Source organism: Hyaena hyaena, unplaced genomic scaffold (assembly GCF_003009895.1).
Source record: "Hyaena hyaena isolate Hyena2069 unplaced genomic scaffold, ASM300989v1 scaffold_58, whole genome shotgun sequence".
Taxonomy (NCBI): domain Eukaryota; kingdom Metazoa; phylum Chordata; class Mammalia; order Carnivora; family Hyaenidae; genus Hyaena; species Hyaena hyaena.
Window position 1 is genome coordinate 1,511,215 of NW_024080689.1, and position 69,709 is coordinate 1,580,923.

Genomic DNA, 69,709 nt, shown 5'->3' on the forward strand with positions numbered 1-69,709 from the left:
CAGAAAGAAACAGAGAGAGCCAAGCAAAATGAGAAAACAAAGGAATGTGTTCCAAACAAAGGAAAAAGACAACAATAGCAACAAAAACTTAATAAAAGAGAGATAGGAAAAATGTCTGATAAAGAGTTGAAAATAATTGGGGCGCCCGGGCGGCTCAGTCGGTTAAGTGTCTGACTTAGGCTCAGACCATGATCTCACAGCTTATGAGTTCAAGCCCTGCATTGGGCTCTGTGCTGACAGCTCAGAGCCTAGAGCTGCTTTGGATTCTGTGTCTCCCTCTCTCTCTGCCCCTCCCCCACTCATACTCTGTCTCTCTGTCTCTCTCTCAAAAATGAATAAACATTAAAAAAATTTTTTTAAAGGAACTAAAAGAAAAAAATGGAAAAGATCAATGAAACTAAGAGCAAGTTCTTTGAAAGATAAGAACAAAATTGACAAACATTTAGTTAGACTCACCAAAAGAAAAAGAGAGAAGGCTCAAATATGAAAGAGGAGAAGTTACAACTGATACCACAGAAATATAAAGGAAGGATCATAAGAGATTCGTATGAATAATTATTTGCCAACAAACTGGACAACATAGAACATATGGATAAATTCCTAGAAACATACAATCTTCAAAGACTGAATCAAGAATAGAAGATCAGAATAGATCAATAACTAATAAGGAGATTTAATCAGTAATTTAAAACCTCCCAACAAACAAAAATCCAGGACCAGATGGCCTCATAGGTGAATTCTATTGATCATTCAAAGAAGATTTAACACCTAATCTTCTTAAACTAGTCCAAAAAATTAAAGATGAGGGAACATTTTCAAACTCATTTTACGAGGCTAGCATTATCCCAAAACCAAAACCAAACAAGGACACCGTAAGAAAAGAAAATTACAGGCCAATCTCCCCGATGAACATAGAAACAAAAATCCTCAGCAAAATATTAGCAAACTGGGAGCACCTGGGTGGCTCAGTCGGTTAAGCGTCCAACTTTGGCTCAGGTCATCATCTCACAGTTCATGGGTTTGAGCCCCGCGTCTAGCTCTGTGCTAACAGGTAGCTCAGGGCCTGGAGCCTGCTTCAGATTCTGTATCTCCATCTCTCTCTGACCCTCCCCTGCTCAAGCTGTCTCTCTCTCTCAGAAATAAAACATTTTTTAAAATTAAAAAAAATCTATTAGCAAACTGAATTCAACAATACATTAAAAGGATCAAACACCATGACCAAGTGCGATTTATTCCAGGAATGCAAAATGGTTCGACGTCCGCAAATCAACGAGATATACACTGTGAACACAAAAAGGGATAAAAATCATATGATCATCTCAACAGAGGCAGAAAAATCATTTGACACAAGTTAACACCATTTATGATAAAAACACTCAACGAAGTTGGTAACAGGGAATGTACTTCAACCAAAAAAAAAGGCCTTATATGACTAACCCACAACAAAAATCATACTCAATGAATGATGAAAAGCTGAAATCTTTTCCTCTTAAGATCAAGAACAGAAGAAGGATGCCCACCCTCACCACTTTTACTCAACATAGTACTAGAAGTACTAGCCATAGCAACTAGACAAGAAAAATAAATAAAAGGCATCCTAATGGGGGCTGTGGTGAGGAGGACGTATTTTATTTTCTTGGGATAAATATCTCAAAATGGATTAAAGAGTGTCAGGCACTGTGAACCTGTGAGCTTTGTGTGTGAGCATGGAGGAGGGGAGGGTGTTGAATAGATTCCTTTCAAGGGTCTTATGCTAAGTGAAATACATCAGACAGCGAAGGACAGCTACTGTATGATTCCACTTATACGTAGAATCTGAAAAACAAAAAGGAACGGACAAAACCAAACTCACAGATACAGAGAACAGACTGGCAGGTATCAGAAGGGTAGGGGGTTGGCAGGGGGGCAAAAAGGGCAAAGAGGGTCAGCTGTATGGGGACAGTCGGTACCTGGATTTAGCGTGATCACCACTAGTGAATACAAATATTAAACTACTACAGCATATACCCGGAACTAGTATAACGCTATATATCAAGTTTACCTCAATTTAAAAAAAAAAAAAAAAAGGCTTTGAGGGACGCCTGGGTGGCTTAGTCGGTTAAGCGTCCCACTTTCGCTTAGGTCATGATCTCGCAGTTCGTGGGTTCGAGCCCCGCGTCGGGCTCTGTGCTGACTGCCAGCTCAGAGCCTGGAGCCTGTTTCAGAGTCTGTGACTCCCTCTCTCTCTGACCCTCCCCTGCTCACGCTGTCTGTCTCTCTCCTAGAAATAAAAAAAATAAATAAAAAAAAAGGCTTTGGACAGATTAAAATGAAGCCACACGTAGGGGGTGGGTGTAGGGCCAGGGGCGAAGAAGGCTGAAGACGAGGCCTGGAGCATGTGCTGGGAAGCGAGAGGGACCCAGCAAAGGAGACCGTGGGGCAGTGGCCAGGGAGGCTGGGCTCTGTGGCCGAGGGAAGCGAGTATTGCAAGGAGGAGGCCTGATCAGCAAGGTCAAAAGCTGATACACAGAACAATAGGACACGGAGACGCCACCCTGGAGTGGACAAGAGGGACCGGGCATGCTTAGAGGTGGCAGGTGACCTTGATAAGGTCATAATCTGTGATCCCAATATGCACACTGCTGGCTAGACATTACCAGCTTCATTCTACAGATAAGGAAGCTGAGGCCGGGAGGGGTCCGTTGATGCACCCAGAGCCATGTGACCGGTGAATGGTGGGGACAGGATGGGGAGGCGGATGCGTCTGGCGCCCTCCCCCCATCAGAGTTGCCTCGTCGGGGCCATCGAGGCCCCTCACCCCCGTAGCCCCTGAGAGGGTGGTCTTGAATTTACATCCAAGTGGACAGTATCAGCATGAGGTGCTCCTAGAAAGTAGCTTGATCCAGTTCGAAACATAAGCCTAGTGTTTTGTTTTCATTGCTTTTATTCCTATTTTTTTTCAAAATAGGAATCCATTTCTTTCTCTTTATTATTTTTAGAAAGAGAGAGAGCGCAAAAGCAGGACAGAGGGGCAGAGGGAGAGAGAGAGAATTCCAAGCAGGCTCCACACTCAGCACAGAGCCCAACACGGGGCTCGATCCCACAACTGAGAGATCACGACCTGAGCCGAAATCAAGAGTCGGAGGCTTAACAGACTGAGCCGCCCAGGCGCCCCACTCCATCTTATTTTTTGATGAGTTTTCAAGTAAGATGCAGACGTTAGTACCCTTCACCTGTAAACCCTTTGGCGTGTGTATCATTAACTAGAATTTAGTATTTGCTTAAGGGTTTCCTTTTCTGAGATAAAGTTTGCAAACAGAGAAATTAACAAATCTCAAGCTTGCGTATGCTGAGTTTGAACAAATACAAAATACATACACGCCCGGGGTAACTGAAACTTCCACTGAGACACAGAAGATCGTCACCACCCTAGGAAGTTCCTCCCGTCCTCTCCCACCCTTACCCAGAGGCCACCGCTGACCTGATGTTTTTCACTGTAGGCGATTTTGCCTATTCTAGAATTTCATGTAAATGGGATTCTCTGGGCACGTGCTCTTCTCTGCCTGGCTTCGTTGGCTCAGTACAGTGTTTTTCCAATTCGCTAATGCAATAGCGTGTTATTAGTGGTTCCTTTCTTGTTTGTGCTAGGAGCATTCCATCATGTGAATATATCACAGGCTGTTTATCCATTCCCCTGTTCAGTGCAATAATTATTTTGATAAAGGACATAATTCTCTAATGAATTTCCAGCTGGGACGCTTCTGCCTTTCTGTTAAGAAGCCTCTCATCATTTAGGTCAGCAAACTGGGTCCGAGTCAGGGCCGTGAGGGGCCCTGTCTTTGCAATCGGAAAGCTGTGGATTCCTATTTCAGTTCCAAATGTCACTCACTGGGTGACCCCGTGCCAGTCACCTCGCCGGACCACGCCTTCCTCTTCCCGTCTGAATCATGGGAGCAAAAAATACCTCAAGCATGTGAGATGCTTAGCAGGATTAGTGTTGAGACCTCACTCCTTTGCTCGTCCACCTAACAGTAAGGAGCCTGCCAGGTTCTGACTTCACTGAGCACTGGGGAAGCGGCGGGAGACAGAAGCAGGCGCCGCCTTTACGGGCCTTTCAGACCCGTGGGCTAGACCCACACTGACCAGCTAGCTGCACCATTCTTTCCTTAAGTGCCATTGTGATCGGTGCTGCAAGGGGAGACGGCGCAGCTGCTGGGAGCCTGTAACAGGGCTGCTCATGGGCAGAAAGGAGCCCAAGTAAGCAAACGGGGAACCTTCCAGGCAGAAGGAGCTCCAAAGCTCCCTGGAGGCATGGAGCGGCACATGCCAGTAGAACGGGATAAGGCCGTGCAGGAGAGGGGCGCAGATATCTAGAAGGTGGAGGAGAAGGCAGAGGAGCAGAGGAGGAGAGGAAAGGCTGGAAGACTGGGTCTCATAGACCGTGTGCGAGCCTCAGAGCCAAGGGCAGCTAGGGCGGGCCGGCCCATATGCTCCAGGCAGGACTGTCAGCGGGCTTTGCCTGGTTTGCTCACGTCATCTCCCCAGTGCTCAGAGCGGTGCCTGCATCAGCCTGTGGGAGGGAGGGAGGGAGGGAGGGAAGGAGGGCTGACTTTAAGCAGAGGTTTGAGATTTGCATCTAGGCTCTGGTTACTGGCTGTAGAGACTGGGTGGGAGGGGGCTTACAAGGCACGTGAGTTTGCTTGAGCCCCCATAACAAAACAGCCTTGGCTGGGTGGCTGTGTCCACGGAAGTTTATTTTCTCGCAGTTCTGTAGAAGGGAAGTCCAAGGCCAAGGCGCCAGCAGGGGTGCATTCTGTCTCCCTGGCTCCTGCACGGCCAGCTTTTCACTGGTTCCTTACGTGGCTTTCCACTGTCCCTGCACCGAGAGAGATCTCTCTGCTATCTCTTCTGACAAGGACGTCAGTACTATTGTATTAGGGCCCCATCCTTGGGACCTCATTTAACTTTATCTCGTGAAAGTCCCCATCTCCCAAAGCCATCAACACTGGGGGACAGAGCTTCAATACGTGAATTGCGGAGCTGGGCCACGGTTCAGTCCACAACGTGGTGGGTGCAGGGAAACCAGTGAGGAGGTTAGGGAAGAAATGCCGATGGCCCGGATAGGTGTTGGCAGTGAAGACGAAGGGGCATGGAGAAGAAAAGTCCTCCGGAATCGGTGGCGGGCTTCAGGGGGAGGAGGAGGAAGAGGTGTCCAGGATAACACCTAGGTTTCTGCAGTGAGTGTTAGTGAATTGAATGGTGACCCCTGAAAAGATCTGTCCGCGTCCTAACCCATTAGGAATAGGTGAATGGGACCTATTTTAGGGAAAAGGATCTTTGCAGGTATAATTAAGTTGAGGATCTGCAGGTGAGATCACCCTGGATTACTCACTGGGTCCTAAGTCCAACAATCCAGTCCATCTGTCTCCTTATAAGAGACAAAAGAGAGGCGCCTGGGTGGTGTCTGACATCAGCTCAGGTCATGATCTCACGGTTCGTCGGTTTGAGCCCCACATCAGGCTCTGTGCTGACAGCTCAGAGCCTGGAGCCTGCTTGGGATTCTGTCTCTCTCGGCCCCTCTCCCACTTGTGCTCGGCCTCTCTCTGTCTCTCAAAAATAAATAAATGTAAAAAAAAAATTTTTTTTTTTAAATAGGAGACCAAAGAATGAAGACAAGGACCAGAGAAGGCGCTGTGAACAGAGGGAGGCTGGAGTCACGTGATCACAAGGGCCCACCGAAAGCTGGAAGAGACCAGAAAGCGTCTCCCAGAGCCTTGGGTGGGGAGCACGTCCCTGCTGACCCCTGGCTGGACTCCTGGTGTCCAGAAGGTGGAAGAAGGAATTTCTGTTGTTTTAAGTCACCAGCCTTGTGGTGAGTAGCTAAGGCACTCCCAGGCGACCGACCCAAAGAGTCACGGGCTGACGGTGCCATCTGTGGCAGAGGGATTGCTGGGAGGGCCAGGCCTTGCAGGATGGGAGAAAGGGTGTGAGTTTCGAGCTGGAAATGTAGACTTTGCGGTCACCTTAGGGTGTCAAGGACATCAAAGCGCAGCAGCCGGGCTCACAGTAAATACTCAACAACTGATAGCTAGTATCATTATTATTTGCTTTCTGAGTGCTCTGATATTAGAAGAAGTGGTTGCTCCTCTTAAACATACCTATCTGATTTTCTCCAGAACCTCAGGGGCGGGGGAGGGTAAACAGTTTGCTCCAGGACCAGCACAGCTCAGCTCTTCCCCTGCAGCGCTCCTGTGTGGACACCAGCATTTCCTGGTACAAAGTTCTGTGCGTACCTCCTCGCCTGATCCCCACTCGGCACCCACCCAGAAAGTCTACATCGCCACCAGGCAAGGGGGGCCCAATGGAAACAGCCAGTCCCCTTGCCCTCCTCCCCTCCTCCCCTCCTTCCCCCTCTACAGAGCCCCTGAGCCTCCTGGACTCCACTGGCGGAAGGAGTCCGCCATCTTGTGGACACCCACCGTCCTAACAGCCTGGTCCTTAATCAGGTGGCAATTACAGAGGAGAGGGCTCCAAAGTCACTTCAATTTGCCCACCTCCAAGTACAGCTTTGTGGAATGAGGCTCCAAAGGTCAAGGGTATGGAGGGGGGTAACTCTTTTCTGGCCTTTAAAACAGGTGAGGGGCAAGGAAGCAGCCTCAGAGCAGGCCCTGTATCCAAGCATGCCGGGAACCCACAGGAGAGAAATAAGTGACCGTTCGTGGGACAGTGCAGGGGCAGCACGGTCACACAGATCAGTCACCTCGAGGTAAAAGCTAAGGCGTGCCACGAAAGCAATAAAAGCCAAGTGTAAGTTCCCACCCGAGGACAAGGGAAGTCCAGCTGGGGCCAGAAGAGCCACTCCCAGGCGCTGACCCACCTGGGAATCTGCGTGGAGCCAAGGCCACGTGGGGGAGGGGTCCCAATGCGGCAGGTGTCCAGAGTCCTCCCAGAGCTCACCCACCTCCTACAGCCAGGCCTCAGCCATGCAGGCCCGAACACTTAACCAGGCCATCACGCGAAGAGAGGACTCTCCTGTGCTCTTCCCTGTTGGTGTTGCGTCCTCAGTGTCGCTCGCGTGGGCTTCTTTCTCCGCACGGCCACTGCCCACCCTCCCTGTCCCAGCCGGCATCACATCCGGGCTGGTCTGCGGCGAGCGCCTGCTGGCCAGTCCCTGAGCCTCCTCCGGGCCATTTCAGCCTCGGCCCACGCACACCTCCCTCCTAGCCACCCGCAGTTCAGCGTGCCGTCACACTTGGGACAAAACCGAGCTCCCCGACCTGCACCTTTCTCCACCCACACCATACCTTCCTCACCCGCACTCACCCTTCATCTCTCAGGGTGCACCTCAGAGTTCCTGTTTCCAGAAGTTTCTAGAAGCCTTTGGAAAAAGTCCGATTCCCGTTTCACACACCCCTACTGCAGTCCTCCCTGCCCGCCACTCCCTGCCACGATCACCTGCCTGTTGCTGTGATTACTGCTCAGTCTGCAAACGCCATGGGGCAAGCCACGTGTCACGTTCACAGTCCCGTCCTCGGTTACCAGCATGGCGCCTCACACACGGAGGGCCTGAATAAATACTTAGTGAACGTGTGGAATCAGTGCACTGCTACCGGCCCCAGCGATGGATAGAAAGGTAAGTGCAGGCTACCTTGAACTATCCACGTTCTCCCTCTGCTGGCCTAAGGGGAACATCCGGTTTCGAGGAAGAGGATTCGAGGCAGGTGGATTTCAACGTCAATCAGTATGAGTGAGCTTTAAGGCTTCCGTAACATGGTACGAGTTTTGCTAGTAGTCGGAATGACGAAGTTTTGGGGCGATGGTGGGGTGATCCGGAGCCAACGGCCAAGAAAGAACTTCTGAAGACGTCTTTGGTGCAAAAGGGTGATTTTATTAAAGCCCAGGGACAGGACCCGTGGGCAGGAAGGGCTGCCCTGCGGTCGTGGGGAGAGATTGGTGACATACCCTCAGTTTGGGAGGGGATCAGGGACACGGTAAGCCTCTAAGGCATTTTGGAAGCAAGGTTTCCAGGACCCGAAGGGGCTAGCTGTTGCTAGGGGGACGCCGTTTATTATCGTTTAATAACACTTGTCCTGAGACCCTTCAGATGTGTACCAGGGGCCATATGCTTGGAGCATGATTGCCAGCACAGATCTTGGGGCAGTTGAGATAAAGGAAGATTCAAAGGAATTTTTATACATTAAAGTAGACTTACAGGTGTCTAGGGGGGTGGGGTCAGGATAATGTTAAGCTAAGGTTCTCTTCTGCCCCCCACAAAGTGTCATCATCAAGGCATCTGAGCTCCTAGCGGGTGGTCACTCTGCCCGTTTCAAGGGCTTGTCACTGGGCCGTAGGCAGGAAGGGAACGTAAGTTTCCGTTTGCATTAGGTTCCCACATCACCGTGGCGAGCACTTGAACGCCCTTGTTCTTGGGCAGCCAGGAGTGTCTGAGGAACATCACACAGATCCCACCCGTGGAGGCAGTTGGAGGGGGGGGCTGTGCCAGCCTGTACTTTGCCCTGAGAGTGCCCCACACTCCCTCATCGGAAACACAGTCCTTTACTGAGACCAGGTGGGTTTTGCAAAAGGAGGTCAACCCTTGCCGCGGTGAGGCACACGTCTGCTTTCAGAGAGCTTAGGAGCGGTCCTTAGAGCTGGGGGGACTCCCTCCATCGGCCCCTTCTGACCCCGCCTCCCCACCCCAACCGTGCCAACCGCGACGCTTCCCTCACACGAACACAACAGCAGACTGGACGGGAGGGCGGCGGGCGGACACAGGTGGATGGGACAGTATCTGGCACAGGGCAGGCTTCTTAGTCCGTCATCTCTGTCCCCAAACACGTCATCCAGTGGCCATCACCAACCCCCGCGTCCAGGATGCTCGCTGACGATGACCCCGCCGCGCACGGGCTCTGCTGAGTGGCTGACGGCACCTGGCGGGACAGGCACAGGGGACGGCTACGAGGTAAGCGAGTCAGTAAGAGAGAAAGGCGCCCTGTCTACACAGTCTTAGACATGCACTGCTCTCGGAAGTGGACGGGATGCCTGGTGGCAGCAGGTCAGCTGGCTCTCCACTCTGCAAGGCGGGTGTGAGGCCACACTCTCCGGAGCTCTAGAAGCACAGCACAGAGAGGAGCCAGGCTTGCCAGGTGCCTCTCCGTCCACACCAGCCTCTGCGAGCACGGTCTGGCGAGCAACCATGAGTGTCCGTGGCTGGTGGGGGGAAGGGGCTGCCCTGGACCCCTGATGGACGTGACTCGAGGTTTTCACGGCCACCACACCCCCTCTGCTGCCGCTTTTCTCTCACACATGCCCAAGCTGTCCGTCAACCCTGTGGCCCAGGGAGGCCGGCTCTGTCTGTCTGCGTCTCTGCTCCGTCCATAAACACAGGTGACTGTACTGACAATCCCACTTGCAGAGTACAAGCGCCTCTGTTTCCGAGTCTTCCCGGGACAGATATCCGCGAGCTACCCGGGCACCAGCGGTTCCAGCCGAGAAGCCAGTCCCCTCCCCCTGCCCCCACCCATGCGGTGTCCAGCGCTGCAGTGAGAAAGGAAGACAGAGCATCTCGTCAGGCAGAGCTCTCTGGGATCCTGGATCCATTCACGCTGATTTCCCAGGGCGCCTGGGTGGCTCAGTTGGTTAGGTGCCTTGACTCTTGACTTTAGCTCAGGGCATGATCTCACGGTTCCTCACACTGAGCTGCAAGTTGGGCTCTGCGCTGACAGCACAGAACTTGCTTGGGATTCTCTCTCTCTCTTTCTCTCTCTCCATCGCTCTCTGCCACTCACCACCTCATGCTCTTTCTCTCTCAAAAGAAATAAAGTTTAAGGAAAAAACGTATTTCTCGTGACTTTTCAAGCTAAGCCTTCTCTTCCTTGTCTTTGCAAAACACAGGATTTCAAGCATGGGCTTAACTACTGAATCGTGGTTTTACAAGTCATCGCTCTGTGTCACGGGGGACGAAAGCCCAAGTCATACAGGCTTACGTGGAAGGAGGGGACTCGGCTGGCTAACAAAACTTCTGGGTGGAGAGGCAGTTGCCGACGTTCAAAGTGGCTGGTTTTAGAGCCTCAAGGCTCTAAATGATGTCATCAGGCACCCGCCTTCTTCACCCCTGACCGAGGGCTCCTGTATGTGGTTTCGCCCTCAGGAAGGCTTTCTGCCAGCAGCGTCAGCATGCATGCCATTAGCCCAACACAGCCAGCAAAAAATAAAAGCCTGGGTTACTAGACTTGGCAAATACTTGGGACACACGTATACTGAAAAACTATTCCTTGCTGATCTGAAATTCAAACGTAACTAAGTGGCGACCCCAGTCCAGCACAGGACCCAGGACCGAAACTGGCCAACGGGGACCACGTACCATCCCAGACCCAGTCGCTGCGGTCAGGTGGATGGGTTACACAAGTGGCAGGCCGGGGTCACCTCCCTAGCTCTGGAAAGGGGGCGGCATGGCCGGCTCTCTGAGTATACATACCCCAGTGGTGGGAGATGGGTCCCTCCCCAAATAACAGGGGTGCTAACCCTAGAAGGAGGGGAAGGAGCCCTGCAAAGGTGAAAACAACAGATGTCTGCACAGTGACCTTGAAGGCCCCAGACAATGGTGAAAACTATAAAACACCATGGCGGCTTTATGGCACGCCATAGTTTACAAGGCATTTTCCACACTCGTCATTCCTTGTGACACACGCCTATTTGGTCGGCAGGCAGTACAATCACTCTCTGAATGCTTTTGCTGGGGCTTCCATAACGACGTAGCCCAGACCGGGGAGCTTCAACGACAGACATCCATTTTCTGACTATAACTCTGGAGGCCAAAGTCCAAGGTCAAGGTGCGGACAGGGCTGGTTTCTTCCAAGGCCTCCCTCTTTGGCTCCTAGATGGCTGTCTTCTCACTGTGTCTTCACAGGGTCTTCCCTGTGTGTGTGTTGTATTTGTGTCCTCATCTCCCCTTCTTAGAAGGACATCAGTCGTGGGGGCACCCGGGGGGCTCAGTGGGTTGAGCGTCCATCTCTTGATTTTGGCTCAGGTCCTGATTTCACAGTTCTCAAGATCAAGAGCCCATATGGGACTCTGTGCTGGCAGCGCGGAGCCTGCTTGGGATCCTCTCTCTCTCTCTCTCTCTCTCTCTCTGCCCCTCCCCTGCTCTCTCTTTCTAAATAAATGACCATTAAAAAAAAAAAAAGGACACCATTCCTATTGGATTAGGACCCACCCTAGTGACCTCATTTTAACTTAATTACCTCTTTTCAGACCTTATCTCCTGTGAAAGGTGAAATAAAATGGAGTCCCTTATGTCAGGCGGTTTTACCAGGAGCCAGGAGACCGTTAGGGAGGTGGTCCTCCAGCACATGCTTATTGGGTAGAACTTCTGAACTGGGCCAGACCACAAATGTCCCAGGGACTCTGCACAGACATCTGCAGCCTTGGTGACCAGCTATGTGCAGCCCCCACTGGTTTTCTGCCGCTGACACGGATCAAAGTCCTTTGCGAACGACACACACAAGCATTCCCTTGTGTCTTCAGAAACCCGACTCGTGTTCCCTCGTGGGACACAATCTGGGCTGCTTCCCGAATCTGTGCCCCCTCCCCCAAATTGCAATTCTGAGACCCCCAAATAAATGCTTTCCTTTTATTTCCATTCTGCCTCCTTTCTCAGCCGACGCTTCAAACACGGTCACATTCTGAAGTACTAGGTGTTGGGACTTTGACGTATGAACGGGCAGGGGGTGCAATTCAGCGTAAAACACTACCCTCTCCTTTACCAGTTTCTTTCTTTTTTTCTTTAGAAAAAAAGATTTTAATGTTTATTTTTTACAGAGAGAGACAGAGAGCATAAGCAGGGGAGGGGCAGAGAGAGAGGGAGACACGGAATCTGAAGCAGCTCTGGGCTCCGTGCTGTCAGCAAAGAGCTCAGTGCAGGGCTTGGACTCACAGACCGTGACATCATGACCTGAGCCGAAGTCGGGTACTGAGCCACCCAGGCGCCCCTTTTTTTCCCATAAGGAATAGGACAGTGAGGGCGGTCAGGACTTGCTCCCGGGTCCCAGGGCTGATTCCGCGGTGGAACTCACAAGGGAGCCAAGCCCTCTGCCTGGCCTTTATCCCAAAAGTGCAGCCTTTGTTTCTATGTGTGTCCCCCCCGCCCCCCGCCCCGCCTCAGCCTGCAGACTACCTACCCCAAGAACTCACCGCAAATCTATCCTCAGGGGCCCAGCACTAGGCACGGGGCCAGGCACCCAGCAGGAATGACCCTGAGGAAAAGCAGCATTTTAGGAGATTGAGCTAAAAGAAGTGGAGGACAGAAGCACGTGCTCCCAGTGGGAAGTGATGAAGTGATAAGAATGCCTCAGAACAGCAAAAATGATGAGGCCGATGGATGTGTAAATGAGCCCCGGGAAGACTAATCAGAGGGTAAATTACACAACAACAACAAAGACTGTAGAACAAGCGAGGGGAGAACAGTGAATATTTCAGTGTCTTTAGTTCATAAGAAATTCATGAGCAACGCGCATGGAAATTTTGTTGGTTTTGGTGGTGGGAAAGAATTGTAAATATGTATAATATGTAAATACCTTTTATAATAAAAGCCCATGAAGATAAATGAGGCTGTCTGCAGAAAAGCTGTGAGCTGTGTAAGATGCTAATATAACCGTCGTCACTAAGAAATTACCATAGTGCTTACTGGGCACTCAAAGTTCCTAGAGCTTTGGAAAGAAATGCATAAATACTAATCAGAAAATGCGCACAGACGCAGCGCCTCTTTCTCTCCCCGCCCCCCACTCCCCGTTCTCTTTCAGCGCAGGTGGACCCACAGGGTTCAAAAAAGACCTCCTTCCACCACCCAGAGGCTGCGCTGCCTCCCAGCTACCTCCGTTTTGACCTCGAACGTTCTAACTGATGAAGTTCTTCTTTCCAGCTCATCCCGTAACTTGGGCAAAAGTCCGTGTGGGCACTGAGTCCCCGCATGGGGATCGAGCCCCCGCTCAAGCCGTAAGGACCGTCCGGAGCCAGCAAGCCCCCAACCCCCGGACAGCGACAGCACTGGCGGCACACACCGACCTTCGCCCTACATTTTCCTTTAAACCCGGAAGTTGGTCTGGCCCCTCGGAGACACTGAGAGGCTGGTCCGCCGTCTCTCCGGTGCTGGCCTCACTGAAACAAACCCCTTCCTAGTTCCCCCACCACCGGTCGCCCTGCCTTTGGATTTTGTCAGCGGCCAGTGACCGAATCCCGTCTGTGTGCGGCCCCAGGAGCCAGGTGCGCTCTTGGGCAAGTCGTCCAGTCGTTCTGAGACGCGCTTTCCCCTTCTGTGAAATGGGGACATAGCACCTTCCTTGGCCACGTTTTGGGGAGAATCTAAAGGGCAGAGTAGTAAGGCTCAAGAAGTGCCACTTCCTTACCCAGCGAGCGGCCGCCAGTGGCCACTCGACACCTGGGCGTCTTTGGGGCAAGAAACTGGCTCAGGACAAGTTGGGTCCCCGGGAGAAGGGGCCCTCCCGCCATTGCCTTGCTGCAAGCCCCGCCCCATTCCCAGCCGCCCCGCCCCTAGGCCCGAAGCCACACCCCCTCCCCGCCCCTAAGCCTTCACACCAGGCTCCCTCTCCGTCATCCCGCCCCGACGCCCCGCCCCTAGATCCGGAGCCACACCCCCGCCACGCCCTTAAGCCCAGACACCACAACCCCGCCCCGCCCCTAAGCCTTCACACCAGGCTCCCGCCCCGCCCCGACGCCCCGCCCCTAGGCCCGAAGCCACACCCCCGCCCCGCCCCTAAGCCCAGACACCACAACCCCGCCACGCCCCGCCCCTAGGCCCCGACCGATGGCGCCTGCAGAGGGGCGCTGGGCCCCCGGCCTGTGGCGGGCCTGCAACGGGCTCATGGCCGCCTTCTTCGCGCTGGCGGCCTTGGTGCAGGTCAGCGCCCCGACTCCTGGCGGCGGGCGGGTTCCCGGCACGCGGTGTGGACTGACGGGGCCGCAGGGTCGGGGGTCACGCCCGGGAGCCCCCGCCCCTGTCCCAGTGGAAACCAGGCGCATTCCCGTGACCGCCCGCCCGCGTCCCCGAGCGGGCACCCAGCGCGGTTCAGGGCCCGGGAGAACCCTCTGGGGCGCGGGGACCCGTCACACCTGCTTTGGGCCCCCTGGTAAGGGCGCTCCTTATTCCTCAGACGCGGGCCCTTCCGACAAGCGGTGCCGGGCTTGGCTCGCCTCCAGCGGAGCCCCTGCGCAAGTCTTTGCTGCGCGCGCCCCTGCGGCCCCGCCCCCCGCCAGGCTGTGTCCGACTCCGGGTCAGTGTCCCCGCCGCCTGGCGCCGCGCCTGTGCCCAGCAGGGCTGGGACGCATCGAGGAGCGGGCCAGGCCCGGAAGCGGGGCACCACACTAATGCCGGACGTCCTGTCTTTGCAGGTGAACGATCCAGATGCTGAACTGTGGATGGTGAGTATGAGCTGCCTGCCTGGGCCCCAAAGAACTGTGGGGCTCACTGCCCCCTGGTCCCCCTCCCGGCTCCATGTGCAGAAAAACTCGGAAATAAATTCTTCGTAAGCTCTTTTCCCTAAAGTATCAGAGTTCGGGGAAGGGATCAGAGTAGTAATGGGGGCGGGGGGGAGAATAAAAGAATTTCCCAGACACAGGTGGGCCTTTCGGCAGTATATATACCCTTTGAATAAAAAAGGGCCAGCTGAGGACATTTTTCTGAAGACACTGGGTAGACCTCCCAAGGTCAACTGAACCATTCCCCGTGAACCATTCCCCCTTCCCAGACACTGCAACAAACATTTGACCAGAAAATGGCAGGATGGGCGTCTGTGGTTCTCCTAATTCAGTGAGTTATATTTATAAAGAGAAATCCAAGTGCATAAAATCTCCAGAATGCATCTAACCGATGCTCGGAGGAGGCAGAGATCATCCACATATTTTCTGAAATATCTGGATTTGGCCCAGTTTCTTTCAAAATGGATACACAGGACTGTGCGGTATCACCCGCCAAGAGGACTTTTGGCTTTGGAAGAATATTAACTGTGTACAGATTATCAACAAATTATTTATAATGTGAAATTACAGCAATTTGTTAGTGCAGAACTCCTTCTGATATTGCTTACTGTCCAGATTCACACGCCCTTGCGTCAGAGCAAACTGCCTCTTCCTCAGAGCTCGGGGCCATGTCCTGATTCCAAATGTCATTTCCCTGCGGACAGGTGTCCAGCGCCCAGCTTCATGGTGAGTTTCCAAAAGACTGCTAGATCCTTCCACCCGTATGTCACGCTGGCTTCTACAAACACGCCGAGGTCCTGCCCAGCATCTTTGCCTCCAAAGCCCCCTCCTCCTCCTGACTCACGCATTTCTATCAACAGCCACATCGTCAGGGTCGTGCTTGCTCCAAATCACATCTCTCGGTCCCTCACCACCACCTTTGAGAGGCTTTCAGAAAAGAAAACCAAGGACAAAGCAACCCAGCAGCGCCCAGTGGAGGTCTGACTGCTTATCTGTATGGCCTCCGTACACTTCACCTCTCGCTTCATGCTTAGACGACGTAGCACCTATAGGCAGCACGCCCCTGCAGACACCCTCTTGGCCAGGTTACCCTCCATCACCTCCCACGTGGACTCCTGTAATAGCTTCCCAGTTCTTGGAGCTGCCTCTAATCTCTTCCGCTTCCCACACACCGCTTTCTGCTTCAGAAACTTCCCTCATTCCCCCAGGATCCCTGTGTTACAACTCCCCAGGTTGGCACTCAATGCCCACCACAGGGTGGCTCCAACCCCACCTTCCAGCCTGGGCTTGGAAGCCTGCTCCACCTAGAATACTGAGTGTGCCTTGCCCCTAGATTCCTGTATCTCATTCTCAAGCTTCAAAGTCCATCACAAATGCTATGCCACTCACAGAAATCTCTTTGCCTCTTTCCCATAGGTTCTGACCATCCTTCCTTTGAACCTTTCACACGAACACATTCTGCTTTACATTCGAGTTGGCTCTGTACATGCCAGCTCCCGGGAGAACAGGGACCAGGAATTCCTTCTCCTTGGAAATCCTCAGGCAGCCTAGCATAGAACCTTCTACGGCGGTCCTTCTGTACAGACCGCTGCATGAAAGAAAGAATGAATCGATGCAAAGATGAACCAGTACTAGGTAACTGGGCCCTAGGGGCTTGTACTTCGCACCTGGCTCATTTCCACATCCCCTACTTCATCTTGCTCATGGAGGATTCCTGTATCAGGATGCATATGGCATATGTGAGCAAACAACAGAAAATCTGCCTAGCATCATTATAAAAATAGAGTATCTCACTTAACAAGAAGTCCAGAGGGAGCTGCTTAGTGGCCAACGACATGATCAGAGACCTGGGCTTTCTTTCTTCTCTGCCATCATCCAGACATCATCCCCAGACAAGGAGGGCATCCCAAGTAGGAAGAAACAAGGCAGGAGCAAAATGGTTTTTCCTCCTGTGCTTTCTCCCCTTTTACTGGGGAGGAGATGTTTCCCAAGAAGCCCTTCAGACAGGCGGCTATTCGGTGCGTGCACACCAATACAGCGTACGGTCTGGGTCATCCTTCCTGCTCGGTCAGCGTCCGTGCATAACCGGTTGTTAAAATGCTCTGGTATCAGCCTTGACCCGCAAGACTTCTTCCCACATTTCACCCCGGCCGAAGAGGTTGGGAAGCAAATTGGCTTTTTCAGCTGTCATAATGGCAGGCGGACAAGAGAGACATTAGGAATGAATGCCGTGGTGGGGAGGGGGCGCCTGGCTGGTTCAGCCAGTGGAGCACACAAGTCTTGATCTCAGGGTTGTGAGTTTAAGCCCCACGTTGGGTGTGGAGATTCTCTATAAAAAATAAAATCTTAAAAAACAGGAAGAAAAAGAAAGAATGCTATGATACTCTTGAGTTTAAGTAAATACAGTAACTGGGGCACCTGGGTGGCTCAGTCATGAGTGTTGAACTCTTGATTTCGGCTCAGGTCGTGATCCCAGGGTTGTGGGATCGAACCCCACATGGGGCTCTCCAATGAGCATGGAGCCTGCTTGAGATGCTCTCCCTCTTTCTCCCCGTCGCTCCCTCTCTGTGTCTCTCTCTGTCACTCAGTGGCTAAGCCATGTAGGTTTTCATCAGGGGAAAATGGACCCCTCACTGCCCCAAGTGTGGACCTTGGAACAAGAGCAGCAGCATCCCCTGGGAGCTCGTGAGAAAGGCAGGATCTTGGGCCCTTCCCCAGACCTCTAGAATCAGACCTGCTTTTTAACAAGGTTTCCTGGAGATTCGTACACACACTGAACTTCGGGAAGCGCTGGTCTGACACCCCCCCCCCCCCCAGTAGCGTGAATGCCTGCCTGTGTGAGAGAGGCCCAGAGCTGCAAATGTCAGTCCTGGCCATCGCTCAAGGAGGAGTGGGAAAGAGGCGCGGAGCCTGTCATCCAGATGCCCTCTCTCCCCAGGATCAAGGCGGACGTGCTTCTTAGTTGAAAACAAATCACTTAAAAGGTGAGCCACCCACAACTCCCAAATAGCGAAGGGCTTCTGACACGCGCATCACAGTTGATACGGTTAAGCAGCCGCATTTCTTGGAAAGGCACCTGCTTCCCGTCAGCCTACCACGCGTATTCTCGCTGCCCTCTGCCCACAACACACACGCAACAGTGAGTTGGGCTACAGTCCACTTGCTGTGCTTAAGGCTTGAAATCAGCCTCTTTGGGGTCTGTCTTCCTAACTCCAACATAGCGTGTCAACAGTTTCCAAAATGAGGCGCCTGATCTTACCTGACGCATACGCACCCAGTAAACGTTCCGCGCTCTGGCCTGCAGAACTGGAGTAGTGAGCGGGACGGCCCACAGGGCCAGGCCCAGGGGGGCCACGCAGCTCGCTGTGGCCGCTCCTGCCCTACTTTTCAGAGCATTTGCTTTTGTGCAAGTGAGGAAAGGCCACACGGCGTGGGTGATGCTTGAGGCGCTGGGAGGTCGGTGAGTCTGGAGACCCAAACCCTGCTCTCTCGCGCTGCTGAAAGAGCCTTTCCTGAAGTGGCCTCGTCTAGGAGGAAGGCAGGAAGCGAGGACCTGGCCCAGTAAGCGCCATGCCGGCAGATGGCACCCCGTGCCCGCCTGTCACTGCAGTGCGAACTGTGCAGCCTGAGGGCCGCCTGTGCTTTCTCCGAACGCCTCCGAAACGGGGCGTACTTCTTACCCCGCGTGAACTCCTCTCTCTTTGCTAACAGGTGGTGTACACGGTCCCTGCTGTGCTGACCTTGCTTGTTGGACTTAACCCCCAAGTCACGGGTACGAGCCCTGGATTCTGCAGGGAGATGCAGCAAGCCAGACTTCTAACGATGAGTCACGGGGCTCTCCAGGCCTTCTCGTTTCCCAGGACGGGAGGAGCTAAGGCTCAAGTAGACCCCCCCGCACCGTCTGCAGGCAAACGTCCCGCCAAACCAGGACAGTCTTTTACCACCTCGGGACCCGAGGTCGCTTATGCTGACGGGCACCAGGGGCTCTGCGGGTTAGCCCGTGGGAGAGGAGGGCGTCAGGCAGCATGCTGACTTCTACAGTCACCAAGCTGAGGGGAAGTCAGCAACGCGCCAAGCTTGTATCTCCGTAGTCAGGGCCGCTCGGTGTCTATTATGGGTTTACTCCTCACCGATTCTGCTAAACCCCAGCACCAGCCCCGGAATCACTTTCTTAGCGGAGCTCATCCAATGCCCATGTGTATGGCCGTGTATATGGCTGGCTACTTTATGTAGGGAAAAGGTTTATAACATCCATCCAAGTTTCTAGGCTTTTCAGCAATACATGCTGCTCTCCCTAACCCCCTCCCTCTGTCCTGTTATAGTACCAACAGCAGTGTATTTCATGCTTTTTCATGTTTTCCCCCCGCGAGGCCATAAGCCCCTTAACAGTGGGTCATGTCTAGCCTATCTCTGCCCAGGCCTCGCTGACAGAAGGCCAGGAATATGGTTTCATACTTAATGCTTGTTGAGTGAATGGATGGCTGTAAAATAGAGGCTTTATCGTATATTTTGTAAACTGCTACCTGGAATGAAATATACATATGTGTGTGCACGCGGTGTGTATTCATATACATATATATACACGTTGATATGTATATATACACATATATACATACATGTACATATATGTATTTTTCATCTCATATATAAAACCTCGCAGGCGGGTATACCTATAAAAAAATCGTCTTAAAATAGCTGGTCTGTATTGCCCACAATCTACCTACTTCAATGCTGGGCAAAACATAGCTGCTTTGCCTTTTACAGCCCTAAAAACTCAACAGACCTTACGTTGGACAGTTTTATACCATAAAACCATGCCTTATAACAAAAAAAAACCCAAAACATTTTACTGTGTCTACTGACATTTTCTTATGAACAGGGACTGTCTGACGGGTCATTCCTCACTGTTGTGAAAACAGCTCCCTAGCCAGTGGGGCTTCAGAGCTCTCAGGGCCTTAGAATAAAGACGGGCGGTTCCCAGCCGGAGGGGAAAACGCGTGGCCCCAGGTGCACGGGCCCCTAGTACAGGCGCCAAGAACTGGTGTCTGCATCTTTAAGGTGTGTGAGTTCGGACCCCGTTAGTTGCAGGCAAGGGAAAAACTCAGCTCAAATGGGCTGTGAGCTCAAACAGAGATGTACCGGGGTACTCAGCTGAAAAACTCCAGAGGGGCGCAGCTTCAGGCGCTGGTGCTGGCTCAGAACTTGAACTTCTCAGCACCTGTCAGTTCCACCACGTGCCCCACCGACTTCAGTCCTGGGCCCCTGGCGGCAGCCCAGCAGGTCAGAGTTCACTTCTTCCTGCCACTCAGTCCAACAGAAGGCAGAATCTGCTTCGCTTTCTCCACCAACACCTCGGAACTGAGTCATTGGCCCTGACTTGTCAGCTGTTCATCCGGAGCCAAACCGTCATTGCTAAAGGGATGAAATGCCCTGACTAATCAAGCTAAGGTCCAGGGGTCTGTGACACATGGCCGGGGGTGTGGGAAGGGCGGATCCCCAAAGAAAATGGGGTAGTCATCACAGAAAGGGGAATCGCCGGAGAACTACAGTAACTGCCCACTTAAGTTCATTATTGCTGCTTTAACCGCTGTCATCCCCCAAAACAAAACTTAAAGAAACCCCAGCCGTTTTGTCTTTTTTTTTTTTTAAATAGGCTCCACGCCCAACGTGGGGCTTGAATTCAGGACCCTGAGATCAAGAGTCACAGGCTCCACCCACTGAGCCGGCCAGGCGCCACCCCAGCCTTTCCTGAAAGCTTTAGCTGAAAGCAGAGCAGGTGTGAAGGGACCGTTTTTCTCTGGGATGTGATTCCAGGACTGATGGTATTGGAATATCTGTTTTTAGGCAACGCCATCTGGAAGAGCATCTCTGCAGGACACACGCTCCTGTGTGCCGTGTGGGCTGGCGGCCTGGCGCGCCACCTCTGGCTTCACTCACGACAGGGCGTCCTGCATGAGGAAGAAGGCAGGTGAGCGGCGACTTTTGCTCTTTGGAAGGGGTGGGGAAGAGCTGAGACACCTGTCCCTGTGCAACCCCTGATCTGTGGCACAATGACAGCGCCCTCAGCCACACCAGCAGGAAGAGGGACGGTATGGCCTCCCTGGAGGCGCTCGGAGAAGCTGAAGGAAAGATGGAGCCATGAGTCACACCCAGCGCCACGTACCACATCCCGCAAACACTGCTGAGGCAGTCGGCACATAGGTCAGGCAGCTGACCTTGGCTCCCTTACAGTGAACGAGCCAAGGAAGCCGTACACTTAACAGTCTGGTCTAACCAGGGGAAAACTCTATCAGCATTCTGATTTAGTTGTGGTTCTGGCCAAAATCTTACCTGCGAGTGTGATGAGCCCTCACAGGTGAGACCTCACCTCAGAGGTCAGGATTTTACATCAGCCTCTGTCAGCTCCCCGCTTTGTCAAGACCATCTGATCCGATCTTATCAACTCTTCGTTTCCTTTGCCACCCCTGACTCCCCAGCCCCGGGCATAGCCCCCTTCCCTTCCTGTCCATCCTGCTGCTACACCTGCTAACACCAAGAGTTAGAGACCTAGAAGTTACTCATCCCTGGAGGGTGCTTCTTTGTCATAGGCCGTAATCCTTGGAACACCAGAGAGCAAGTCAGGTTGGGCTGAATGACTCCACCAACTTCAGGCCCATGAGTCACTCCAATAAGTTCTGGAGTTCAGGCCCATGAGCTACTTCCGGTTATTTCCGGAGTTACTTCTGGCTTCCAGTGGTACCATGGCCAGCTATGACCATCTTCTACTTTATGTAAGAGATGTGCGCTTTTAACGCATATTTCTAGAAGCATATACCCACCCCCAAATCGTTAGCTGCCTCATACTACAAATCATTCCTCCCCACTAAGATGTGATCCAGTCTCCTACAGCACATGCTCAATTATTGATCTGAATCCATCCTTTGCTAACACTGACCCCTCTAACAGTGTAAAAGCGACGCCTGTATGATAGATCCAGGATCGTTTCCTTGGTTGTACTCTATTCCTCCCAGTGACCTGAAGTAAGTGACTTATTATCTGAGGTGGTTGGGTTTTTTTTGTTGTTGTTCAGTTAGAAGCTGAGGAGCAGTGATGGAGCTCACACCTGCCTCATAAGATGAAACTCATATTCATATAAGGCTTTCAGTTGTCTGAAAGAAGTAATTGATGACTCATGGCCAGACTTGAAAACATTCTATAGATGCTACACACCTTGGGGGAAGGTCATCTAGTAGCAGAAGCTAGTGGTCATGGAGAGAAAGGGACGATATCCAGGTTACTTGCAGCTACTTCAAAAATCTGAACCATGTGCTGTTTTACAGGGAGCTGTTTGGTCTGGTGATTATCACAGCATGGATGAGCCTATGCCACAGTTCGCCAAAGTAAGTTTTCAACTCATTAGCTAAGATCAGATGTCTCGGGGGCACCAGGGTGTCTTAGTCGGTTGAGAGTCTGACTCTTGATTCTGGCTCAGGACATGATCTCACGGTTCATGGGATCAAGCCCCATGTCAGGCTCTGTGCTGACAGTGTGGAGCCTGCTTAGGATTCTCACTCTCACTCTCTCTTCCCCCCGCCCCCCAACTCGGGCACCATCTCTCTCTCAAAATTAATTAACTTTTAAAAAATGAATAAATCACTTGAAAAAAACAAATTAGGAACACTGACAGAAGAAGAAATATTCCAGCACAGTTCCATAACTATTAAAGAAATTGAGTCCACTATCTAAGTTTTTCCTAAAAGAAAACTCTAGACCAGATAGGCTAACTGGAGAATTCTACCTAACATTTAAGGAAAAAATAATGTCAACCTTTGACAGACACTCCCAAAGAACAGAAAAAGGCGAAACACTTTTACAATTCATGTTATGAAGACAGAATAACCTTGATACCAAAACTTTGACAAGAACATTAAATAATAATAATAATAATAAATAAATAAATAAATTACCCAGCAGTCTCACTCATGACCACAGACTGGAAAATCCTAAATAAAGCATTAATAATGAAAATCCTGCAACATGTAACCCAACCACCCCCTTGGGTCTACTCTATGAACATGGTTTAACATTCAAAAACCAACCAATGCCCTCTATCACATTAAGAGAATAAAGGAAGAAATAAACTGTCTTCTCAATCTACAGAGAAAGAACATCTGGTAAAATTCACCATCCGTTCACAAGAGCTCTTAGAAAACAGGTGTAGAAAGGAACTGAACCTGATAAATCGTGCCTACACCAAAGCTTGAGATTCAGTGATGAGCAGGTGCAAACTTTCCTTCTGAGATCAGGAAATGGTGAAGTTAGCCACTACTGCCACTTCTACTCAACAAAGTTCAAGCTAGTATTGTAGCCAGTCCAATAAGGCAAGAAAAAGAAATAAGAGGCACAATGACTAGAAAAGAAAAATGTTCACTATCCGTGGGTAACACGATTGCGTACACAAAAAGATCAAAAAGAATTTTAAAAGTTCTTAGAGTGATTTTATTAGCATGATTGCTGCCCACTAGGCGGATGTACCGAAATCAACTGCATTTTTATCAACAAGTCACAGAAAACAAAGTTAACCGTAAACAAGAGCATCAAGAAATCAGTTCCCTGGGAATAAATCTAGAAAGAGACAGGCAAAATCGCTATGAATAAATCTATAAAACGCTGTGGGAGAAATGAAAGAAGACCTAAATAAGTGGAGAGATAAAGCTGTACTGGGAAAAGCATAAACTAATGAAAGAATAAATCTAGACACGGGTCCAGCCACGCGCAATTAGACCCTTGACTTTTGACCCGGGTAGCAGTACACGTGCAGTGAAGAAAGGCTGACCTCTCGGGGAATTGTGCTGGCTCAAGGGAATACCCGTATGGCCAACCTTTCCCCACCTAACTTTCATAAACAGCCAGTCCAGCTGGATTACAGATCTAATGTGAGAAACAAAACACTAAGACTTTTAGAGAAGATAACCCCAAATCTCTAAGACCTTGGGGAGGAAAAGTTTTCTTAAACAGGATATAGAAAATCATTAGGAAAACATCAGTTTTAACACTACCTAATTAATCAGTGACTTCAGTTCCTTAAAAGACGACATTATAGGAGTGGAAATAGCTATTTGCATCATAAAGAAACAACAAAGATGGGCATTGAGAATGAAGGACTCCCTGGGCGCCTGGTTGGCTCAGTCGGTTGAGCGTCTGACTTTGGCTCAGGTCACGATCTCACAGGTTGGTGGGTTTGAGCCTCACATGGGGCTCTGTGCTGACAGCTAGGAGCCTGGAGCCTGCTGTGTGTCTCTCTCTGTCCCTCCCCACCTCACGCATGCTCGCTCTTTCTCTTTCTCAAAAATAAACGTTTTTTAAAAGGTTAAAAAAAAAAAAGGAATGAAGAACCTACAAAGCAATAAGCTATACCAATAAAAATTAAGAAAAATTCCTATAGGGGCGCCTGAGTGGCTCAGTCGGTTAAGCGTCCGACTTCGGCTCAGGTCACGATCTCATGGTTCGTGGGTTCGAGGCCCGCATCGGGCTCTGTGCTGACATCTAGCTCAGAACCTAGAGCCTGCTTCAGATTCTGTGTCTCCTTCTCTCTCTGACCCTCCCCTGCTCACACTGTCTCTCTCTCTCTCTCAGAAATAAATAAAACATTTAAAAATTTTTAAAAAAAAACTCCTATAAAAATGTGTCTACCAAATTCAACCTCTTTGTTTCCAAAGCAATCCACAAATGTTACTGGATTTTTACGGATAATCGCTCCTGTGTGTCTTTGTAGGAACCCAGTTGGTGGAAGAATCCAGTTGGCTACTGCGGTCGTAATCGCTCTCTTCCCATTCATCTCTTGGGCCTACATATACGTAAACAAGGAGATGCGGTCCTCCTGGCCTACTCACTGCAAGACAGTCCTTTAAGTGAAGCCCAAAGTCCCATTCTTTAATTTTTTTCTTTAATTTTATTTTTGAGATAGAGAGAGACAGTGTGAGCAGGGGAGGGGCAGAGAGAGAGGGAGACACAGACTCCGAAGCAGGCTCCAAGTTCTGAGCTGGCAGCACAGAGCCGGACCCAGGGCTCGAACTCACAAACCACGAGATCATGACCTGAGCTGAAGTTGGCACTCAGCTGAGCCACCCAGGCGCTCCCAAAAGTCCCATTCTTAAAATGAGTATTGTCAATCGAGTTTTTATAGACACGGTTGTAACAAGCCAATGTCCTAGGAACTTCAGGTAATCTGAGCTAATGTTAGAGGTGACTTTTAAAAAATGCTAAGAACTTTCTGAGGATGCCTACCATGCTGCACAGAGTCGCGCGGGACTGCTAAGAAGGGTGACGTTCAACTGGGTCCCTGGGTAGTAAAGGCTGCAGAACAAACGTTCAGAAATACGAATTTTGCCTCAGCTTACCCCTGCCTATATGACTTGGGCAAATATATAAACCCCCTGGTGGATATTTCGTCATCTATTAAATAGGATTAAAACCAGCTCTGCCTTACTTATGCAGTCACAGGGATTAAACTGGGTAACATGAGTGCCTCTCCAAAACACCAAGTGCTTACAAAGGCCACAAGTGATTAAAATTGAGGAAAGCCGGGTTTGGATGGAATGATAGAAACAGAGGTTCAAGAGTCGGCTGTGGCCCTGAACTGAACTCCTCACGCTGTGCAGGGCAGTGAGCTCGATGATGCCCAATGAACGAGCACGTCTTGGAAAGCAAGGAGAGTCCGGGAGAGTAAAGGAATTGGGGACCAAAAGGAAGCAGGGGACATTAACTATGTTGTAAATGAAAAATACGACCAAAATCGATACACATTTTTTTTTTAAATGAACGTCAAAGGTAACCCTGGGGAGAAGACCGTCTCGGAGCCGTACTCTCCAGCGTGGTAGCTTACATTACCGTAACCAGGGTGCACGTACACACGTGACGTGGTCACACGACAGTAGTGCATGTGCACGTGTGTGACACGGGAACATGGCCGCGTCGCGTAGCGACATAACCTGCCGACAACCGTGCGATGTGGCCCTGAGCGCCTGAGATGGGGCTACGCTGAGGAAGTCCAATTCTACATTTTTCACTTTAATTTTATAACCTCTCAATTCAGTTATTGGAAAGCTTAGGAATGTGTCTGGAACGCTTCTTTTAAGTGCATTGGGAACAACGTGGGTAGATGAATCTGCTTCTTTAACTGCAAGTTTTGTGTCTAAATACGGATCACATATTAACAATGAAAATGTGGCGTCCCAATGGATGGGCTGTTCGTGTAAAATACACATTTGGGTTTTAAAGATGTACAAAAAGAATATAAAATGTTCTCGTGTTGATTACAAGTTGAAACAGTTTAGCTATATTTGTGTTAATATAAAATATATCATTAGAATTTGTTATGTTTCTTTTTACTTTTTGGAGTAAATTAAATTACTGCTTTTAAATTACTTATGTGGCTCCGGGCGTATTTCTGTCGGACGGCAATTTTTTGGGGTTAGCATCAAACTCTGGAGTCGAGATACTGTTTCACAAGAGTTAGGAAATATTTCACTCAAAAAAAATATTAGTACCAGTCACGCATCAGGAGAGAGGAAATAATTCTGGCCATTTGCTTGCTTTTACGGCCTTGAATACAATATTAAGGATTCTATAAATACTTGTTAAAGGAGGTACGTATGTTTTGTGCTTGGTTTATACACAGTGGTCACTGGACAGGCAAAATTCTCTAGCAAGATTCAGATGAGGGAAAAGGGAAAAAGGAAACCTTGTCAACTGTAAGCAATGGACGTAAAATTTATCTGAAGGGTCAAAAAAATACACAAAAGGGATGTCAGTGTTCCAACGTATGCTTGGCTCGCATGAGACTTCTAGATTTTACACCTCTTTGGATGTAAGTGCTGAAGTCACACACGAAGAAATGGATTTATCTGTGAGTCCTGTATAGGATCTACCTATCCTCCAGGGAATGCCTGATTCCGTGCTTAAAAGACAGTAGTGTTCCAGATCGAAGGAAAAAAAAAAAGTGATGTTCAAAATACACTTTCATCGTATCCGCGGCCCTCGCATCACTGTGAATTCTGCAAATACACGCAGTTCCTTTTATATCTCTGAGCACAGAGCTCTTGGTAGGAGCGCTGCCTTCGGAAAGGAGTATTTATTACTGAGACTGTTGTAAACTCTGTTTCTCCACTGAAAGTAAGCTTAACGTTTCTGTTATCAGAGCCTCTGCCTTCCCTCTGTCTATTCTCTGCCCTCTGGCACCCTTCCCCATCAGCCTCTCCTCCTCTGAAGACTGAAAGGCACCTGTAACCATACTTCCCCAGCTCGGAAACTGGAAGGCTCCTCACTGTCTGACAAGCTCACTACTAACTCTGGGCTCATCATTCAAGGCTCCACAACACGGCCCTCGCCGGTCCTCTGCCTGCGCTTTCTTGCCACAACCCAGGTGCCTTTTGGCGAGTCTTGACAGCACTACTTACCACTCAGCTCAGCGTGATGCCCTCATCTCTGCTGATGCCCTTCTGCCTGACACCCTGTCAAGTGCCTCTTCCTCCTTCAAGTCCTCCCTAATCCTGTTCAACAAGAGTGAACTGCCCTCCTCATTCCCAGGCCTTTCTTCACACATTTGTGTCTCCGGATGGTGAAGTCGGTGAATGCAGGGAGCACATTACAGTCACCCCTCCGGTGACCCGAATATCGGCCCCAAAGGTCGCTGGTCCGACCCCCCAGAACCTGGGACTGTCACCTTGTATCACAAAGTAGACTCTGCGCACATGATTAAATTAAGGATCCAGAGATGGGAGCTGATCCTGGATCAGCCAGGGGACGGCTCCACGTAATCACAGCTGTCTGGATAAGGGGGACGGGGGGAAGGGGAGGCTTGAAGAGGCCACGCTGGTGGCTCTGAGGGTGGAGGTTCTAGAAACTGGGATACAGACTCTGCCGCAGAGACCCTCGAGGGGGCGTGGCCCTGACAACACCTTGAGCTTGGCCCAGGGAAAATGATTTCAGACTTCTGACCTCCAGAAGGACCATATATGTGCTAATTTAAGCCACCAACATGGTGGTGATTTGCTGCAGCAGCTACAGAACACGAATACACCTCTTCGCCTCGGAGCCGAGGCGCCCAGTGAGCCGGGGGACTAGTACTGGGTGTGTTCCCTCTTGATGTTTCCTCAGGCCCGGACTCAACTCCCTCTACGCTTCAACAGTCTCGTTCCCATCTAGTCAGTTTCCAGGAAGAAGCCTCAGCGCATGGGTCAAGCAGGTTAGCGTGTCCCGTCTGTCTATACAGGGAGCGTCTGTCCATACAGGGTGCGGAGAGTCATTCGTTCAGCCCCGTGGTCTCCCACGGCCCTCGCTGCTGCCCAGAGGCCGCAGCAGCGGGTGCACGGCCGCGCCGGCTCTTGGTCCTGCCTTGCTGAGAATCCTGAGGGGACCGCGTGACTTCTCTGGGGGCCCTTCTCACAGCCTCGCGCGGGAGAGGCCACGCATTCACCCATTAAGCAACTGACTTGTTTACAGGACAGGAATACAAGCCGGTAACCGTACAAATATGCTGGGTATTCTGAGCAAAAAATGTCCAGAGCTCGTGCACACGGCAGGATACACAGAGTTGACCTGAGCTTACTTCATTTTTTTATTACGAATTTTAAGTTACACAGTTAATCTATGAATACATCCTCTACGTCCTCCTTGGTTTAAAAAAAGAAAAAACTAGCCTGATTTCCCGTCAGGCTAAATGAAGTCTGTCTGGCGGACTCCACCAGCCCCCTCGGCCTCTGCCCTGGTTTATTCACGCCACTTCACTCGCTTCGTGTCCAGTCCTCAGCTCGGGATCTGTCATCCAAAAATGATGTTTCAGAGCATCTCGTGAGCTGGTGCGCACGGAGGCCACAAATACATTTTGTTACGTGAACAGAACGCCAAACGGGGGACTGAGGATTCTGGGGGCAGAGGAACAAAAACACCGAGCGAGGCCACTCTCTTTCCATAGAGGTAAAACGAGATCATGCAGACTAAGCCTGGAGAGCGTTCCCCCGCTTGTAACTCATGACTCTGTCTGGAACCCGGCCCTTCCCTTTCAAGAGCATCTTGTCAGGGTAGACGTAGACTGTGCCGAACGCCTGGCTGTCCGGCGCCGTCTCTATCACGCCCTCTAGGTTGACGTGGTGCACACCAAAGGGGTCCTCAGAGTAGCCGCCGTCGTGAGTGTGACCGGCAAAGAAACACACCACACACTTGTGGGACCAAATCACGGCCAGGGCATCTCTGTAGTTCCAGGCCAGGCACACACTGTCCGAGGCCTCGGGGTAAATGGGGAGGTGGCCTGTCAGTTAAAGAGAAGAAGAGTTATGAGCCAATCAGGAAATATCTCTTTCATCAAAATAAATGGCTAAAAGCTAGCACGCGGGGGAAAAAGGCCCATTGTTCCAGATCGACTAAGCCCAGCGAGTGCACACACACACGAAGCTCTGGCTGCTCTGCACCCACAGCCCCGCGGCGTGCAGACGGGGGGACAGTCCGCACAAGAGGCGAGGCCAGGACTGCAGAGCTCCCCACGGCGCCTGAGGACGCACGGACACCAAGAGACCCGGACACAGACGCTGTGCTGGGGTCCAGTCTGACGCGTCTCCTTAGAGACGCAGAAAGAGGTGCTCCTAGATTTAGGAACCGTTCCGGGATGCGTCAACGGGTTATACGTCATCTACACAGACACTCAATGCTTTAAAACGGATTCGTGCCATTTTCAACACCTCCATGAGAGCAAGCTAGCTGGAGCCATTTAACAGATGCGAAAAGCGAGGTACAGCAGGGACTATTTGTTCGAGGTCCCACGGCAGGTGTGTGCAGGGAGAACCCCGGGAATCTCGAGCTCCTGACGCCGGGACACACGTGAGGTCACGCCACCTGTCATTCGCGGCGCGGGCACAACAGCTCACTCAGCTTCACTCCTTCCCCATGAGTCACTTTCCTTTTCTGTTCCTGCAAACTGTTACTTCTATTCTGACATTTATTCTGAATTTTTATTCTGTTTTTATCTATTAGTTTGTAATATGGTGTCAACAGCCCCCTAAAGAACCAAAGGCGCCCCAAGAACTTAAAAGAGTTTGCATGTGCGTGACACACCTGCTCCTGAGGCCACGCTAAGGGCTCCGGGCCCAGAGAGGCCAGGTGGCTTTACAGACCAAGCGGCCATATGACTCAAGTGACACAGGGACCATCTCCCCGTCCAAGCGGCCCTGGGCTGCAGGAACCTCCCCTGTCCTCCCTGTCTTCCTCACAGCTCCATTGACGTTTCCAGAATTCTTTTTCCCCACTCCTTCCTGGGAGCGCCTGGATACCCAGTCCCTGGGCTTCGCTCCTCTGCCTGCACCTAATGCCCTGTGATCCAGGAATCCGTCCCGAGGGTCACGAGCAGTCTTCCAAGTCCTGCCCGGACTCCCCACTGTGAATTTCAGACTCAAACACCCAAACTGCTTCTCAGCATCTCCCGTGATATCTCCAGGCCTTGAGACTTCACATTTCCAAACCCCAGTTGCCGAATTCTCCACCCAAAACCCCTCCTGCTGCAGGGCCCCCACCAGATCTCTGCCCACAGCTGTGCTACCCTCCCAAGTGCACGGCCAAGCCCCAAGTGCACAGCCAAATGACCTCAGTCCCCAAAAGTCAAGCGAAAGAGCACAGTAAAATGAAAGAAAATTGCTTATCAGCCATTTTAAACTTTGCCATAGAAAACCGCACATGCTCAGTTGCTAAAGGTTTGTTCATCGGATTCTCAGCTTACGGGAAAAGGGAGAAACTAAGAGACAGCTAACGGAGGCAGGTTCCTGCAGTAAAAAGAAACGGGAAAGGCAGGACGGGGCGGGGAAGGACATGGGGGGGACCCCAGTTCCCACCGAAATCATGCGCCACTGCAACATCCACGTTACTTCATTTCTGTTTCCTGATCTTTGAAACTGGCAGGTTTGAGGTATGACCTGTAGGTCCCTTTCCGCTCACGTCCTCTGAAGTGACAGGCCCGGCCTGGCAGCGGGAAGCTGAACAGAGACAAGTCGAGAACGAGCCCGGCTGCTGAAGAGCCAGGGAGTGTCACACCAGGGGCCCCGGGGCACCTTGTGGCTCGGAAGGACACCTGATGTAACGGCCGCCGCAACACCCCTACTCCATCCACGCGCTTTCCCGCGGCAGGAACCGATCACCAGGTGAGCCCTACGTGCAGAGACGTGCGCTTCTGTTCCACCGACTGTCAGAACCGCCTGCTGTTTCCAAGGGGTTCTCATGTCCGTAATTCCATGTGATACAATACTCAGGAAGCCAGTCTGTGGTTCCGCATTTACCCCGGGTCACATGGCTCACCGAACACCCAGGGTCAGACGGCTCACACGGGTCCCGGGGTCACACGGCTCACATGGGCTCCTGGGCTCACACGGTCACACGAGCTCCCGTGCACAGAACGGCATGGCATCCCTGCGACCCCAAGCACAGTCTTCTCAGCTGTCACCATCAATTCTACAGCAAGGATCGAAACGCAGACCCCAGGCCAAGGACACCAGCCACACCGCAAATCCAAAGTCAGCTCTCCGTGTGCGTGCGCACGCCTGCTGCTGAGGGCACTGAAGCACCTCCAGGTCCCTAGAGCCTGCAACAGCAGCGTGTCTGTGAAAGGTGATTCTAAGCGGAAGTCGTGCAACCCCCATCTGCTCGCGACGGCGCGGCAGCCCCGACTCCAGGAGTGACGTCCTCACCGCCAGGCCATCTCGCACCCGCACTTGTTCCCAGCTTTACTGCCAACTCGACAGCAGACGCCTCTGTCGGGGCCACAGTGACGGCTGGCAGAGGTCTGGTGTGGGGCCTGGACTGAACTTCGCACTCGGGCGTTACAGCTGACCGTGGACAAAGGCCTGACCTGCGTGGGTGCACGCAGACACAGATTTTACAGTGCTGTCAACGTTCTTCTCTTCCCTACGATTCCCTTAATACTTTCTCCCCGCTAGCTCACTTGTAAGAATACGGCACAGAATACACGTTAAAACAGACAAAATATATGTCAATCAACTGTTTATGTTCTCCATGAGGCTCCAAGCCAATAGGAGGTCATGTGTCATTTAAGCTTCTAGGGAATCACAAGTTGTATGTGGATTTTCGACACTGCAGGGGGTGGCGCCCTGTCCCCCACGGCGTTCAAGAGTCAACTGTACACGTACACTGATCCCATGTGCTGAAATTCTACTTTGAGACCTAAAAGGCCAACTCCCAGGCACTAACATGTGGCAACATGTTTTTGCTATTTTACAGTTCTTTCCTGGCTGGGCCATAAATGTCGGTCTTATACTCAGGTTCTCAATATTAAAAAGAAGAGGAAGCATTCATTTCACAGCAAGAGGACATCGCAATGTAAACATTACTAGCACGCGGTCGACCTAATTCTCCCATCCTCTAAAACGCTGCTGTGACCAAGTAATTGAAATACTTACTCACAATCACCACCTTTTCCTGGTTTGTGTCCGAGAAGGTGAGAACTTCGTTCAACCAGTTCAGCTGCTCTTGGCTGAATCCTCCGTTGAACTGGACAAACTGGGGCTCAGACAGTCCTGAAATGAATGAGGTACGTTAGGCCCATCAAGCGTGTTCAGTTTTTCCCTCCTTTGGGCATTTGAACTCGGCTAACATGGGGACACCTGTACCTTTAGGAATATTAGGCAGCAGCTGACTTAAAACAAGAAACCACCAGGATTCAGGGCGACGCAGGGATGAATCGTGCTGTGCTGTACACCTGCTCTGCTTACCTCACGGACCTTCTGCGTCCTGATGCCCAAGGTGCCCTCCGCGGGGCACCCTGCCCTGTCCTGCCCTCTGTCCCCAACACTCCGCCCACCCCACACCCCCGAAAGACGACTCCTTCCAACCTCCAACCATGCAGGTTTCCACTTCCATGTGCTTCTCTCGGGAGAGGCCATCTCCTCCGACCACCGAAGCCAAAACGGCAGGTGATCCCTGTAACGCTCTATGTGATTTTCTTGGTAGGATTTATCACTGTGGAAGTAATTTCATTTGTTTCATGTATCACTGGTCCCGCCCATCTACGTCTCTGTTTCCTCCACTCAACCCATTAAAAAGAGAAGGGAAGCCGTCAGCATTGCTTATGGCTCTGACTAGCTAGCCCTAGAAAAACGGCCTGGCCCAGGACATTCAGATATCCATGAAGCGCATCCTTAACCAGCGGCAACCAATCCACGCGCCATGAGGCCTGTGAGAAATCTGGACCCTGAAAAATGGCGACAATATACTTTTACCTTAATCGTCCATCTTCCTGCTGAATAAAAGGTAGCTGAAGAATTTAAAGACAACGTATTAGATTCTCAGCTCAAAGGAATAATTCACCTTGAGGACTGTTCAATTCCGAGTTTGGATTGTGACCCCTCAGTATCTTCAGACACTGCTGGTACTTTGCAGAGGACTGGTCCACGCCTAAGACGCTCAGGTCGTAAGCATCCAGCAAGATGAACCGGAACTGGGGGAACGGTACAAAATGGTAAGCATAGTAGCTCTCGGAAGGCACGGTCTCGGGGTGGCGCACAATCTGGTCTTCCAGAAACTTTGTGTTCAGTTTGGAATTGGTTAGGTAGTGTCTGCTGAAGTTGTAGAACTCGTGGTTCCCCCACGTGTGATGCACGGGCGCTTTCAGCGTCTGGAATGCGCTCATAACAAGCTCCAGCGACTTCTCGGAGGTTTTATACTGCGCGTTGTATCCGTCGATGACGTCCCCCAGCTGGAGCACGCAGCGGGGCGGGCTGCCGGCTGTGTTCCAGTGCTCGATGGCGCCCTGCAAGTGGACCAGGCTGTGTCTGTAGTAGCGCCGCCTGTTTCCCTGGAAGTTATAGCCATCCTCCAAGTCGGCATACTGAATATCTGCTATGACTCCAAAGGAGAAGAGGAATTCCGAGGTCTCGCTCAGTGGCCCAGGACTGGGCTTGCCATCATCCATAACCTCCACACGGGGTCTAAAAAAATACGTTAAGTAAAACAAAATAAAGTTAAAATGGATAACCACGTCATACACAGCTCACTCTCCTAAATGCACTGAAGAGAACGGGAAGGTGAATGTTAAGCGTTAACCCGCCAGGCGGCACGTTAGAGAGAAGTCCATAGTCTTAAAGTCGACTGTCTTGGGTCCAAACTCTCACGTCTTTGACATGGTTCCATTTTCTCATCGTAAGGTACACGATCGCCTGTATTCTTCACAACGGTACCAATCTACCAAAGGGTGCTATCCTATCGTGAACAGGCATTCTAATTCCAGGAAAGTCAAAGTCACATGTGACAGAATTTGTCATTTTACACACAGACACACGCACAGTACGTTCTTCCACAAACACCAAACCAATTCTATCAAAAATGTCAGGATTCTTTTTTTCAGAACGTTGTATGTTACACTCATGCTATGTGCTTGATACGTGAGATTCCCCTTAGAGACTATTTCTGTGTCAGGCTGGTCTTTTCTCTTCTTTGGTGGCTACGTCACGCGAAATAACTTTCTCGTGTTTTACATCTGGAATAACAGGGAGAGGAAATAAAGACACGAGAGGAATCATTTTAAACAAACAAAATCCAGCGTACGAACTATAATATCGATGTGACTGAGAGATAATGTTCCTGCTTCTTGAACAGCTAGATTCTAATTTGAACCAGCTTTTCTTAACCTGAACATTAGGTACCCTGTACCCACAAGTGAAATGGAAACTACATAATCTTTCCTTCTCACACATGATCTGTGTCCTGCCTCACTAGCCAAGAACAAGGGATTTAGTCCTGAGAAGCTATTATTTTATTAACTTGCTTATAATCTAAATTTATAATCATTTCTAATGCCTTAAAAGAGCTAAGAACACTAAAGATTAAGAGAAAAATCAGGGGCGCCTGGGTAGCTCAGTCAGTTAAGCATCTGACTTCAGCTCAGGTCATGATCTCAGTTTCTGGGTTTGAGCCCTGCGTCTGGCCCTGTGCGGACAGCTTAGAGCCTGGAGCCTGTGTCAGATCCTGTCTCTCTCTCTCTCTCTCTCTCTGCCCCTCCCCCGTTCACACTCTGTCTCTCTCAAAAATAAACATTAAAAAAAAAATTTTTTTTTTAAACCAAAGGCTATGGTCCTAAGTCATGGACTATTCTTTTTCTAAGTCTACAGTAATAAACTGCGCTGTGGTATCTAAGTTTATTAAGGCCTAGTTGTTTCTAAAACAACAAATTCATTTGGAATTTCTAAACTCACGTTCCAGCTACTGGGACGTACAGTGTGTGCGGTCCTCGTCGACAGACCGCTGCTGTCAGAGGTGAGGGCAACACTCCTGTCGGCAGAAAGGCCGGACTTGAATGCGGCTTGAGGACCACAGGCCTCTTTATTCTGAAACTGCTGTTCACGAAGGCCACGATTCCACTGGATCCACCAGACAGGCGCTCCCGCTACTTTCCTCCTTAGCCGGGCTGGGGGAACCCGAGCCCTGACACAGGCAAAGAAGCCCTAGAAAGGATGGCGGTCCTGGAAAGTGGCTTGGCGTCCTTACGCTTTTTTCCCTCCCGTGCTCGCTTCCTCGTACAGTCCCATCTGCAAACCCCAGTCGACAGCGAGGCAGTCAACGTGTGGGAGGTGGGTCAGATCGTCTGATCTGAAAGGTGAACAACTCAGATACGGTAAATCTACGACACCTCCAAGTCTGATGAGTCTGTAGTCGTTCTGGGCTGCAGATACTTGTGACTTAGAGTGCGGAATCATATGGGAAACTCCAACCAGAAGGGAAGTGAGTAAATGCGTCCCCGGAACATTAGTACCAAAGCTTCCGAGAAAATGACTTCTGGGAGCTGTTCTCCCTTGTCAGATGAGCCTGTTTGTTTTTGTGTTTACACCCAGAAGTTGTAACGCGATCACCTGTACAGTGGATCTGCTACCGGGAGCTTTTAGTCCCACTCAACTTGACCTTCTCCGGGACACAGCCATTATTCTCGCCTGCCTACCCAGTATTCACTCTCTGTGCGTTTGGTCAACAGCACCCCCATCTCCTTAGACACCCACACTCTCAGTGCACGTCTCAGTGCGCGTGGTGTGACCTTCCCCTGCTCGCGGCAGAGGCGTCCCTCTGGTCGGTCAGGGGCAAGCCCGTGACCCAGGCGAGTCAGCCGGCCCCAGCTCCGGGACTGTTGCTGGAGGTATCTGCCCAACTACTGCTGCCACAGCGCAAAGCTGGTGGCGAAGACTGCAGATGTAGGCAAGGCCACCTGAGAGGAAACCCAAGCCAGACAGGAGGAGGTCGGAATGACGGGAAGAAGCCAAGTCCTGGAAACGTTAGGTGAGTGCCTGGACCCACCTGTCCCTGTTGATCATTTCATTCTACCGGCCATCAAGTTCTCTCAGTAAAGCCAAATGGAACGGGCTCTAAGGTCCCGTCAGATACACCTTCCACCGAAATGCAGTTTAGAGAAACGCCAGGGCAAACTAAGATTTGCCAACCTTTTAATGAAAATTCAGCAACGTGCGGAGAAGCATCAAGGGCCACACACGGGAACAGTAATGTGTTCTGTGGGAGAAAGGAGACATGTAATGTCCCAGTCGTACAGCTTTTAATAAGGCTGGGGCACCTGGGTGGCTCAGTCGGTTAACCATTCGACTCTTGATCCCAGCTCGGGTCTTGATCTCAGGGCTGCGAGTTCGAGCCCCGCACTGGGCTCTGCACTGGGTGTGAAGTCGCCTTAAAAAACAAAAGAAAAGAAAACAAAAGAAAATAAGGCTAAAGATGGGGAACATACCATTGTATGAAATAAATTATTCTGAAGAACAGAAATGAAAATCGGTACTGCAATCTGTTAGGAGAAAGGCAGGAAGCAGGAGGGAGGGGCAAGGCCACACGCAAGGAAGAGTCAGAAGTGAGTAAGGCGGGTCGAAAAGGAAAACCCCAAGTGGACAGGGACGGACCCACCAAACTAATTCAATGTCTTTCGTCTGGTCCTACAGGATGCGGGGAGCACAGAAAGATTGCTTTTGGTGGACAGAGAGATAAACTCAAGACACCTCCAGTGAGGAAACAGGTTACTAAACATGCCAGGGGCGGAAGCGCTTCAAAGTGCCCACCACCCTCCACCAGACACACACACACAGAAGCGGGTGAGGAAACAGTAATCGGGTTTTTTTAAAATATTTTAAAAAAATTTTTTACTGTTTTTATTTATTTCTGGGAGAGAGAGCATGAGCTGGGGAGGGGCCGAGAGAGAGGGAGACACAGGATCAGAAGCAGGCTCCAGGCTCTGAGCTGCCAGCACAGAGCCCGATGCGGGGCTCGAACCCACGAACCGTGAGATCATGACCTGAGCGTTGGATGCTTAACCGACTGAGCCCCCCAGGCGCCCCAAGAAAGGGTAACTGTTGAAGCCAGTAATGGGTACATGAGGTTTACTCTCCCTACTTTTCTGTGTGTTTCTAAATGTCTGTAAGGTTTTTTTTAAACGTATTTGTAGAGAAGATCAAGTCTAGATGAATTAGAAGACTAAGAGTATAACATGCTCTTGAAAAGAAAGGAAAATCCCAGGTTGCAAGTGAACTTTGTTCTGAAAGTTTGGACTGCACACCATTATATGTGACATCACCGAAGTTTTAGTTACCAGGCAGCAGGCAGGCTGCTGAAGGCTCTGGAATCAAAGACCTGGAAGTGAACTGCAGCCCCAGTTTTTCCCGGAGTGAAATAATCCTCATCGGCACTTGTGAGATTCAACTAACTTACACTGTATAGCGATCTACCTTGTAAATCACAAGGCGCTGCATGCATGCTATTTTTTAATTATCTGTCTGAAAATTATATCTGCCTGGTGAACCTCAAAATAACCAAAAACTACTGCAGGTTTTTATAAAACAGAATATGGTAGGAAAAAAACTCTACCAGATTTTCAAAAACTTTATTAGTCAATTCCTACAAAAGCTCCTTCAAATAGTCATGGTGCATGATATGCAGGCAGCATTTTGTGAAAACTTCCTTAGGTTTGAATAATTTTTAAGAACAGGAAGAAACAGGGGCGCCTGGGTGGCTTAGTCGGTTAAGCGTCCGACTTTCGCTTAGGTCATGATCTCACGGTTCGTGGGTTCGAGACCCGCGTCGGGCTCTGTGCTGACTACCAGCTCGGAGCCTGGAGCCTGTTTCAGTCTGTGAATCTCCCTCTCTCTCTGACCCTCCCCTGCTCGTGCTGTCTCTCTCTCTCTTTCCTAGAAATAAATAAAACATTAAAAAAAAAAAATTTAAAAAAAAAAAAAAAGAACAGGAAGAAACAGGGGCGCCCAGGTGGCTCAGTCGGTTAAGCATCCGACTTCGGCTCGGGTCATGATCTCACAGTTCATGGGTTCAAGCCCCATGTTGGGCTCTGTGCTGACAGCTCAGAGCCTGGAGCCTGCTTCGGATTCTGTGTCTCCCTCTCTCTCTCTGCCCCTCCCCCACTCATCCTCTGTGTCTTTCTCTCTCTCTCAAAAATAAATAAGCATTAAGAGTTTTTTTTTTTTAAAGAACAGGAAGAAACATCCCAAGGATGCTTACTTTCTGCAAACTTGCTACAAGATGATAACGAATAAAACTTCTGTAGTAAGACTGGCAGAAGGCTGAAGCTGCAAGTCCAAGTCCATCAAGCATCTACGATGAACTTGCACGTGAAGACAGCCCTACGCTATTGTCCAAGGAAAACAAAGCGGTGGGCAAACAAATCTGGATACTAATACGGAGAGACAGGCAAGAGGAACTACAGCGATAGAGAGAGATGCTCAAAGGCTCAGCCAGAAGTGTCTTGGGGAAGGCGGCCGGTGGGGTAAGCAGAGTTTTCATACGCAGAGCCCATGGGACGGGTGGCTGTGGAAGGGAAAGGGGGGGGCAGTCTTGGCCTATAAGTGTGCTAAATATCGCAGTAACAGGAAAGCTGAGGCTGGAAGGGTTTGTGTCTAGGCACGTGGGGCGGGAATCTGGACCTGAGACCGAGCAAACCGGTTACCGTGCTGGGAGCCACACAGAGTCAGGGCCTTGCCGTCCTAGTCAAGGCAGCCTGACTTTACGCCACGTACCAAATCAGATCGGCCTGGTCACTGCTGACAGAACAAACATGAGATGATGTTACCTAGGTTCCGTCCTCTTTCAAAAACAGTACCTAAACTGAAGGGGGAACACTTCCTTGCTGATCTCCGTGGCTTAAAAGACATAATAAGAGAGACCGGTTTACGCTAGAAAATATCTTAGGTACCTTTTCACACTAGAGATTCACGCATCCATGAAATGAGGCTTAGTTAGAGGTGTGATCAGCAATTCATCCCACGTATACTTATAAAACACCTACTTCGGGTCAGGAATGGTTTGGGAAAGGAGGATTATATTTAATACTGTAAGTGTAATATGAAATAGTTGTAAGGGCGCCTGGGTGGCTCAGTCGGTTGAGCGTCGCCTTCGGCTCAGGTCATGATCTCAGGGTTCCTGAGTTTGAGCCCCCCTCCCCTCAGAATAGCTACCGTCAGCGCAGAGCCTGCTTCAGATTCTCCGTCTCCCTCTCTCTCTCTGCCCCTCCCCTGCTCACGCTCTCTCAAACATAAATAAAACATTTTAAAAAATGTTTTTTAATTAAAAAAAAGAAATAGTTGTTAAAAAAAATGCTTTGGTAAACAAATTAAGAATAAAGCTATTGAAGGAATCACTTTGGCAAACAAAATTCAACAGCCCAGATAAAAATAACACTGCGTTTGAAGCTGTATGATGGACATACTTAACATGCAAAGGAGCAATTTAAAAAGATAAACAATAATTTTATGTGCTCCTTGCCTCAATGAGCAAGGTGTTTCTGTATCCTTTTGGCAATCTGAGAGAAAACTCCCTGGGCAAACAAATCCACAGAAATAAAGAGGATTAAAAAAAAAAATGTTACCCAAGGGCAATTCCAGGACAGAAACTGTTGCTTTGAAAACGATCTGAAGTGCACCATGTACTTGGAGCAGAACTTCCAGAAAATCCCATCTGGACCCTCGGGCGTCACCGGGCCCCAACTTGACGGTCCTGGGCCAGCGGCGCGGACTCGCGGACGCAGCCGCCCCAGGCCCCCAACCACCGGGGCGCGAGCTGCTCGCTGGAGGCTCGCCGACGAAGGCCACGCGGGGGTGTGATCCGAAGTTCAGGAAGAGAATTGGGCATTTACCTGTGTTTTGCCAATCCAGCGGGGAGGGGAGGCGTTAAGAGTGCAAACACGGAGAGATTTAGGAGGCAAATCCTTCGCGGACGTGGGAGGCCCAGGGATGCTCGGGCGCTCGGCGCGGGCTGCACCCGAGGCAGGCGGTGCCAGCCTGGCCCGCCGGGCGGAACCCGGGACCCGAGGCGCGGAGGGGCGTCGGCGAGAGCGCCTGGGACGCGGGGGCCCAGACGGCTGGGCCAGAGCCGGGCTCCCAGAGAGGCGACGACTGCGGGCGGCCGGCACCCCCCCTCCCCACCCCGGCCGCCCCAGTTCCCCCGGAGCGCGAGCCCCCACAGGCGGCCTCCACACGGGGGGCGCGGCGCGGTCAGAGCCCCGCGGCTCCCGGCCGGCGTCCAGGCGGGGACCGGGGCTCTCCGAGCGGTGGCCGCCGCCACGCCCCCGCCGCCGCCTCCCGTTCCCCGTCCGCCGCCCTCCCGCGAAGCCCCAGCCCAGCCCCGGCCGCACCCGCCTCCAGCCGCAAGGAACCACCTACCGCGCGGCGGCTCCGCTGCCAACAGCTCCCTGGCTACGGGCTCGGCGACCTCGCCACCAACGAGAAGAGCGGAAAGAGCGGCCCCCCGCGACTTCCGGAGGAAGTGGAGTCGGCGCCGGAAACCGGGGGGCGGGCCGAAGGAGGCGCGGTCGGCTAGGTCCATGGCGGGCCTCTTGCTGGTAGCGGGGTCGGCTCTGCGGCTTCCGGGGAGGCGAGTGTGGCGTCTCCTGCCTCACGGACTCGGCGTCTGGGCCCCGGCGCGGGGGACCCCCGGAGCCTGGATGAGGCAGCTCTGCGCGCCGCGAGAGGAAGCGCGACGCACCTCGGAGCTCGCTCGCAGCTGCCGGGGGAAGCGGCCCCTCTGCACGGCGACGCCTCCTCCGCCGGGGTCATCGGGCCCCGAGCCGACGGGCAGCAGAGACCCCACGCGGCCCTCCAAGCCCGGGGTGAGTGCACAGCCCGAGCCCTGCCTCTGCGGCTCGCGTCTCCACGCCGGCCCGCGACCTCCCCATCCCACCGGGTCGCAGCCTCGGAAGCCGCTCGGCCGGGCCCGGAAGGGTCCTGGGCTCAGCCCTGCCCGGCAGCAGACTCTCCTCCCGCGATCCCCTCGGTTTGCGGGAGCTCCCAGCGCTGAAGACAGAACCGAGGCCTTCTCCCCGCGGGTGGCGTCTCGGGCTTGGAGTGTAGTCCCCCCCTGCCCCCAAAATAGAGTTCGGGTTTTCTTGAAGGTCTCAACCTTGGATTGACCAGGACTGAGGAGTCCAGGCGTGTTAACTTCTGTCACTTGACTGCCCCTTTAGATTTTGATGTATATGCTGAAATTGAGCAAAATGTGGGTCGTAGTTGCGTGCTGGGTATGCCCTCTTTGGTTACGGTCGGATTCTAGTTCTGATCCCCACAACCCTGAGAGCCGCTCCCCACTAGTGATAGTTAAGAGAAGTGGGCTTTAGAAGCTGCGGGAAGAAAGGTAATGAATTAGGCCGAGGTACTGGACATCTCACTTACCTTGGGATCTGAAAAAAGCGCAAAGAAATAATTTGACGCAGTTTGTAAAGTAGATCTCTTCTACTTTAGCTTTCTTACTTCCAGAAGGCAGAGTGAGGTTGACCTCCCGAATTTTTATTTGGTTTATTTATATTTTCCAGATCAGCATAATCACATAATTAACGGGTTTTGAAATCGGCCTTTGTGGTCAAGGTCACATGTGGTGATAGTCATGGTACTTGAGCTTCAGGGCCCCTTTCACATGAAAAGAAATTGACTTAGGGAATTTCCCCTTGGAAAGGAATGCCTCTGTAATGGTCTGTGTTCAGAGCCCAAATGGGATTGCATCCATGGACACTGTCAAGTATTTTCTTTTCATTTTTTTTTTCTTTTTGGTTAACATTTATTCATTTTTGAGAGACACCGAGAGTGTGGGGGAGGAGCAAAGAGAGAGGGAGACACAAAATCTGAAGCAGGCTCCACGCTCTGAGCTGTCAGCACAGAGCCTGACATGAGGCTTGAACTCACGAACTGTGAGATCATGATCTGAGCCAAAGTCAGACGCTCAACCAACCGAGTCACCCAGGTGACCCAGTATTTTCTCATCCCAGAGTAACATGAAACATTCTACATGTTTAACAAGATCAAGACCTGTGTTTATGTATATTACAAACGACCCTGGTAATAAATGTAGTACGATTACATGTTTGCATCTGACTAGTATTTCTGTTTGTGAAATCTCTGCCCCAGTAGCCTGTTTCCTGGAAGTCTTTGGCATTCACATTTGCTATTGGTGGAGCCTTATTGGCTGGAATGAAGTACTTCAAGAAAGAAAAGACAGAGAGTAAGTAGATATCCTCTGCTTAGCTCTGAATAAAACCTTTCTTTTCTTTTAGCATCTCTTATTTTGTTTTTAAGCTTTTTATCTTGCAATAATTTTTTTAAAAAGTTAATGTTTATTTTTGAGAGAGAGAGAGACAGAGTGTGAGCAGGGGAGGGCAGAGAGAGAGGGAGACACAGAATCTGAAGCAGGTTCCAGGCTCTGAGCTGTCAGCACAGAGCCCTACATGGGGCAGGAGCTCACAGACTTCGAGATCATGACCTGAGCTGAAGTCGGACACTTAACCCACTGAGCCACCCAGGCACTCCTGTCTTGCAATAATTTTAGATAAACAGAATGGTTATAAAAATGTCACAAAGCAGTTCCTGTGTACCTTTCACCTAGCTTCCGTTACTGTTAACACATCATATAACCATGGCTTATTTAATCAAAACTAAGAAATTAAGATCGGTTCAGTACTGTTTTCTGAACTACAACTATATTTGGAATTCACTTAGTTTTTCATAGTGTTTTTATCTGTTTCAGGATCCAGTCCCAAGATACCACTGTCTAACAGTATGAAAAGACTTAATTGTGGACAGATCTGAGCATGGGTGGTATGAAGCCCTGAGCGTTCAAGGATGACTTAGATGCGGTCCAGCCACTGAGGAGCTCATGACAGGAAACAGACACAGAAGTGAGGGATTTCGCTGGATGAGTTCTCCCACGCCAGGGGGAAGATCAGGGTGCTCTGCCCTGATCAGGGCCCAAGGAAGGGCCAGCCCCTCCTGCAGACCACCAAGTACCAGCAAAGGGCCACAGACTGACCTTGGACGATGGAGAGAAATAGGGAGAATCTGGTCAGGGAGTGCCAGGAAACTGCTCTGGATTAGCATTTGATGTTCAGAAGTTGTTTGCAAGAACTTGATATTTTAATGACTATGCCAGGCTTCTTAGGTTTGGTTTAGAAGTTTCTAGTAAGCCTTTAAAATATCACTTAAATCTGTTTTGGTTCTTCAGAGTCTCTTTTGAAGCCATGATACAAAGGATATGTTTAGATCTGGGAGAATTCGTAGGCTGTAGAATCTCAGCAGTAGGAAACCCGTGTTGATAGGCAGACCTGTGTATTTTATTGAGGAGATTTTCATATTCTAGTAAGAAATCGAGTTCCTTTAAGTTTCACAAAGAAAGAAAATAAGCCGGGAAACGTAGTGGCAGAGACCATTCTAGAATAACCAAGCTTTTGACTTTAGTTTGGAATTTCACCTGCATTAATACTTGTTTAATTTTTTAAAAACCTATTATGAAACAGTTTTTAAATATTTCCAGAGGCACTTGGTGGCTCAGTGGGTTAAGTGTCTGTCCTTCGGTTTCAGCTCAGGTCATGATCGCACAGTTTGTGAGTTCAAGCCCCGCATCAGGATCTGTGCAGACGGTGTGGAGCCTGCTTGAGATTCTCTCTCTCCCTCCCTCTCTCTCTGCTCCTCCCCTGCTGGCACTCTCTCACTCTCAAATTAAATAAATAAACTTTAAAAAACTAAAGTATTTCTAAATCATTTGAGAGTATTTGCTGACATGGTGCCTCATCATCTCCAAATGCTCCCTCGTGTACTGTTTACAGACAGGGACGTTCTCCACCGTAATCGTAATACAGCCACCAAATCAGAAAATTTACATCAACATGTTAACTACCATTCAGTCTTTAGACCGCATTCAAGTTTTCCAACCTGCTGTTCTTTATAGAAGAAGGTTCCGGTTCAGAACCATACCTTCGACCTACTCGTCTCTTTAGGCTCCTTCAATCTGTAGCAGTTTCTCCACCTTTATGGGACTTTGATGGCCTTGACAACTTTGACGGGTTACAGACCTGCCATGTCCCTTAGTTTGAGTTTGTGATTAGATTCGGGTCCTATTCTTTCAGCAGGAACATCCAGAACTGCCGCTCTGTTCGCATGGCGTCTAGTCTGGTAGCGCGAGATTTTTTTTGGTCCTGCTACTGATATTGTTCGGGTTGATTGTGTGTCTGTCAGGCTTCTCTCCCGAAAGTGGAATTGATACGTATTTTGTGGGGTGTATTTACACGCATAAATACTCATCCCAGCCCACATCAAACTCTCCATTTATTTATGTCCGCGTGGACTCGTGCTCTCCTACGTATTCAATGAACTGTAATCCATATTCTCCTTATTTTGATGCTCCGATGTCTCGGATTGGTCACTGGTAGTCTGAGCAAGCTCTTGTGCCTTTGGACGCGTCTCCAGGGTTCTTTGAATTCTGCCTTCAGTCTGACGGGACAAGATGTTTAGGCTCATCATGTACTTCCTCTGCCATGGCCCTGACACCTGCCATTTCTCCAAAAAGCCCTGTTTGCTTTAGTGGAGGATGATTCTTAGAAGTCAGGATAGGGGCTCGTTGCTGCGGGGTTGTGTCCGCTCCAGGGCCCTCTCGGTGGACAGAGCAAGAAAGCCCGGATGTAGTTACGTCTGCATTTACTTCTGTGTGTGTAGAAGCCCCACAGCCACAAGTTCACCCTCACACTTCCCGTTTCTGCACAGGATAACAGACTGCGTTCTGATTTTTTCTTCCTGTCTTTCTACCTCTGGCCGTGTGTAACTCTTAGCTTTAATATTCTTATTTATTATTAATCCCTTGTATAGAACTGACATCCCATCACTGCTGTCCAGACCCCATTCAGACGCCCTCGGGACACTCAGGCGAAGATTCCTGGTGCCGGGCCACCCACCCTGCCCCACTTAGGCTCAGACAGCCCGCTCTGCGCCCCTGCGGCCCCTCCCAACCCCCATCATGGCCGCGCCTAATGACAGGACTGAACTATTCCAGAAAAGGAAGAAGGGTCTTTACCACTTTCTCAGAGTCCTCTCTACATACCATTCCATTCCATTTGATTTTGTTGCGTTGTCCGAGGATTGTTTTTCTCAGAGGATTTTTTAAGCTTCTTGAAAATAGACCGTTTAGCACATTTTGTGCCCCCACAGTTATTAGTACCAGCATTTCAGTACCTGTGGTTTGGTTGACTTTTTTAACGTGAGCGTTTGTATCTCTTCCAGAGCTGGAGAAGGAACGGCAGCGAAGCTTGGGAAAGCCTCTCCTCGGGGGCCCGTTTTCCCTCACGACTCACACCGGAGAGCCCGTAACTGACCAGGACTACCTGGGTCAGTGGGTGTTGATTTATTTTGGTTTCACTCATTGCCCTGATATCTGCCCAGAAGAACTGGAAAAAATGATTCAAGTCGTGGATGAGATCGGTAAGCCACCACTAACTGTAAAAACGGCTTTTCCGTAACATCCTTCCCGTCACCACGCTTTTCACGTCCTCAGATTGCTTTTGGGCGGGTGTTGTAATTATTTGCTTTGTGAGAACATAAAGTTTCAGCATCAGGCCCACTTGCTGCTTTGATTCCCATGACCTCATTCTCTACCAGAGAGAGCTTGTTCTGATGCTAAATGTTAAACTGCTTAAAAATGTGGGTGAGGTCTGGTTTCCCATAGTGCTGTTCTGTGTCCCTTACTTGATTGTAGACGTCTGTCCCTGACACTGCCGTTGTCCACGTGACGGACTAGAAAGTTGGCAGTCTGGCCTGTGCCGTGCCGTCCGCGGCATTGATTCGTCCCAGAGAGGAGGCAGGGTTCCGTCCTTAAGCTGGGTTGTTTGTGAGGATTCAGTCCTCACTAATAGTTCACCTTGCCCCTGAGATGTGGTAGGGGAACCCACAAACACTGCGTTGGATCAGGACACAAGATGCCCACGTGATGTGACTCCGGTTACCCGTGTGCAGCTGTGCAGGTACCCGGCAGGCCGTCTGACCCCGCCAGCGATACTCTGTGGGCCCGCCCTTCCTCCTCCTCCCCCCTCCAGGGTTTGGTGCCCCTGTTTCCCTAACGCCTTGCCGTAGCACTGCCCACTCTGCTGTAACTGCCGGTGGTCGTTTTCTCCCCCGGAGCGTGAGGACTGACCAGCGGAACTTTCTTTCAGATGGTATTCCGACTCTGCCAAATTTAACTCCGCTTTTCATCACTATCGACCCAGAAAGGGACACCAAAGAAGCCATCGCCAAGTATGTGAAGGGTAGGTCCTGTTAATAATGCCTTCCATCTGTGTAGCTCTTAGAGTTTGTGAAAGATGGACTCCTTCGACCTTATGCGCCTGGTGGAATCAGGGGGACAGATGGTGTTATCGTCAGGTTCACAGGCAAACAAAAAAGGGGAGGCTCAGTTGTGACTGCGAATAAGCAAAGAAGAAACAAGTTTCTCAATTCCCGATGCACAGCTCTGTGTATTTTGTCACAGGAAGGACCGGGCTTGGCCTCAGGTATCAACTAAGTTAACAGAACTTGAGTTGAGAGGGAGGACACATTGCTTCTGCTTCTGCCTCTCTGTAAAATTAGGACAGATAAACATCCCGGGAGTATGTACATTGGGAGATTAGCGACATTATTTTCCTTTTAATGTTTTTTTATTTTTAGAGAGTGAGCGAGTGGGGGAGGGGCAGAGAGAGAGGGAGACACAGAATCTGAAGCAGACTCCAGGCTCTGAGCTCTCAGCACAGAGCCCAACACAGGGCTAGAACCCACAAACCGTGAGATCATGACCTGAGCCGAAGTTGGACGCTTAACTGACTGAGCCACCAAGCCGCCCCGAGATTAGTGACATGAGATGTGAGCACAATGTGAACTCCTACCCCATATTTTATGAATCCAGAACATTTGTTATGACAAGTACATTTATAACTTTTCATAGAAGAATCTCAATTGAAACATCACATCCAGTTAAAACCTATGAGAAGGCCGTTCTAAAGACCAAGTTTCAGTAGAATTAAGGATGAATGCTTACATCCTTAGGAGTTAGGGCATAGGAATCTGTTTTCTCATTGTGGGAGTGACAGGAATGTGGGCACTCAAAAGTCAGGATTTGGAATTTTAATTTTCATTACAGTGAAATTGATTTAGGCTACCAGCCAAAGGGACTAACGAATACTATCATATGACACACTGCAGTGCATATCATCTCAAGCTTTGAGGTTTATTAGAAGTGTGTTTTGTGAAGGGCCTGCAGTCTCTTCTGATAGGTAACGTGTTCATTGAGGTATGATTGATGTACGATAACACATACGTATTGTCAAGTCTGCTCTTGTGATACCATCACCACAGTCAAAAAATGAACACACCTGTCTCCCCTGTGCCCTTGCCCCCCCTTTTGTCCCCAGGCAACCACTAATGCGCTGTCAACATAGGTTAGTTTGCATTTCCTATAAGTTTATGTCCACAGATTTATATACTGTGTCCTTCTTTGTTTTTAGTGGCTTCTTTCCGCATAACTATTTGAGACCATCCATGATTTAGCATGTATCGGTTCACCCTCTTTTATCTCTGAGTAATGTTCCAATGACGGACACTGGAGTCACTTCCAGTTTGGGCTGTTACAAAGACAGCTGCCGAGAGCGTTCGTGTACAGGCCTCTGGACGGACACACACTTCATTTCCCTAGTAAATGCCTGATTGCTGGAGCATGAGCTGGTGTGTGTTTATCTTTTTAAGAAACTGACAGTTTTCCAAAAGCAGTTGTACATTTTTATATTACCACCAGCCACATACGAGAGCTCCGGCTCCTGCCCGTGCTCCCCATGCTTGGTGTGGTTTGAAGAGCACTTTACTGGTTTAGAGACAATTAGAGACTATTAAGAAATCTTTGCCCAGCCCAAGGTTACAAAGGCTTATGTTTTTACAATTTTTTGGAAATTTTAGAGCTCTTATTATATATTCAAGGTGAATTTGTGTTCTCAGTTTGCAGGTTTAGCAGAAATGTGAACAATGGCATTGTTTATTCCTAAAACAGTAAAAAGCAGGCATAACTCGTGGGGTGATAAATGATCTCCAGTGGAAGTGTGTGTTATGTTGGCAGCTATTTTTTTTTTACTGCAAATTAACCAAATCCTAAATGTCCCCAGATAAGTAGGCATCTGAGTCCCTGTAACTGAAATGCAAATCTCTTACGGTAAAATTCTCCACCAACACATACTGAGTGATGGCATCATCTTTACTAGTTGCATTGGATACGGGGGAATTTAAAAATATTTAAGTTCAGGGGCAGCTGGGTGGAGCAGTGGGTTAAGCGTCCAACTCTTTATCTCGGCTCGGGTCATGATCCCATAGTGCATGAATTCAAGCTCCGCATCGGACTCTGCACTGATGGTGTGGAGCCGGCTTAGGATTCTGTCTCTCCTTCTCTCTGCCCCTTCCCTGCTTGTGCACTTGCTTACTCACTTGCTCTCTCTCAAAGTAATAAATAGACTTCATGAAAAACTTTTTTATATATATTTAAGTTCATATTTAGAAAATTATTGCAATTTCAACAGTTTTTTTTTTAAAGGTTTGGATATGCAACCAATTCAGATTTCATTTACCTTTCTGTTAACTCAGAGTGGAAAAGAAAAACAAGCGATCATGCTTTTTCAGTAGCTGAACAGTTTCTCAATTTAGGATGAATTAGTCCAAAAAATGAAAATAGGCTTTTTTTTCTCTGCCTTTGGAAGAAGGCACTGCTGTCAAATGTGCTTTCATCTCCGTGGTCTGATGAATCCGGGGGGTTTCAGTGACTTCCACCAGCTCATTTCCATGAACCCCAAAAACCAAACAGCAAATGCAGGCTGTGAGATTATTTGCTGGAAAAGGAGACCTAGCCCCGGACCAGAGACGAGTGAAGTGTGAAGCAAAAATCAAACCTCTTTTTCAGGATACCGGGAAACACTGTAATGCTTACTATGGTAAAATCTTTACACTTAGCATGTCTCAGAACTGTATCTAAATATTTAAAAACAACTAAATTAGGGGCGCCTGGGGGGCTTAGTCGGTTAAGCGTCTGACTTTGGCTCAAGTCATGATCTCACGGTTTGTGGGTTCGAGCCCCACGTTGGGCTCTGTGCTGACAGCTCGGAGCCTAGAGCCTGCTTCAGATTCTGAGTCTCCGTCTCTCTCTGACACTCCCCTGTTCACACTGTCATTTCTCTAAGAAATAAATAAAAATATTTAAAATTAATTAATTAAAACAACTAAATTAATAAGTAATGTGATTTAAATAATTAGAATATATATTCCCTCCAGATCATTACAAGAGGACTTCGAAAGGCTTTGACTTCCATATTACAGAGAACTGGCTTTGGGTTTCAGTGATTTCCTGCTTTTAGCTTCATTGATGTCTGCTCCAGTTCTTTCCTTTTGCTCACTTTGGATGTAATTCCTCTTCCAGCTTCCTCAGGAGGATATTAGATTCCTTATTTTAGGTCTGTCTTCTCCCACGTGCAGACTCTGTGCCACAAATGCCCCTCGAAGCACTGCTTGGGCTGCATCCCCCAAATTTCAATAAGTTGTGTCTTCATTTTCACTTAGCTCAAAGTACTTAAAAAAAATTTTTTTTAATGTTTTATTTATTTCTGAGAGAGAGGCAGTGTGAGCAGGGGAGGGGCAGAGAGAGAGGGAGACACAGAATCTGAAACAGGCTCCAGGCTCTGAGCTGTCAGCACAGAGCCCGACGCAGCGCTCGAACCCACGAACCGTGAGATCATGACCTGAGCTGAAGTCAGACACTTAACAGACTGAGCCACCTGGGCGCCCCTTAAAGTACTTTTAAATATATCTTGAGCTTTCTTCTTTGACCCGTGTGTTATTCAGAAGTGTGTTTTGTCTCCGTGTGTCCTGGGATTTTCCAGTGATTTTTCTGTTTCGAGGTCAAGTCCACTGTGATCTGAGAGCACACATGTGGTCTCTGTCATTTTAAATCTGTTAGGGTGTGTTTGATGGCCCAGAACGGCCTGTCTTGGCGAACGTGACTTCTTCATGACAGAGGAGAGTTTGCATTTGTTCTGTGTGCTTTTCTGTTCCTGTGAGTCACGAGGGAGGTTCCAGGATGCTTGGGGAGAAAGGGGCAGCGGAGACTCTTTATAACTGAGACTGGCGTCTGAAGTCAGGGCGTGGGGCGTGGTCTCGCTCGCTTCTCATTTTTCACCATCTCTCTCATTTTTTTATTTAGAATTTTCTCCCAAACTGGTTGGCTTGACTGGCACCAAAGAGGAGATCGACCAAGTGGCCAGAGCGTACAGGGTGTACTACAGTCCCGGCCCCCGGGACGAGGACGACGATTACATCGTAAGTAGACGCTCGGGTGGCGCTGCAGGCCGGCACTCAGGCCCCACACAGCTTGTGCCGTCCCGACAACGGGCCGCAGAAATGAGAGGAAAGCTGAGATCGTCACAAATTCCTCAGGAACTGGGAATATTTGAGAGGATGATAGAAGTATAATTTTTTTTAAGGATGCTGACTTGATGTGTAGTCACTGTCCTCATAATTGAATTTCTCATTTTCCTTTTTAGCAGCCCAGAAAATTACAGGAAAATATACAATGAGTAGGTATTTTAGAATCAGTAGAACATGGTACTTGGATACCATGTTGGAAATAAAGAGAAGTCATTGTTTGGGGCCAAAGCTTTATTTAAACTTAAAAACATAGGAGCCCTGGTGGCTCATGCGGTTGAGGGTTTGACTCTTGATTTTGACTCACGTTGTGATCCCAGGGCTGTGGGATCGAGCCCCGTGTAGGGCTCCGCTGAACATGGAACCTGCTTAAGATTGTCTATTCCTCTCCCCAACTTGTACTCTCCCTCTCCAAAACAAAAATAATAATAATAATAATAATAATAATAATAATAAACAAAAAGCCCATTGTTCAGGTTTTCTGTGTCCCCAGTGAAGAGGCGCAAGGAGCAGTGTTAGGCCATGGGGAACTGCATTTTTGGAATGAGCTAGAGTTCTGAAAAGCAAGAGAAAAGATGGAAAGTTACAAGAAGGTGGACTTTCCATCAGGTTTATATTTATATGAACTGCTTGCTTTGCATAATTCCGTGTTTACTACTGGGTTTCTAATGATGAAGACCAGAAACGCAGTTATTCCTATGCAGCTGTGCGCTCGCCGTCACTGCCCACCGAGCCCTAGGAGAAAGTCCACGTCACCCGGTCCCCCTTACGTGGACTTTCGCGGCAAAGCACCAAAGAGGGCATCAGCACCGCTCCACCCACCCGTTTTCTTCTCACACTGGACACCTTTTCCCGTCCGTTCATAGTTGGCCTTGCTGCTTAGTGTTAGTTCAGTTCTTCCCCCTCAGCTGTCGTCCTCTGGCTTCTCTGGAACATTGGTCGGGCGGAGTGATTAATCACAGGAGCCTGTCTCCAAAACATGGTTTGGGTGGGATGCCCAGTTGTACTATCCATTGCCTTTCGTGTGGTCTTTAAAATACTCTGAAATGTTGGTTTAGACTGCCTTGACCGTTTGGCCTGGAACTTGGCAAGAACACGTCATTTTCATGCTGCCTGTAATCAGCAGTGACGGCCAGGCGCCTGTGAGATCATAGACACAGACACGCATTGGGCCGTGGAGGTTTGGATTCAGTCATGAGACAATCATGTAGATAATCCAGAAAAGGAGTATTAACTTTTTCAATTTTAGAAATTAAAATGCAGATATTTAAGTCTCCTGGAGACTTCTTGGATATCCTAGACCTCATTTGGAGAAATACTGGTCTACTGGCTTAAGAATTTGACCTTTGATAAGAACCAGTGAGTTGTACACTTGAAGCTAATGGAACGCTCTTCACTGAATTAATAATCATCATCGTGAAAAAGAAACAGTGAGTTCTTTGCTAAATCAACCAGTAGGGGGAGGCACTCTCCAGCTTGTTAGGTTTCTCGTTGGCGTGACTTCTGTCCCTTGAGGTCATAGATTTTCATCTTCAAAATGGTGTGGGAAACTTTAGTCAAGATTTAAGGACCTGCAGGGAGTGGGGGAATGCTTTCAGGGTCGAGATTTGACAGAGTCAGGTTTTCTTAATCTCAGGCAGCAGCAGCAAAGGGGCGGCTTCTGGCTTGGGAGTGCCCGTGACATCTTCAGACTTATAGTACGTGTGAAATGGTGCTGGGGCACCTGGGTGGCTCAGTCGGTTAAGCGTCTGACTTCGGTTCAGGTCATGATCTCACAGTTTGTGGGTTCGAGCCCCGCGTTGGGCTCTGTGCTGACAGCTGGGAGCCTGGAGCTGCTTCAGATTCTGTGTCTCCCTCTCTCTCTGCCCCTTCCCTGCTTGTGCTTTGTCTCTCTCTCTTCCTCTCTCTCTCTCTCTCTCTCTCTCTTTCTCTTAAAAATGAATAAATGTTAGAAAAAAATTAAAGTAAAAAAGAAATGGATGTGCCGAACATTTAGGATCTATTGGAAGCTAAGTGCGTACATCATCGCGTTGTATATATATAATATTACATTCAAATGTAACTATTAAGTAGGAAGTATTTTTGAAAAACAACAATAGTGGCTTTCACACCCAAGAAAAGATGTGCAGTTCCACCTCTAATGAAAGAAGGTGAATTGAATAATGTAATGCCATTTTGTACCTGTTAGATCAGCAAAGGCCAGAAGTTGGAAATGTATTGTCGAAATCTAACTTGGGAAAAAAGGGGCACACCGTTGGGAAGAAATCTGAAGCCACAATACTTCTGTGCATCGGTCAGAGGAGTTTACCTGATAGACCCTCTTCGGAGGCCCAAACTGTCTGTCAGCATTTAAAATGGATACTGTTTGCTTCAGAGATTCTACCTTGAGGGACTCCCACACCTCTGCCCTACAGCGTCATCCGTATAGAGCAGCCAGGCAGCCACTTCGTAAAAGCCCCTCCATGTGCACCAGTGGGGGACCGTGTCCCGCACCGCGTTAAATGAGAAAGCGCCTACGGGAGGTTGTTGCTTCTCTATAGAAAGAAGTGGGTAGGTATGTACACACGCTAACAAATGCGGACGGTTTTCTGTGGAAGAATCCAGAAGGGACTCGTGGCGGCAGCCCCCTCGAGGAAACCGGAGGGGCACCCTCGAGACCGGAGGGACCCCCACGAGTCTGGAAGGAGCGACAGGCTTCCCGGGTAGAAGTTTGCCCCGTAGCCTTTTGCGCGTTTTTATGCGCGGCTGCTTACCATGGCAGACCCTAGGAAGTGTGCGCACGCGGCTGTAAGGCGCCCGCCTGGCTCTCGCGATGCTGCAACTTCCTCTCGGGCCTGTTTGGTTGTTTCTAAAGGAGTGGGATGCCTGGCTCGCTCGGGACGAAGGCGGCCCGTGACCAAGCCTGTCCGTGCACGTAGATCCCTGCGTCTGTCCCAGGACCTACTAGGGCCCTAAACTTGTGGGTCAGAAACATGACAGCTCGCTCTGCCCACAAGCCAGCCGGACGTGGAGACCTGACCACTCACAAGTTTGATCCGTGCGGCCAGAACACTATTCCGTCCTGTACCAGAACGTGATTTCCAGGATAAGAACACTCGTAAAATAAATCCCCTGGAATTCTAGTTTTTTAAGGGAGTGAGAGAATCAAGTACAAGAAAGAAAATAGAAAAACGGAAGCTGTAGATAGAGAGCATAGGCATGAAGTGCGAGCGGGGGACCCAGTTCTGACTCCAAATCAGATGTGTGGGGAAACACGGACCCCTGTCCTGCTGCAGCGAAGTAGCCCAGGACACGTGGGCCCACCAGCTGTCTGAGCTCTTGGAGCACATTCTTTCCTCCTGTGCACGGGCAAGTGGCTCGCTCCATTTGCTCTGTTTACGAACGTGTGTATATAAAAAAGCAATAACCTCACAGACCTATAATGTGTGGCGGGTCTATTTGGGGATGTCTCCGGTTCAGTATGTGTGATCACATTTCGGTCTTTCTTTTTGTCTTGCCAAATAGCAATCAAGCCTGCAGTAAATTCCAAGGGCTTCTTAAGCGCCAAGCCTTCTGCTCATTTAAAGTTGGATTAAGCGGAGGCATATAAATAAAAACTGTATGACTAATCCAAGCTTAGGTTAGAGCTAGGAATGTTTTCAGAACTTTGCCTGGAAAATAGATAATAAATGTCAGACTCCTAGGAGGGGCAGCATTTACGGCTCCTGAGAGGTCCAAGGTGATCTGCCTCGGGTAGGATCATTCGGCAGAGTATATGCCACCTTCCTAGGGGAGAAGAACCCTTGTTTCCACGTTGCCATTTGAATCACTAATATCAGGACTAAATATTGTGCCAGAACGTATAAATCGTACACTTACAGTAGTGGTGGCTTTTCTGGATTCTTCTCGTATAGCATGGCAGGCAGCATTTGGAAGTAGTGAGGTACCCGGTTCTTCTGAAAGCAGCAGCCATTTTTTGGAAGTCGATTCTCAGAGATCATGTGGATGCGTATGTTATGGACAGAACCAGAAGAATCTCAGATTCTAGCTGATGTCTAAGGCAGTAATCACCGTAGAGTGCTGGTGCACAAAGATTTTAGGTATCTGTCACCATGAATTTATTAAAATAGGCTTAGACCCATTCTGTAAGCGATACCTGTTACAGAGGTTATTTAAGCATAATGTGAAGTTCTCTTCTGCAGCATGTAATCAGAAAAGTAAGCAGCTTATTTCAGTGATCTTTTTGTCCTTTCTCTCCCTCCCCCACCTTTTTCTCTGCAGGTGGATCATACAATAATAATGTACTTAATTGGACCAGATGGTCAGTTTCTAGATTATTTTGGCCAGAACAAGAAGAATGCAGAAATCGCTGGTTCAATTGCTGCGCACATGAGGGAACACAGGAAGAAGAGGTAGCCTGAGCAGCGGTCCCCATGGAATGCTCTCTGGCCAAAGAGGAAAAAAGCTTTGTGTCCCACAGGAGTCAGCATCTCCCTGTGTATAAAAATGCAACCGACAGAATGGCTTTCATACCACAAGAACATCTGTATTTTGGACATTACGGGTCAGATACAAATGGGTGTTTTGTTACCCTTCGGTTCAGCCAAGATCGATTGTTGGAACCGGAAAGATGACAACCAAATAGTCACTTGAGACCAGAGGACCAAGTTACCGTGAAGCCAGGAGGGGGGGGGCGGGGGGGGGAACTCAGGAGAGACTCGACGGGTGCATTTCCCCACATCAGCGGAGCAGCGCTGCTGCCTCTCTGGTGTCCTGGACCCGTGTCACCCGGGTCGTGGGACGGAGTCTCCAGGAAGAGTGTAATTCCCACAGTGCCCTTGCTTTCGTCTTCGAGCTCTTGGTGGCCGATGACAGTCAAATTAAAATCAGGCTCTTGGACGTCCACAGTTGGGCTTTTAGACTCGAAAGCATTGAAGTCCAGTCTTCTGTGCAGACAGATACCACGGTCAGGTTTGTACTGTGCTCCCCTGTCGGCACCTGCTGATGTTAACTACCGATGAGGAAATCTGCTGTTTGGAGCAGACAGATCAGTTTCTTAGGGGCCTTTTATGTGGTTTTCACTTCAACGTGCCGGGTTGTCAGCAACCTACCAAATGGATACAGGAGGGTCTTGAAGGTGATGGTGACACAGGGTTCTCAGCTGGGTTGCAGTGGGACCTGGAATAAAGGTTTATTCAGCTTTGCAGCCTGGACACCATGACCTTGCTTGTGGGCGAAGGGCGGGTACGTCCGGGGCAGTGAACGTCCCTGTGCGCAGAGCGCAGGTGGGCCCCTCGGGTGCTCAGTAGGGCTCGGGCTCTGGGCTGGGGCTGGAATCACGGGTCCAGGTGGGATGCAGACCCCTACGCTCTTTTTTGTTTGTGTGTTTTTCTTGGTTTTTAACTTTATTTTAGAGAGCGTGCAAGCGGGGAAGGGCAGAGAGAGAGCCAGAGAAGCCCAAACAGGCTCTGCACTGTTGGCATAGAGCCCAATGCGGGGCTCAAACCCACAAACCAGAGATCATGACCTGAGCCGAAGTCCAACGTTGAACTGACCAAGCCCCCCCGGCGCCCCTGGACCCCAGTGTTCACAAATAACATGTAGGTACCTTAGGTGCTGGTGGCCTGGGGACCAGGCCTAGTGAAACTTTTGTGGGGAAGCAAGGTTTTAATCTGCACCAGTGAAAACTTAACCCATCCTTTGATGTGTCCATTAATGTCACGCTGTGCGCACAGCCATTGAGGAGAATGCGTGGTGGCGTGAATGCTTTGTGAATTCAGCTTCCACGGGGTGGGGCTTGACTGCCCCGTTTCCTACTGGAAGCTGCTTCCCAGGGCCAAGTTCTCCCAAGGTTTTCAGTAAATCCTAACGCAACAGGTACAGCTCTTAGACGACACACTCTTGCCCCTCACTTAGGTATTACACACACATGATACAGGCCTGTCGTGGTTTTTAAATTCGCAATACTTTCGTTAAACCTACGAGAAATACATCCAGGTACGTGAGAAAGGACAACCTTAAATTCCATAGCGGCTGCAGGCCGCATGGTCACCCTCCTGGGATTCGTACAGTGTAGTGGTGACGCCCCCCCCAGGACCTCAGAATGTGACCATATTGGCAGAGGGGGGTCTTTGCAGAGGTGACTCCGAGATGAGGCCATTAGGGTGGGCCCTCGTCCAGTGCAACATGTCCTTGAAGAAGGGGGCGGGCACAGAAGACCAGCTCCATGAGAAATGTAACTGCTGACACCTTGGTCTCAGGCTCGGAGGCTCCAGCCCGGTGAGAAAATGAGCTGCTCTGAACCCCCCCTCCTCCTCCCCCGCCCCCCCCAATCTGTGTGGCTTTGGGCCAGCAGCCCCCACGAGCTGACTCCTGGCCATTCCCGGGTAGAAGAGGAAAGAGCCACAAGACTGAGTTCCTGTAAACGCCAAGATGGAATGACTCCTAGGAACCTTGTCAAGAAGGCGAGGGGCTTTGCTGGAGGCCTAGTCCCATGTGACAAAAAAGATACCAAATACCTAACATGCCAGACGTGAGAGGAGCCGGTCTGCTTTAAGCCACAGGACATTTGTGTGGGTCACTTTGCAGCAGGCTGGCCCCGGATAAAAAAGGGTCTTCGTTCTCAGCTGTCACAGGTCAGAGCCGATGCGAGGACCCAGAGAGCGACGGCGGCTTTTGAAGAACCATATATGCTGTTTACTCCAGTGTCAAGTTTAAAGGCTCATAATCAGGATGTTAGAAGCAGGATGACGTCCAAATCTCTTTTTAAGCGCGAGGGGACAGTCCCCAAGATGAAGCTACTGCCCTTCCTTGTGAACCTCAATTAGAACCTGGGTCCCTGTGTCTGGCCAAGCTCCTGCGTGACCCACCGCCATGGGGTGCCGACCCGTGACCATGTGAATCCAGCCAAGCCTGGGGGTGCGGCATGCCAGGTGGGCAACCTTTCACTTGTGAGTTTGAGGAAACCAGAATGAAGGCTGCCTTTCAACAAAGTATCCCTTGCAGACCCTTAAGTGTTCACACTGGACTCTGAGGGTCTTTGTGTTGTTAGAAATGCCGTTGCTTATTTGAAAAGTAGAAGAATCCCGCCAGCGCAGGAGGCACATAAGGAGGCACACTGTCCGCGAGGCAGCCGGTAACCTAAGGTCCAGGGGACGACATTCACAGAACACGCACCCATTTGGTCAGTCCAAGGTAAAGCAGCCGTGGCCTGGGAGGCTAATGCAAACCCAGTACAGCGATTTGATGTCGTCGTCGTTTTTGTTGTTTATGTAAGCTCTACGTCCAATGTAGGGCTTGAACCCATGACGCGGAGATCAAGAGTGGCATGCTCTACCCACTGAGCCAGCCAGGTACCCCTCCCCCCGCCCCAGTAGAGTGATTTCAAATTGCAAGTGCATCTGCAGTGAGTTATTTTAAAATAAGTTTGGGGGCACCTGGGTGGCTCAGTCGGTTAGGCGTCCAACTCCTGATTTCAGCTCAGGTCATGATCTCACGGTTCATAAGTCACGGTCTTGTGACAGGTGCTCACGTGTTCTGACCCTCCCCGTACTGGCAGGCACCTAAGCCTGGACCTGTTTGGTCATCCTGCCTTAATGAACTGTTCACACCTGCTTGCTTAAATGGCATTCAGATTAAGGGACAAGTTTTTTGGGGAAAAAACCCTAAGGTTCGAACCAGAAACTTGAGACATTTGGTCCTGGCACAAGAACACCAGGGCACGAGTATGCTGTCTCTATCTCTCTCCTAGAAATAAATAAAACATTAAAAAAATTAAAAAAAAAAATAAATAAAACATTAAAAAAATTAAAAAAAAAAAAAAAAAGAACACCAGGGCACGAGCATACGGTAAGAGCAGGTGGTGTGACAGGGTCCTTTCTCTAGGGCCTGGTGGGCACGGAGCCTCATGAAGTCCCGTCTAATCTGTAGTGAAGCAGACGGACTGTAAGCAGATCTATTAAATGGTGTCAGATAGTAAGCAGTGCTGTGAAGGAAAGAAAGTAAAGCTTTGGAGAGTGATGGGAAGGACAGGCATTAACTGGTCATGGACAGGTCCTTTGGGGGTGACCATCTGAAACCTGGGAGTGAGCCATGTGAGTACCTAGGTGGGGGGGGGGGGGAACCTCCCAGGACAAGGGCCCTGACCCCAGAGTGTGCTCGGGTAGCAAGAATAGTAGCTCAGGGAGTCAGGGAGGACGGGAGGTAGAGGCCCAGGGATCACATTCTGTGCACGGCAGGGACCGTGGCTCTGCAGTCTACGGAAGGGCTGAGAGCAAGAGCCTGACCTGACGCGTCTGCGCAGAGCGCCCGTGGCAATTGTTGCTTTGGTTCATGTGGAAGTCCAGGTGCTGATATCCCCCCTCCTTGTGGGGTGGGGAGGTCTTAAAAGTCACACCCTGTGTACTATTTCAGGAGAACGTGTCTGGCTGTTAATCGAAAGAAAACGAATTTTCTTTTTTCCTTTTATCATGGGAATTCTAAAAGCTCACCCAAGTGTAGAAGAGTTTAATGGACTTGATAACGCCCGTCACCAGGCTCCCTTCATTATCCCCATAGGGCTGATCTCATTTCAGCTACGCGCACCCACCCCCAACCACCCCAGTGCCCCACGGGTGTGCCTCTCTTTAAGATACCACCTCTGTCTTTACAGAACATAGCCAGGGTGCCATCATCACATCCGAAGAAGTTTGGGGGCACCTGGGTGGCTCAGTTTGTTGAGCGTCCGACTTTAGCTTAGATCATTATCTCATGATTCATGGGTTCGAGCCCCACGTCAGTCTCTGTGCTGACAGCTCAGAGCCTGGAGCCTGCTTTGGATTTTGCGTCTCCCTCTCTCTCTGCCCCTCCCCTGCTCACTCTCTCTCAATCTCTCTCTCAAAAACAAATAATAATAATAAAAAAAGAAGAAGCTTGGGTGTTTGGTTTTTTTTGCTTAATATCAGCAAATAGTCAGTGAAAAGTTGGGTTTACATTTGGGGCCTTTCCTTGCAAGGGGCCTTGACACCGTTGATCTCAGAGGCGTGCCCTGTCCAGGTTGCACATGGGACTCTGTCCCCACCGTTGACCTCGGAGGCGTGCCGTGTCCCGGTTGCACATGGGACTCTGTCCCCACCGTTGACCTCGGAGGCGTGCCGTGTCCAGGTTGCACATGGGACTCTGTCCCCACCGTTGACCTCGGAGGCGTGCCGTGTCCCAGTTGCACATGGGACTCTGTCCCCACCGTTGACCTCGGAGGCATGCCGTGTCCAGGTTGCACATGGGACTCGGTCCCCATGTCTGTACTCGGCCCAAGGACACGCAGGGTTTCGAGTGGCACTGCCCCCCAGCAAGCCTCCCTGCCATTTCCCCTCAGGAGCGGTGGGGTTTGGCTTGGACCAGATGGGAAAGATGGCCCCCCACCCTGGTCTTGGTTATTTTATTTGCGCAGGAGGAATAACTGAGCACAAAGCCAAGCCTGTGAGAACAGGGGAGACTAAGGCACAGTCACAGACCCGCACTCCCACCCGGGCAGGAGCTGAGAGCTTACTGACAGCAAAGCGCAAGGGGACAGTGTGAGCCTGCTGATGACACTCACATCTAACACGTATTCAGCTGTATGGGGCCCCCGGGGGCTCAGTCGGTTAAGCGGCGGGGGGTTGGGGAGGGTGGACTGAACAGAGATGGCCCGGCTCTGAGAGGCAGAGAAGCTTGCTCAGAGGCTTCTCGAGGCTTCCGGGGCCCAGGACACAGGGGCTGCAAGCGGAAGGAGGGAGCAGGCATGTCCCCCACTGGCTGCTGCCATGCACAGCAGCTGGCCGTTGTCAGTCAAGCTGGGAGGCCGCTCAGATGATTCTTGCGCCGGTCAAGGCCCTTTTTAGGGATGGACCCAGGGACACTGCCTTGTACGTGAGCCATCTGAAGTATTCCTGGGCGGGGCTGCAAGTGGCGGCCCTTCGGCCATTTTCCACGAAGAAGATGACGCCAAAGCTGAACCTTGTAGACATGTGTGGCCTTCCAGTCTCGAGAAGTCCCACCGGGGGCCCTGGGCTCTGTGTCCGCTGGGCCACAAGGTCTCCGCGATGGCCTTGAGCCCCTTCTGCCATCAGGCTATATCGGTCTGGGTGCAGACCTTCCAGCACTTCCTCATCGTGGGGGAGGACAGGCCCAGTGTTGCGTCCCCCCACCCAGGCTTAACTAGAAAACCAGGGTCTGAGGCTCCCCTCCAGAGCTCCGGAATCAAAAATCTGCATTTGAACAAGATTGCCCTGTGATTCTTAACATCAACCTCAAGGTTTGGGAACCGCTGCTCCGTGACCTCTGTCCCCTCTAGACCACAGAGCCCCCTCCTTTCTCCCCAGGAGGGAAGAGGGAAAGCCAAAAGTAATAAAGGAACTCATCTTCCCCCGACCAGGAAGCTCTCTCTTTAATTAATTTTCCTTCCATGAAACACATAATTTGAAAAAGTCTCCCAACGAAACAAATTCCATTTTCTGATAATGGTTGGATCGCTCCATTTTTCAAATTTTAATCAAAGACATAGATCACTCCCTGTCAGAACTTCTCTGCAACAGAGGATGCCAAGGGTTTCTCTGTTGATGTAATTACAGCAAAAAGCAAAAAAATGCACTGTTTGGTTAGCCTGTGAGGGCTCATCAGGGCTAAAGGCAGTATTTCCACTTGGACATTTTGGAGAATTGCATTGAAACAAGATTGAGGATCTTTGCCCTCCAGTCGGCCCGGGCGGATGAGAATAGCTGATGTAATTAAGTAGGTCTGGGAGAGACAGAATTTGCCTGTCTCCCCGTCAGCTCAGGCTCTGGTAAGACTCTGAAAGTGGGGCCACGGAGCCCTGAAAAGGATCACCCCCCCATCCTCAAAAGGGTGTGGCAGTTAGCATATAATGTAGGTATGTCCACGACACAACTCTCACGCATGCGCCTCAATAAACCTTACTTTAAAAAATTGCAGTGGCATTTTTGGGAAGCTCAACAAAAAAAGATTCTGAAATTAATCGGGAAAAAATGGGAAAAACAGCTATAAGAAAGGTATACAGGAAAATACAACAAAATACAAGATACAGGAAACACAGGAAAACATAAGAAGGAACTCAGGGAACTTAGTGAAATGAATGAAGTGAGATTCTTATTCTATAGCCTCCATTAAAATGGACGTAGGTAGATTAAGAAGTTAGAAATAAAGAATAATAATAACAGCCCTGCAGGCAATACCTGTGAGTAGTTAGCTATCCTATAGGGGTAGGTTTACCCCAGGGGACACTGTGGGGTCCTGCCCACAGGCCCGGGGACAGCAGCGGACTGTCTGCTGTACCACGCGGTCACACGCGCTGCAGCCCGGAGGCGGCCAGGTCACAGGCGGGGCCACTCAGCGCCCCCTCGGGAACATCAGCAGAGGAAGGCTGAGCCCATCAGCCTCGTGAACGCGAAGACAGTATCAGCCAAGGGAGCCCATGGGCAGAGTAGGGGGCAGGCAGAACCCCAGAAGAGAGGCCATTCCTTGAGCAGCCACCTCAAAGCTTTTGGAATAACAATTGTCTAAATAAAAGAGTGCATCCTCCACTATCTGTAAACTTACCTATGTATAAAGTACATACGCGTACTACTACACAAACACACCTGGCAAGCAGTTGGCAGAGGTAACACGTGGGGAAAAAACTTTGAAAGGCTGAGATAGCAAATAAACGCTACTTCTAGCCCCGGTGATGTAAACAAGGGTATTTGTGTTATAATTCTTTTTTTTTTTTTTAATGTTTTATTTATTTCTAGGAGAGAGAGAGAGACAGCGTGAGCAGGGGAGGGTCAGAGAGAGAGGGAGTCACAGACTGAAACGGGCTCCAGGCTCTGAGCTGGCAGTCAGCACAGAGACCGACGCGGGGCTCGAACCCACAAACCGCGAGATCATGACCTAAGCGAAAGTCGGACGCTTAACCGACTAAGCCACCCAGGTGCCCCAATTTCTGTTATAATTCTAACACTGAACGTGTATAATTGTGTATATCTCATGTATGTTTGCTCTGTTTCCCTATGCAAACTTAAAACACTTATGCAGTTAAGCGGAGGGGCTGATATGTTCTTCCCCCGTTCCAAGTGACCCCAGAGACCAGGCTTCAGAGAGCCTGGGGACCTCCGGTTCAGCTCCCATCCCCACCCGCTCTTATAACGCCCGCCCTCCCCATCCCACCTCCCTTCCCTGGAGCTTCTGAATGAGCCCGTTCTCTGCAAGCATAAAAGGCTGAGTAAAATAGAGGAAGATTTTGTACACATGGCTCTAAAGGCAGAAGGCATAGAGGAAGTCACTGCTAGGCTTGATCAAAAACGCATGTATCAAAGAGTTACCGTCACTAAAACATAAGAAATGTCTACAAGTCCGTTAGGCAACAGAAGATAAACACCCACGGAATAGTGAAGCGAAGGGAATTAATAGGCAGCTCAGAAAAGGAGAATATCAAATAGTTAACAGCCGTATCAAAAAAAAGACATCTCTAGTGATCAAACAATGAAAATTTAACAAGTAGAATTTTTGACAAATTTTGACAGCTTTGACAAAATGCTAAAAAGAACATTACTGTGTGTGAGGGTACGGAGAAGTGGGCCATCTCGCGGAACTGGTGGATTACAGAGTGTGGCAGTCTCTCTGGATGACAATTTGTCATTCTAATAATATATTTTTTTAATTTTTTAATGTTTATTTATTTTTGAGGGAGAGAGAGAGTGGGGGAGAGGCAGAGAGAGTGGGAGACACAGAGTCCAAAGCAGGCTCCAGGCTCTGAGCTGTCAGCACAGAGCTAGAGGGCGGAATTCGAACTCACAAACCGGGAGATCATGACCTGAGCCAAAATCAGATGCTTAACAGACTGAGCCACCCAGGCACTCCAGCAATTTATCATTTTAAAGCAAGCCTGAAATTTCATCTTTATGCATTTATCTGCAGAAAGAACCATAGATACATACACACAAAGGCCTGTTCACTGCAACATTTTTGTAACAGTACATAATAGAAATAGTAAACCACAGAAGGCAACCTAGGCGACGCACCCTAGGGGATCTATAAGGAACTCAGCTACAGGGGATGAACTGTCGTACATTCGGAAGGGGAACACCATGGACCCATGAAAGGGAATGGTTGACTAACGTTTAATGATATAGAAAGATATCCAATCTACACTTCCAGCGAGTAAGTAAGCCGCAAAAGTTTGATCTCACTTTTTGTATACACCCCCAAAATACATATCAAAAGTGGTATTAACAATGATGGTATGTTTATGGAGTTTTTTTTACTTTTCTTACTTTTGAGGATCTATTTCCTAAACCCGCTGAAACGAACATGTTTTAATTTTGTGATAAGAAAGTGATCTTGGGGCGTCGGGGTGGCTCAGTCAGTTAAGCATCGGACTTCGGCTCAGGTCCTGATCTCACGGTTCATGGGTTCAAGCCCTGCATCGGGCTCTGTGCTGACAGTTCAGAGCCTGGAGCCTGCTTCCGATTCTGTGTCTCCCTCTCTCTCTGCCCCTCCTCCACTCTCACTCTGTCTCTCTCTCAGAAATAAACAACAACAACAAAAAATATCAAAAAAAGTAATCTTTAGGAAAAACACCCTAGGATCAGGAAAACAAATAGTTTATCCCCAAGTCAATTTTAAGCAAGTAGTTGCTGCTTCCTGTAAGATAATTCTAAGGATTATGAAGCTAAGGACTATGAAGCAGGGCTCAGATGGCGCCTGCTATGATGTCTGCTGGGATCATGGGAAGAGGAAGTAGCTACCTTGACCTAGTACCCTCCAGCCATGACACAGAAATGCTGAAGTTAATCGATGTTGCCATCCATGTTTGGATTGCTTTCAACTGGGGAGATAGAGGGCCAGAGTCACGTTTCCAGTTCCAGCCCCGGGGAAGGTCCAGGAAGCAAATGCTCTTGGTAACACACCATCACGGACACCCACCCTGCACTTCACACATGAAGAAAGATACCCCAGGTGCCTCCCTCACACCACACACATGCGTTGCGGGTACAGACAACGCCTTTCATCCCAGTGGATCTCTCCTGTGCTCCAAATCACGGAATCAAAAGAGGGTAGAGCTAAAGGGAAAGTAAGGGATCATTTGGTCCAACTCCATGTTTTTCTTTGTACAGAAGAGGAAACTGAGGACCACATATTTAAGACATTTTGATATGTCTAGGAGAAACGTTATTTGCCGTCAGGACCGTGTTGGACCAGGGGGACAGCTCCGTGCTCCGAGCAAGGAAACCCAAACGAGGCCACTGACTCATCGTTTCCACATCAATTAAGTGGGGATAATCCCACCCGCTCTGGGATTGCTGGGAGGGCTCCGATGAGATCAGGAGCAAATGAGGAAGATATTTGTAATATACACAAGAGATTACCAAAATCCTTGACATATGAAAGTTCTTAAAATAGAAGAATATTAGCATCTACAGAGAAAAAAGACAAAGGGCAGGAAGACTATTTATAGTAGAATTACGAGTGACCAGAGGTAAAGGAGGTTCAACCTCACTCATGACAGAAGGAAAGCAAGGGAAAACCTCAGGAAGTTACATTTTTCACCTATAAACCTGGCACAAATTGGGGGCACTTGGGAGGCTCAGTCAGTTGAGTGTCCGACTCTTGATTTTGGCTCAGGTGATGATCCCGCAGTCGTGGGATCGAGCCCCAAGTCTGGCTCTGAGCTGAGCATGGGGCTTGCTTAGGATTCATTCTCCCTTTCTCTCTCAAAATAAATAAACTTTTTAAAAAGTAACAATACATTTTGAACTATCTTGGCTAGTTTTTTTCTCATGGAAGGTCCCACATTCTGGATTTGTCTGATGGTTTCTTCTTCACAGTGTCATTCATCTGTTCCTCACTCTACTTTCCGAAGGCATTGATGCTGTGTCCAGAGGCTTGATCAGATTCAGGTTAGACATCCCAGCAAGGCTGCCTCATAGAGGACATCCTGGATCACCCTTGGGAGGATGTCAGGTTGTCCGTTATTGGTGGTGCCACGTTTCATTGCCCGGTTAGGGTGGTAAATATCCTTCTCCCTAACGCTTTCACCCAGTGGTTTTAGTATCATTAATGATCTCTGCTTGGATCAATTATAATGGAGGTAGCTAAATGATATTTCTCATTTTCTCATTCTGTCTGGTCTGCTAGCAGCATTCTTCTGTGAGGAAGAACCCCTCACTAGGACTCACAGATTATCTCATATACAGTCTGCTGATATTCAAATGCAGTCAGTATTCTTCCAGATTCACACTAATAGGTCCAATTCAAATGAACATTCCTGGATCCTCCTCGCCTTCTTATTTTACATTTGTGCCTTTTTTCTCTTATAGAGTGAAATCTTGGTTCCTCATACAATGCTTTTTTTCAATTTTTTAGATGTTTAATTATTATTTAGAGACAGAGAGAGACAGAGCACGAGCAGGGGAGCGGCAGAGAGAGGGGGAGACACAGAATCTGAAGCAGGCTCCAGGCTCCGAGCTGTCAGCACAGAGCCCGATACAGGGCTTGAACCCACAAACCGTGAGATCATGACCTGAGCCGAAGTCGGACGCTTAACCAACTGAGCCACCCAGGAGCCCCAGCTTATTTTTAATGAAAATATTGTTATTTGCATTATCCAAAAACACCTAAATTGTTTCATATTCTAACCCGGTGTTACAACTTGCAATAAACCTATTGAGAAGTGTTCCCAATTCCTTCACAGTTCTTTTTATGCTTTGAATACATCTCCCTAACAGCGTCCAAGTGTATTTTTCAGAATTGACAGGAATGAAGTCTTCACTATGTGTACGTATGTTATAAATTTGATACACGTTAGGTTTATTTGTTTTGTTCGTATTCAATTTTGGGTATGGTTTTTTTCCTTCCTTTGTTTTAAAACTTTCTTTTTGAATATATAAACCACTGACATGGTTCAAAAGTCAAAGACCATTAGAAGGCAAGGCTCCCATGACCCCATTCCCCCTCAAAAGCAGTCATTTTTATTGGTTTTATTGGTGGATCCTTTTTTTTTTTCCCCAATTTGGGCATAATCAGCCTCTTTGTGATACTGAATCATCCTCATCGATAAGCGTCCCATCGATAAATCCTTGGGCTGCTTTCACTCTTTTACTATTATCAACAGTTCACAATAAATACTCTGGGACTTACGATGGTTTGCTCTTTGTGGACTTCCGTCTTCGGGGTGGATTCTTAGACGTGGTTCTGCTGGGCTGAAGGGAAACTGCTCATTCAGTGCAGTGAGTTTGTAAAACTTCTCCTTCACCGCATGTGCGCACTTTCTCACCCTCCAGAAAAGCGCGAGAGCGTGTGTTTTATCAAGGCTCCTCCAGAGAATCTGTTGCCCAGTATTTGGATCTTCTCCACTCCCACTGGTGAGAAAGTGCGATTTTAATAGACGCTTCCCTTAGAATAAGGATGGGTGTTTTTTCCTCTCTTTAAAGGCCACCTGCATATCTTTTTCTGTGCATTGTCCCCTTGTTTGTTTGCCATTTGTTTCTGAGAGTTTTTTTTTTAAATTTTTTCTTCTTCTCAACCTAAAGAAATTTTTGATATATTAAGGAGATTATTAGCCTTTTGCCATGTAAAATACAAATATTTTCTCCCAGTTTGTCATTTACTTTTCCTTTCCTTAAAAAAAAATGTTTATTCGCTTTTGCGAGAGAGACAGAGAAAGAGCGAAAGCGATCAGCACAGAGCCTGACATGGGGCTCGAACCCACAAACCATGAGATCAAGACCTGAGCTTAGATCAGGAGTTAGACGCTCAACTAACTGAGTCACCCAGGTACCCCTTGACTTGGTAAGTTTTAATTATTATGATACTGAATTTCTGTGTTTTTAAAAATTCTACCGCTCTGGATTTTAAGGCGTGGTAGACATTCCCCATTCCCAGACTTTATATGAAGGATTCCACTCATGTTTTCTTAGTGCTTGTTTCCTTTCTTTACATCTGGTTCTGATACGTATGTTATTTTATCTGGTGTGTGCCAGGAGGTACGGATCCAAATTTGTCTTTTCCCAAATGACCATCCAGCTGTCCCTCCAACACATATTAAAGACTCTATCTTTGCTCCACTGAGTTGAAATGCCACCTTCATCCTAAATCACATTTTCCTATATATGTGGGCCTTTCCACTATGTTCCTGTGGTCCGTCTGCCTCTTCAGGCACCAGGACGACAGTTTTCTATTTTTTTATGTTTATTTTTATTTTATTTTGAAAGAGAGAGTGAGCAAGCAGGGGAGAGGCAGGAAGAGAGGGAGACAGAATCCCAAGCAGGCTCCACAATGTCAGTACAGACAGAATCTGATTTGGGGCTTGAACCCACAAACTGCACCATCATGACCTGAGCCGTAATCAAGAGTCAGATGCTTAACTGGCTCAGCCACCCAGACACCCCAGGATGACACATTTCTTTTTCTTTTGTAAGTTAATTTATTTTCAGAGAGACAGAGACAGCATGAGCAGGGAAGAGGCAGAGAGAGAGAGTGAGAGTGAGAAGGAGAAAATCCCAAGCAGGTTCCTCACCACCAACACAGAGCCTGATGTGGGGCTTGAACTCATGAACGGTGAGATCATGACCTGAGCTCAAATCAAGAGCCGGACATTTAACCGGCTGAGCTACCCAGGTGCCCCTGAATGACACTTTTCAAATTGTAGACTTTATAGTGTATGTTTTGGCATCTGGTGGAATGTTCTGCCTGTGGCTTGCTTTTCTCAGGGTTTTTTCCACTGTGCATACATGAAATCTAGAATTCACTATCCTGCTCCAGAAAAAAAAAAGTGTTGGTATCTTTATTGGGATGGCACTGAATTTCTATAATAATCTGGGCACAATCAACATCTTTGTGATTTTGTTTTTGTTTTTTTTTTAAATATTTTTATTTATTTCTAAGAGAGAGAGAGAGAGACAGCGTGAGCAGGGGAGGGTCAGAGAGAGAAGGAGACACAGACTCTGAAACAGGCTCCAGGCTCTGAGCTGGCAGTCAGCACAGAGCCCGACGCGGGGCCCGAACCCACGAACCGCAAGATCATGAAAGCGAAAGTCGGACACTTAACCGACTAAGCCACCCAGGCGCCCCTCATCTTTGTGATTTTGAATCATCCCCTCCGGTAGCAAGGAAAATCTCCTTGTGTGTCCTCCACTGTTGCTGTAAGGCTTTGGCACGTGTGCTGTTAAGTTTACCCTTTAGCATTTTCTTTTCTCTTTTGCCATGAAGCCCCTTCTGCAATAGGAGGTCAGGTCTTCCAATTGCTTGTGGCAAAGTTTTGTTTTCTTTTTTTCTTTTTTTTTTTTTTTTTGAACAGCTTCCCAGGTGACTCTAAGCTAAGGCTAACTTTGAAAACCACAATTTAAAACGAAAATTCAGTGTTACCCTTCGATTTAAAGGTTATGCCTTAAATCTGCACTGACTGCCACCGCACAAACCACCACCTTTCTTCCAGATTCTCTGTTACCACCGTGCCACTCTTTCTCCCTGGCATCCCATCTGTATGGTCTTTGAACTTTGCCTTCCACGCCCGACACGCAGCCAGTGGAGAGCTGACTGCCCCCCTTTCCGTGGCATTGTTCTAACCCGCGCATTACCCTCTATTCCTATCCCCAAGTGCCCCGGCAAGGTCCTGGGCCATGCCTGCGCCTCCAGCTGGCATGCCCATCTCGTCCCCATCAGCTCAAGACATGCCTCCCCGCTTCAGTCATGCTCTGTGCTCCCAGCCACAAGGGACCATCAATCACCGAGGTCTAGAGCACACTTGTGACAGCAGCACAGCAGGTATGGGGCTCATCCGTCACCCCCTCTTGGCTGGAGGCCACTCCCAACCCTGCCCCCGGCTCCCTCACTCGCTGGGTCCTTTCCTTATGCTTTGGGTGGAGGGGTTATCTCCTGATCTGCTCACCTTTTAGCACCTCCCTCCCCCTTCACTTGCAGATTCAGGTTTGACCTCTCTTGTTCACTTCACAACCTCCTGGCTCAAGTCCTAACTCGTGGACCATCCACGGCCCTGACCTCCTCCCGTGGGCACAGTGAGGCGATTCGTAGCACGGCTTTGGCACCAAACCCAGCAGCGTTATAGGCCTGAGTGTTCCTTTACAGGGCCTTGAACTTAGCTGTACGTTTGGAGGTTTTCCTACCAGAAGCCTGGGAAGAGTGGTTGAATTGGATTAAAGAGCAGTTATGGATCCCCTCTCCCCCACTTAATTTTCAACCTGGAGCTCTGGGCATGGGCTCAGGATCCCCATCCTTCCCCGCCAAGTGCCAGGACCGGCCTTGGCTCAACATAACGGAGTGCCTTGCTTCAAGTGACACCTAATCCCCACCTCAGCGGGGCACGGAGAAGGCACTTGATCTAGGAGGCACCTGCTTTTCACGCTGACTTCATGCTCTGGCAGAGAGTGGCCTCGACAGCGCTATGCCGTGAAGCCGGAGCCCTGGGTCCCCTGGCACGGCAGGCATCAAACAGCAGCAGAGGAAGAGGGCTCGGGAGGAAGCGGCCAAGCTCCGGGGAGTCC

The 69,709-nt window shown here is 49.5% G+C and overlaps 3 protein-coding genes across 6 annotated transcripts; 2 read left to right on the forward strand and 1 right to left on the reverse strand.

Annotated features, from left to right (window-relative positions):
* The first annotated feature begins 13,801 nt into the window (after positions 1–13,801).
* Positions 13,802–24,441, forward strand: TMEM220 (transmembrane protein 220). The gene is made up of 6 exons (XM_039231579.1): positions 13,802–13,894; positions 14,386–14,415; positions 18,184–18,244; positions 20,317–20,440; positions 21,792–21,851; positions 24,227–24,441. The coding sequence occupies exons 1-6, from the start codon at positions 13,802–13,804 to the stop codon at positions 24,360–24,362; spliced, it is 504 nt and encodes a 167-aa protein (XP_039087510.1). The 3' UTR covers positions 24,363–24,441.
* Positions 24,442–28,051: 3,610 nt separating this feature from the next.
* On the reverse strand, positions 28,052–40,206 carry ADPRM (ADP-ribose/CDP-alcohol diphosphatase, manganese dependent). 4 transcript variants are annotated; one of them, XM_039231533.1, is made up of 5 exons: positions 40,152–40,204; positions 35,931–35,997; positions 32,815–33,434; positions 31,908–32,024; positions 28,052–28,759 (listed from the first exon to the last, which is right to left on the reverse strand). In XM_039231533.1, exons 3-5 carry the CDS (start codon positions 33,416–33,418, stop codon positions 28,449–28,451), a joined length of 1,032 nt encoding a protein of 343 aa, XP_039087464.1. In that variant the 5' UTR covers positions 33,419–33,434; positions 35,931–35,997; positions 40,152–40,204; the 3' UTR covers positions 28,052–28,448. The 4 variants fall into 4 exon arrangements, with proteins under 4 accessions (XP_039087464.1, XP_039087463.1, XP_039087462.1 ...); XM_039231532.1 differs by lacking the exon at positions 35,931–35,997 and having other exon boundaries at positions 40,152–40,206; XM_039231531.1 differs by lacking the exons at positions 35,931–35,997; positions 40,152–40,204 and adding an exon at positions 39,359–39,861.
* Positions 40,207–40,262: 56 nt separating this feature from the next.
* On the forward strand, positions 40,263–55,404 carry LOC120231402 (protein SCO1 homolog, mitochondrial). The gene is made up of 6 exons (XM_039231535.1): positions 40,263–40,597; positions 41,889–41,979; positions 45,024–45,221; positions 45,950–46,042; positions 49,999–50,114; positions 54,480–55,404. The coding sequence occupies exons 1-6, from the start codon at positions 40,313–40,315 to the stop codon at positions 54,612–54,614; spliced, it is 918 nt and encodes a 305-aa protein (XP_039087466.1). The 5' UTR covers positions 40,263–40,312; the 3' UTR covers positions 54,615–55,404.
* The last annotated feature ends 14,305 nt before the right edge of the window (positions 55,405–69,709 follow it).

Bases quoted from the DNA above. Each gene is read 5' to 3' on its own strand.
- LOC120231402 (XM_039231535.1), top strand. From the start codon at position 40,313: ATGGCGGGCCTCTTGCTGGTAGCGGGGTCGGCTCTGCGGCTTCCGGGG. The intron at 45,222-45,949 runs GTAAGCCACCAC...ACTTTCTTTCAG, and splicing joins TCAAGTCGTGGATGAGATCG to ATGGTATTCCGACTCTGCCA. The intron at 46,043-49,998 runs GTAGGTCCTGTT...TTTTTTATTTAG, and splicing joins CATCGCCAAGTATGTGAAGG to AATTTTCTCCCAAACTGGTT.
- TMEM220 (XM_039231579.1), top strand. From the start codon at position 13,802: ATGGCGCCTGCAGAGGGGCGCTGGGCCCCCGGCCTGTGGCGGGCCTGC. The intron at 13,895-14,385 runs GTCAGCGCCCCG...CTGTCTTTGCAG, and splicing joins CGCTGGCGGCCTTGGTGCAG to GTGAACGATCCAGATGCTGA. The intron at 18,245-20,316 runs GTACGAGCCCTG...ATCTGTTTTTAG, and splicing joins ACTTAACCCCCAAGTCACGG to GCAACGCCATCTGGAAGAGC.
- ADPRM (XM_039231531.1), bottom strand. From the start codon at position 39,447: ATGGGATTTTCTGGAAGTTCTGCTCCAAGTACATGGTGCACTTCAGAT. The intron at 33,435-39,358 runs GTAACATTTTTT...GTATTTTTTTAG, and splicing joins TGTCCTGGAATTGCCCTTGG to ACCCCGTGTGGAGGTTATGG. The intron at 28,760-31,907 runs GTAAGTATTTCA...TTTAACTGACAG, and splicing joins GGAAAAGGTGGTGATTGTGA to GCCACCTCCCCATTTACCCC.